The 72,089-nt window shown below is 39.1% G+C and overlaps 2 protein-coding genes and 2 long non-coding RNA genes across 7 annotated transcripts; 2 read left to right on the top strand and 2 right to left on the bottom strand.

The window, feature by feature from the left end:
• Positions 1-4,338: 4,338 nt before the first annotated feature.
• LOC108898020 (uncharacterized) lies at positions 4,339-13,290 on the bottom strand. Of its 2 annotated transcripts, none has more exons than XR_001963382.2 (3): positions 13,036-13,290; positions 7,732-7,801; positions 4,339-5,106 (listed from the first exon to the last, which is right to left on the bottom strand). It is a non-coding gene; the product is annotated as an uncharacterized LOC108898020 (long non-coding RNA). The 2 variants fall into 2 exon arrangements; XR_007815204.1 differs by lacking the exon at positions 13,036-13,290 and adding an exon at positions 12,489-12,679.
• Positions 13,291-14,442: 1,152 nt separating this feature from the next.
• nkx2.4a (NK2 homeobox 4a) lies at positions 14,443-16,906 on the top strand. 2 transcript variants are annotated; one of them, XM_018697764.2, is made up of 2 exons: positions 14,443-15,009; positions 15,568-16,906. In XM_018697764.2, the coding sequence occupies exons 1-2, from the start codon at positions 14,640-14,642 to the stop codon at positions 16,230-16,232; spliced, it is 1,035 nt and encodes a 344-aa protein (XP_018553280.1). In that variant the 5' UTR covers positions 14,443-14,639; the 3' UTR covers positions 16,233-16,906. The 2 variants fall into 2 exon arrangements, with proteins under 2 accessions (XP_018553280.1, XP_018553279.1); XM_018697763.2 differs by having other exon boundaries at positions 15,541-16,906.
• A 25,598-nt stretch (positions 16,907-42,504) lies between these two features.
• On the bottom strand, positions 42,505-65,654 carry kiz (kizuna centrosomal protein). 2 transcript variants are annotated; one of them, XM_018697830.2, is made up of 16 exons: positions 65,513-65,654; positions 64,983-65,045; positions 64,348-64,510; positions 62,880-62,954; positions 61,228-61,531; positions 60,937-61,104; positions 60,565-60,796; positions 57,607-57,726; positions 56,734-56,898; positions 55,396-55,546; positions 53,199-53,355; positions 52,663-52,725; positions 51,248-51,343; positions 50,878-50,947; positions 43,725-43,771; positions 42,505-42,818 (listed from the first exon to the last, which is right to left on the bottom strand). In XM_018697830.2, the coding sequence occupies exons 1-16, from the start codon at positions 65,584-65,586 to the stop codon at positions 42,715-42,717; spliced, it is 2,052 nt and encodes a 683-aa protein (XP_018553346.1). In that variant the 5' UTR covers positions 65,587-65,654; the 3' UTR covers positions 42,505-42,714. The 2 variants fall into 2 exon arrangements, with proteins under 2 accessions (XP_018553346.1, XP_018553345.1); XM_018697829.2 differs by having other exon boundaries at positions 60,937-61,531.
• Positions 65,655-65,710: 56 nt separating this feature from the next.
• LOC108897997 (uncharacterized) lies at positions 65,711-67,262 on the top strand. Its single transcript, XR_001963380.2, has 3 exons — positions 65,711-65,837; positions 66,465-66,563; positions 66,707-67,262. It is a non-coding gene; the product is annotated as an uncharacterized LOC108897997 (long non-coding RNA).
• The last annotated feature ends 4,827 nt before the right edge of the window (positions 67,263-72,089 follow it).

Below are 72,089 nucleotides of genomic sequence, written 5' to 3'. Positions count from 1 at the left end.
ATGCAAAAGAAAAAGGTAGAGAGGGACTAACGTGATAGTGACCATTAATTATTTGTGATCCTGGGAGTTCAACTGAGATTCTAGTCACACTGTGTTATTCTAATAAAGTTAGTTTCATTGCTGCCACACAGTACAAAGCTGCCTAACGACCTGTGAAGTGCTTCACACAGCCAGTCTTGGCTATATTAAGTGACTCTCATGCTTTCACATCAGTGTAAATGTAATGGGATGTTTGAGCCCCCATATGACAGAAACTTTAAATATGACAAAAGAAGGAGACTGGTTTGGTTTTAAGTTGCAGTGTCCACAGTATGTTTGGATTTCTCACACACTCTGCACTGGATCACAGTCAGTAACAGCAAGCTGAATGTGTCTGCAAAGAGCGCATCGATCAAAGACAGAATTTCACACCTGGTGATTTTTTAAATTGTATAATCAAAATCAGAATTATTATAGATACGTGAGGTGTTCAGGAAACTGTTTGAAATGACTAAACAATGACCAACAATGACGTAAACAATGAGTAAACACAGGCTAAATGCCTATTGTCTGCTGCTTGTGAGACATGTGAATTCATCTGTTTTTGTTCAACATGAGATTTGCGCCATTCTATGCTTAATTTTGAGTTGACGCTTACACTACGATATGTAGTTAAACTAAATTAAATGATACTTGAAATAAGTAACAGCACTAATACACAAACTTGTTTTCATCCTCATCATATACATCTTTATGAACAAGAGCAGAGAAATTCATGTCATTCCATGTAAATGTAGTTAAAGTCAAATTTATTCCACTTTGTGTTATTTTGTGACTTTGTGCAAATATAGACACTGCGAACATGTAATGTGTCCAAACACAATGCTCATGTATTTAATTCACATAATCGATGATATGCAGTGGATAATGTAGTTGATTTAAATTGATACACTTATGAACATTTTCCATCTTTTTAATTTAAACCAGGATGATTACTATTTCAGTGCTTAGTCTGACACATGTGATGTCTTCTATTAAAAGTTGTGCTTTTGTGTTATGATATGCAAATTGCCAATATGGTCTCATTTCCCTTTGTCTTCTCTTTCTCAATGTTCCACCTTAGGACTTGAATTGTCTTGTATAAAACCCACAGTCCGCTGCAGTCAGGTGGGCTGGATGGGAGACAGCGCCAACAATCAGGTTCCCAGAGTTGAGTGTTTATGCCTTTCACTTAATGGATTGTCTCACCTTCTTCAGAGGATGAACATGAGGTGCTTGAGATGCCAGCACTGCAAATGGATCCTGGGGCTTTGAGCCCGATAATGACCGGCCGTCATCTGTTTCAGACATGCTTCAATCAGCACGCGTGATGATCAAAGAGCAACAGTGTGGCAGTAGTGTGTTTTACCAATTCAAGCTGCCTAATCAACTTCCTGTTTAAAGAGGATGTAAAATTTGTGTAGCAAGTTGTGCCTATCATGTGTTTGTGCACTTGTATCCTGTGGTGAATTTATATGTGTTTCAGAGCCAACTGTACTGGACGTGAAATAAATAAAAAATAGCTTCTATGTGATATTTCAATTTTGTGGACTTGCTTTGCTGAATAGATACATGAATTGATGCAGTACTTCAATATAACCAATCAATACACCGTCTGACTTTATTGTACCATGTATCACATTCAGTCTTTATGGTCCGCGTGATGTAAGAGGCTGAAGCAATAACCCTCAACTTACTTCTCGTCTATAGTCACCGATGCCATCTGCTGACCATGTTTTCATCCACACAAAGGCAACACAGCAGCACAAACAAACTGCCATCAGCATACTGTCCTTTCTGATTATTTAGCATGCTGTCCTAAGGGTTTAAGTCAACTCATAGGAAGCTAGATGAAACAATAATAATTCAATAATAATTTATTTCGCTGTCTGATCAGCTGACCAACACAGAGGGGTATCAGAGCTAAGACAATTACAACAAGGAATATGACATTCATGCCCATTATTACCAAAGTGCACCTGAGCAAGGCACAAAAAATTATTTTTTTCCCCCACCATTCTAATAATATGCATATGCATTTCTGTCTGGAAAAGGATGTGCAGTGACTTAAACAGTTTTTATTTCTCCATGCCTTGACTGTTATAACTCAGTTTATGTGGGAGTCACTTAGTCATCTCTGTTTTACCCACAGTTAGTACAGAATACAGCAGTACGGCTCCTCACAGCCACCAAGAGGAGAGGCCATATCATTAATTCATGGTCTCTATTTACTGGCTACAAAACAAATACAAGACATTTTCTTTTCAGTTAGTTTTTTTTTTTTTTAAATTGCATGGTTTGACACCAATTTATCTTCCTGACATCCTCAGCTCCCACTCATCCTCCAAGCTCCTCAGATCCTCTGTCCAGTTGCTCCTCTCTGTGGCCCCAGTTAAAAAACAGTTTATCTGCCAGGTCTTCCCGTTCTATAGGCTCTTCTAAATTCACTATTATATCTAACATTTTTACTTTAGTTTCATATTTACATTCACAAACGTAAATATGGATATATGATTGTTATATTATCTTTCATATTGTATGTTTCTGTGTACCGCACTTTTTTCATTGTGTGTATTTGTTACTTATCTGTACAGTACTTTGGTCAAAGTTTGTCTTTTTAAAATGTAATAAAATTGACAAGGCTTGTTCAATGAAATAAATGTTACCATCACCATCATTTTTTGTATTGTATTTTTGGGGTTTACAAAATCATAATTTTTATCTCATGACACACTCGTCAGGAAAAGTTCATTTTACATTATGTAACATTATTACCAGAACCTCCAGGTCCGTTTATATGATAACATAAACATACTGTATTTCAGGTGGAGATACTCCATCCTTCATTTTAATGTATTCATCTAGCAGCTTGTTAAAAGTTAGTACAATCAGGTTTAACATACAATACATATGATGTGTTGTTGCAGTTTAAAATACTCAACAGTGTATGCTGCGGTTACCATAGGTACAAAGAACACCATTAAAAGCTTGTACACTCACTCATTAATACACTGTGAAAATGACCTTCAGATTGATGCACTGACTTGTGTTACTAAAGTAAATCAGACAGCACATTGTTTACGTAGGTCTTATATTACATATTTTTACATTATGTTATTATCACCTTATCCCAATGCAGTGTTTAGATTGACCCTCTTGAGTAAATGGTGGCTTTTGTGGAGTCCAGTGCCTTCCACCAAACAGTCCCCTGGTTCATCATGACACCTCATATATTTATTCATCTGAATTACCTGAAGCGCACACACGTAAAAACAAACAGTGGTTCAAATTCCAGGATAAACTGGGAACACCTGAAAAAGGAAGCTAAGAGGCTTCCCTCCTTCAGCATTTTCTTGAGCAAGACACTTCAGCCTACGCTACTCTGTGTCCAGCAACAGAGAACCATGGTAACACACAGTGGACAGCTAAGTACACGAGTCTTACCTCTCCACTGTTTGGATGTGATTAGTGCTGAGATACTACTAATATCTTCAGATGAGCTACCACATGCATTATTATGATTAATTTGGCTGTTCATTAATGTCTCTTCAAACACATTAATGTCTATTAGTATACATTAATCTAATCTCTTAACAAGATATACCAGCAAACTAACAGTGTTGTAACTGATGCTGTAAATGATTTAACAACCTTAGTGACTTACAGTCATTGTTACATTATACAATAGCAAACGTGTGTAAAATGGGACCTTATAAACAGCGTGCAAAGATAAATTAAGTTTTTTAAATTAAACAATAGTCAGGTGCCCATATGAACAATAAAATCAGTTTTTACTTTACTCATTCCTTCCATTCAGTCTGGCCATTGAGATATCCTTTCCTAATGAATTTTCAAAGTACAGTAAGTTCTGGGGAACAAAATCCACAGTTCACATTTGTGCAAAAGGGTATTCCAAAGTTTATCTGACAGACATGAAACATTGTGAACTTATCCTTTAAAATAAATACTTGATCTTTCTACATTTGTTGGTTGTTCCTTTAATATCTGAGTCATGTGGAGCTACTCACACAGTGGTCTGAACTGTAACATAAAGAGACACTTTCTGAGATGGACCTTGAATGCATCACTTGTAGGCTGTTTTCAGAATTCAGGAGAATGTTCATAAGTGTTTTTTTTTTTGTTTGTTTGTTTTTTTCAAATGATGATAGTATTTGTTTGGTAAGTGCAGATAGACAGTCTCTGTAATGCAGCAGCTCATATTATCACTCTTCTTGAGACATCATTTGAGCAGTGGCTTCTGTTTTCAAGTATGCCACACTCCATATCATACATTCCACAGTGGATGTATTGTAGACCATAAGTGTTCCTAACAACATTAATTACAGCCATATACTGCACAGTACCATTCCTTACAAGTTTCCTCCATGAAAAAGGCCTGTTTTGCTCTTTTAGGGCAACAAAGCAACGGCTTGATCCAGTATACAGATTTTTTCTTGTCAAAACTATGAAATATTAAATATGGTTATTCTCAAAACTGCATTAGTGAATTAGAAATATGTATTAACAACACAATGTTAATATCTTCTATATAATCATCATGCATGAATATTACCAAGTGGAATCATCAAATAAACTACAGGGGGAAATTATTGTTGTTTTACACAGTGTATTTTGAGAGAGAGATCTATTTGTTTTATTTTAAACATGTGGGTATGTGTCCATTAGACTAACTTGGATAACGCTGCAGTGTATCAAACAATACAAACATCAGTAAATCAAATAAAAGCTGTGAGAGGTGAACGGTGGCAGAGAGGCTGAAGACTGTTTTGTGTGTTTTCCTGTTGACTGAGCAGCAGTCGTCCGACTGGAGGAATCTCTTTCTGGCTCCTGCACACATGGCTGGAGGGATGAGAGAGAGAGGAGGAACAGTCTGCGGCGGTTTAGCACACAATTTCATGATGGTTTCAGAGAAGAGGCCAGCCAAGCATTTCAAGTGGCGGAGCAGCGAGAGGGCAGCATTGTAGAGGAGAGCAGGTAGTGTAATGATCAGGTAGACAAGATGACATCAAGCGTCCTCAGGGATGGCCAGGCACAGAGAGCCGACATCCTTCCAGAGAAAAAGAACCACTGACACAGGACGAGACAAAACCAACAAACAAAAGGGCCATTAGCCTCAGGCATACTTGTTATTACTGTACAGCTGCAGCAAATCAGACACTCTGTGCATCACATGCAAGGACCGAGACAAAGAGACTCAAACACTGCAGATAAATAATGAAACATGTTTTTTGTGTGTAAGGTTTCTTAGCATTTGCACTTCTCAGCAGTCAGTAACAACAGGACAAATGTATTAGGAATATTATATTTCATGCAGCATAACTTCCTCTAATACCCAGGATGCTCGCATCTAGAGAAACGGAGCAATGGGAACTGAAGGATGTGTAAAACTGAGTAACATGTACAGTAAATGATAAATCACCTTCTATTACAAATGTATTGTCATAGTCTGATGGTAAACACTATAATGAGAGAAGGTGTAAATGTTAAAAAATAGCTAGTAGTTACAAATGACTTATTTTAGAATTGTATGCTTATACAAAGACTGTATGATAATTATTGTATTTTACAATATTTTATGATTTTATAGACACAAAAAATTATAAACATGCCTAAAACAGTAAACACATGATTCTACATGGTGATCATGAAGTAGGCAGTGGAGACGGATGTGGACGATAGAACTCCAGCGTAGGCTTTTTAAACTGCAACAAACTGAACTGCATGAGTCACTTCTAATGTAACTAATGTAATGTAACCATCCCTCTGCTTTTCAAGGTTCAGGATTTATTCTATTACAATACATTTATACCAGGGTGTGATTACTGCTGGTACATGCCATTCTCCTGTGATTTACAACCATTCATTTCAAAGCGGTATAAGGCAAATGGTATGTGCTGTGTATTGTGGGTTCACAAAAGAAAAAAAAAAAAAACAACAACTTGAAGCATAAACTGTCTGAGTGTTTTTATCTTACAGATATATAGAATTATCAAACCACATTCCTGTTATTGCACTAATATGATTTTTATACACTTGTTGTAATATATATATCATATGTAATGTAATGAGTGTGTGTGAGTGTGTGTGTGTATTTTTTCTATAGATATATATAGGCAATATAACAAATTTTAAAAGTAGCTTGTTTTATAGTAATACCAAAATAAAAATGATTTATGTATTTATGTTACATTTATGTTAGATTCATAATCTAACCTCATAATGCTTTATTTTGGGGTTTTGATGTCATTTAAGCCACCATGATTTAGTATAGTTTAGTTTAATACTAGTCTTGATACATGAATACATTGTTAGCATTCACTACAGTAACAACTTCAATTCAATCTGCCACAAATACCAGTTTTTAAAAAAGCCTGTTGTATCTCAGGGCAGTGTGCTCTTAGTCACATATTTCACTCTGATGTTCACGTTCTCATGAAAACACAGAAAACAGAATGTGCACACAGTGCGTTGTTGTTGCTCCAGTTATTATCAGAACATCAGACATAAGTGACTTTTGTGGACTTTTCTTTTCTTGCTGTAGTTCCTCTGATGGCCACTGAAGAAATGTTGAAAGAATTTAGCAAGTAGCATTTGTCACAAATGATATACATAATGACAAATGTGTTGTGTATGGATGTTATTATTAAAGCCACACTGTGTGATCTGAACCAACAACATATGTATCAGCTTTATCTTATATTTTGACTTTAACATGGACATTTTGCACAGAAGACTGCTTTGGCTATGACTTGCACTGAAACTATTTATCAAATTAAAAGCAGTTATGTAAGTGTTGTACTTACTGAATGTGTACTGGAGGGAAGTGTACATAGTTTTCATTATGATATGTCTCATTGGGAACAACTACAAGCTGTTGTGAACTTTTAACTTCCTGCTGCTAAAAAAAAAAAAAACCAAACAGTTTGATGATTAAAGAAACTGTTGACAGAAAGATTACTTGTTTGATTCTGTTTCAGAAGGAAAAGTCAGCAGGGAAAAGCCAAATGTGCCCTTGAACAAGCAAAATCTAATAATTTTACAATAACGTCTTGTTTCAGTTTAAACTAATCTAGTTTTTGTCAACAACACTGAGTAAATAAAAAACTAAAACTAAAACTATATAATACATTTATAAATAATGTGTTATTGTTGTTTGGTTTTTTGTGTGTTTGTTTCTTAAAGAATGATGAGCAAGAAAGGAAAAGGTGACAATGAAACAATGAAAAGGAAAATAATATTAAAAAATAAAAATAAAAATATTAATATAACCTGGGGGAAAGTTGCACTGTCCAAAATAACTGTCCAAAACTGTAATGTACAAAATAATGGTTGGATAAAACTACAAAATATTGTAATATCTGAAATAGTTCATATCAATTAATGTGTTTGTTTGTTAGTTTTTTTGGCAGAGGCAAATATGAATTCACACTATATAAGATAGAACTCTATAGAAATTTGGTGGCAAAGATAACTATGAATTAAGTACACAATTAAATAAATATCTGTAAAGAATATTCCGGTGAAAGTTTGTTCCATACACAAAACTCTATAATTCTACAATAAACAGTACAATAGTGATCATGTGCATGTTTGTAAAATGATGTTAGACTAACAGTATATGAAAACTTTTATATATTTCTGATTTCTTCCACCATACTATTTTTTAAAATAATTCTGTGGAGGATACTTTACTCTCAGGGGATTCAGTTTGAGTGGCACTCCCCTTCGGCATCAAGCAGCTGATTTAAGCAGCGTTCAGTGTCTGGAAAGAAAACAAGCAGAAATGAAAATGTTAAGCTCTTTACACTGTGCAGCAAAAAATACACTTTGACTTTATATTCTAAATTGCAGCACGTGGTATGTGCTCCTGTCTGTCAGGATCAATACATTCAGAATTTGAAGTAGTTATGTGATGTGTTTATGTGGATTCATCTACAATAATGGTAGGCTGTCGGGTGGCCTACTGGGTAAAAGCATCCCAAAGTGGGGACAAACACACAGGTAAAAATGCTGCATTGATATGCAGCTTCTGTTCACATTTCCATTGTTGAGTTGTGGAGCCATTTGAAAAGTTTCTGTCTCCACATACAGCACTCTAAGTGCTTTGAAACTTTTCATTAGAAGATGCATCTCTTGACTGTTAACGTGAAAACAAGCCAAATAAACGAATTCCTGTGTAAATGGACATCAGGAAACACTTGATATAGATTGCCGCTATTTGCATGCATTTCAGGTGTAAAACCATGCTTGATTATTATTATTATTTCTTTTACCACACAGGATAATGTGAAACATCTACAGCTAGAAAAGTGTCAGGCTAAACTTTGCTCCAAAATAATGGAACATGGAAAATAGAATAACACACACACACAATGCAAATTTCAAAAAAGGCAGCATGCTTTGTACCTAGCCTATAAATCCCAAATGTTTGTCAACCATTGTACAACCTTTCACAATTAAAGCAAGTGCTGGCTGTAAAATATCCTGTTTTATTTTTTAAACGCAGACACACATCTGTTCTGTGCACTGCAAATTTAGTTTAAAGATACAAAACCAATGACACACCACTGCAAATTATTAATCTATTACATGTCACTGAAGAGCAGTGACTGCACTTTGACCACAAGAAAAAAAACATCAGCTTATACTTACACTTTTCCAAGATGTCAGCTACTATATACAACTATGTTTTCTGCAATGAAGTGAACTAAAGTTTGTTACATTAAAAAAACACCTGAAAAAAAGCTCCACTTAAGTATAAATTTAAAAGATCATTTCAGGACATGTCATCAAACAGACTTCAGATTATCACAACAACTGGCTGCCAGGGGTAACTAGACGCAGAGGAAGATTGGCAGACACATTTTGCCATATGAGTAACTGGGTGACAGTGCTGGAGTGAGCCGTGGTTGAGTCACAACCACAGTCTCTAACAGCTTTGTTTACCTGCCCTTACTGCTGCCACAATTAATGCAGCAGAGAAGTGGACGAACCAGGTACCCTTGGAACCAAGCGCCCCATCCAAGCACCCTATCTGCTTTGTTCTGCCATGCATTTGGTAATCTGCAATGATCTGCTGCTGTGTTTTTATAATTGTTGTTACAAAAGAGAGCAGCTATGCTAAAATGTTGCCACTCAAAACAATGCAGAGGACAGTGGCACTCTCAGAGCCCTGTGTACCTAAAATTCAGGAAACTAAATCTGGAAAGGTGGAATTTGAGTCTTTTTTCTCTAAATCCTATCAAGGTGACAGGCTACAGAAATATTGAACAGATTTATTTGTTTGTACATGTGCCTAGTTTAGTGTTAATTTATGTGATACGTGATTATACCATAATTTATGAGGTTAATCTCATAAAAAAAAGATCATATCATTGTTTTTTAAAGAGGTTTTTTGGAGCTTATTTATTTACTTTCCAGCATGTATTTGGATCATAGTTTGGAAAAAAACAAATACAGGATAGAGGTTTATGTGACATTTTTGTGTCTAAGCTTCTGATTTAAAAGTGGGAATCATGATCAACACAGTGACATTTCATAAGCCTAATGCCTGTACCACATGATGTGAAATATTTTACTTTAGGGGGAAAAAAGGGATAGAAGTCCTGTTCTTTGTTTGCATTTGTTAGCTAAGGGACAGCTGATCAGTTTATAGCATGTGGTCAAATAATTTGTTAAATAAGAAGAAATGACATCAGCATTATCTCACTATTGAAAAGATTTTAAAAAATTGCATTTCACTTTTTTTGTCACTTTCACTTTTGTTTCATTTTTTGTTCAAACTTGTCTTTTGTTCAAAACATTGAGCCTGTGTTAATGGAGACTCTGGAGTTTGGAGACTTCAAAGTAACATAATATATAATATAAAAGTTATATGTATGTGTGTAATATTTTCATGATATTATCATTTTCAGAATGAGCAAACGCCTGGGTGACATATTGTAACCAACAGTTTTGGATAATGCTCTGCCATATTACGGGCCTGTCTTTTTCTTTGGGGTTTCATGGCCTTGTTTGGTGGCTTGAACGCTCAAAGAACTTTGTATCTTTCAGATGCTGGGGGCTGGAATTAAACACAGTTTTATAATGGTAATTGGTCTGTTATACTGTAAAACTGTTTCTAGTGGGGGGGAAAAATCTATTTGTTTCATGTATGCAACATGACCAGTTAGGCTCACCTCTACCTCCAGTACAGTTCCCATAGGTGTCTGATTAGCTGTAAGAGTAACAAACTAAATGAACTGCCGCACATTATAGTGTGAACCTTTAAGAATAACCTCTACACTGTAATCCTATTACAGCATTTTGAATTCTTCTGCTCTCCATTTTCCCCCAGTTGTCAGATTATGGTCAGCATCCCATAAAAGCCGATATTCTGTTTTTGGCGCCCTATTAGCATCATTTCGTCCATCAAGCGACATTAATTGTGAATGAATGCAAACTCCTGCAGAAGAATACGGTCTTCAAGAGGCCTGTCACATACTTTCTCCACTTGGGAGGACCTTTAACCTACTTAGCTGAGGAACCGCACCGTTTCAAGTAGCGCAGCTGAAAGATATGCACCTGCCCGCTTTTTACTCTCACACTGCTCGGCGATTTAAGAGGAGAGAAAGTATTTGATCTAAATGGTACTACACTGACTGCAGGTGTGGGATTTCCTGCACAAATTTCCCCCACCAAGTCAGCCACAGGGCCAAGAACAATACAGATGTAGTTTGAATTCTAAGTTTGGACTGAAGAAAACAATTAATTTGTGATGTTTCAGTGTCTGTATTGAAAGTTCACAATGAGGGTTCCTTTCTGCTCCACGAAATTCTAAATAGCAATATTATATTTCGTGCGTAATAATGCCCTATAAATATTTTAATAGTTTGGAAGACAAGATTTACAGAGCCACAGACAGGTTTTCCATCATCTCAAATTTCTATCGCTGCTAAATCGCTTATAAAAATTTATATGAAAAATATTTTCTTTTTCTTTTCTTTTCTTAAACTATCTATAATTTAAGATCTGGAATATGTCACATAGGTTTGGCTTCTTTTCACGTTGAATATATGTATGCTTCTCCCTAAATTTGGGGATAAAAATCACAATCCTAAAGGAGACGGTTTGGTGCGTAATCGCACCTTTTCGGAGCATATTAACCCAAAATTTGTATTCTTTGTACCTCTTTCCCAAGAACCATCACCACGTCGCATCATGTTCTTTAATTGAGAGGCTGGTGTTCTGATAACAAATCTCTAGAAATCAAACAAGTGCCACTGAGAGGCCCGAGACAAAAGGAAACGCGTGTTCACTAGTCGTGCGTAATTTACGCACGCAAAATTTAACCTGGATGGAATCACTACATAGTTTGCTTGTATGAAGTTTTATGATGGACAGTCATTAATCATTCGTCTTTAATGTCGTACGCGGTGATATTTTGCTTTTTTCCTAAAACCATCCAAACTGTGAAGAGAAACTGTAAACCTCGAAACAGTTTTTGGTTTAAATTTCACTCGCGTTACAGAGAAAAGAAAGTTAAACGTTAAGTTAGCGATTTGAGGACCACGACTTAATAAATCCCCATTTTTTGCACTTTGTGATCGGCCGTGGTGTGTGACTGAGGTTGCAGGTCAGGACCCTGGCCCTTCAGCCATCTCTCCACATCTCTCAGGGTATTGAACCAGCAACGACGAGATGGAGAAAAGCACTCCAGTAACCAGGCGCTTTGGTCCATCTGCTCCTGTGTGCTGTGCTGAGCTGAGGGGGGTTGATGGTATCGGGAAAAGGTTGTCTGCATGATAGAAACTAGCAGAGTGGACTGTTATTATGTGCTGGTTAACAACACATAAATGATCCGATGAAAGCTTATATATCTTATGTTGAAAAACTGGTTAAATCGTTATTATAGAAACAGAGTCGACGCTGTTTATTTGGATACCTCGATTCTGCAGTCTCATTTCATGCACACAATTCTACAGACTTGTATGATTTCATCACTGCTCAATCGTGGGACACTTTATTGGCATTATTTTAATAGACCTCAGTTTGTATGTTAGCAATTTTTGAAAGCTTGTGAAATACTTTCCAAGTTCAATTATGGAGAAAGTTTGACTAATTGCAGTAAAGTAGTTGTAGAAAGTCAAAGAGCAGAAATTTTTAAAAGTGTGTCAAAACAGTTCCAACGGAAATTAGCACCGCTCCTGTGCGTAATTCTTTCAATAAAATACATTTTTCTCTGCCACCAAGTTACCACTTGCCTTCCCAGGGGCGTTAAGGGTTAGTGTAGGCTCATTTAAATCAATTTATTTTATGATATTTACCATCATGCAACGCACACGATTGTTTTATCCTGTAAACACACCAGCAAGCTATGTCCAATAATACTAACATTAACAGTTACAGTTACAAAAGATTTTGTATTTGAATGTATTTTCTCTATAGAAGTCTGGGGTTTATTAACCAACCTTGGCAGGGGCCTTCTTCATAGCTCCTTGGCGCGTCCGTTTATCCCGCTCCTGCTGCCATATAGCCACATCATATTCGCTGGATGTAAAAGTTAACTTGGATTGACAACTACATTAATGTGGACTATAAGCTCTCATAAGCGTTGCATGCAGCCAACCAGCTCGAGATTTTTATGGGATCCTAATGTGGAGGGTCTGTGGACCAGGGTCCTGCTCTCTGACTCAGTAATCCACAAGGTTGAGAGGTTTGCCTCATTTACATAATGTTAGAGGTCTGGGCCGAGGCCTACCTTTCTTTTCGCCCTAAAAAGGCACTATGCTGCCGCTGCCAAAAGAGTGGAAAAGGCGCACAGAAGTCTGGGCAAGAACAGGAATATTTTCAGGTAGGAATTATTTCTTTACTTTAAAAAATAGTTGATTTTCTTAACATTGATACTTTTAAAATAATATTCTTTTTACTGGGAGCATTTGGTTTACACCTGTCATGTCTTTTTCCAACTCAGTGTCTTTCAAGACAACTCCAGATGACTTTGGAATACGCACGTACTGTTTTGTTTTCCACGACAACAACAGGAAAGTCCAGTCACTTCACATTAAATCCGCTGCGTGCTCCAGGCATCTGATGGAGGGGAGAGAAAAAAGGAGGAGAAGAAATTCGGCTACTGAAATATGCATAAGAACAATGATTTATTACAATCAGGCTATCAACTTCACCGGAGATTGGCGTTCTTGATATGTCGCCGTAATTGATGGCTGACCATGTCACATCTTCATTTGTTCAATTAGGGTAGGTAGCTACTTGCTTGCCTTGCCATGCTAAATTACATTAGTGGCTTCATGCAGACGAGTGCTTCCTTCCTCCAGTGAAGGAAGATGGGGAACACATTTCACCGTCTGGAAAAATAACCTCCGAGCAGCACATCTGCTTCTAGTGTTGTCTGCTGCAAGGCGGTGATGGTGATGGAAAGCATAAATCAGAACAAATATCATCATGATGAGAAGCGTTTATGAGCAGCATAATAGCCAGACTATGTCTATTGTCCGGTAGTTGTGAGTTATAGACTCAATAATGTGTTATAGATCCAGTAATGACACACGTTAGGCTGTAATGGGAAGCTATATTAACTGGTATTCATTATTGCAATTTGTAGTACCTCTCTTCTCTGTTGACCCCCCTGTTGTGTGTCTCTTCCTCTGATTCTTCCCCTGGCGCCAGTCAGTTTGCTCAGAGATTACAATGTCAGGTCAAGACTGCAAAGTGTCATTAATGCATGTTGACCAGACTTGAGGGTTTGAGGCTTACAATATTGTCTCCAAATTGCATTAAGTCTAATTAAACTAAGAAATATAAGTATGTTAAAATGTAATTTCTGAGAAATGTTAAGTATAAAGTTGTCTTTTCATCTCTTTCCATTCTAAATTATTTGAAGTTAGCTGCAGCTGCTTGGTCAGTTTATGGAAAAACAGAATCTACAAATCCCTCCCTTGCTGATCATGAATATTATAGGTAGTGATATACTCACAGGTTGGATCCCTATTGCCCGTTCCCTTTCAGTATTTTTGTCATTTTGAGCTTATTTGGACTTGTCCCTCTCTGGTGGGGCAAAATGATGCTTAAGAAGCATAAATGAGCTGGTCATACAACTTCATTGTGCCTCTTTGATGATACTCGGTGGCCCTTATGTCTGTTCAAAGTGCTCTCAAAGTTTCTAGAAAGAGTGGAATTCCCTCCTGACGCAAAATAGTCATATGTGGTCAGATCAGCTGATGTGCAGAACATAATGGGTAATTCTCACCTGTATATAGTTGTCAGAAAGGACAGAATCATAAATATGTGGCGTCGTTTTATTCATGTATACGACTTAATATAAAGCAGAGTGTATTTTCATGAATTATTTCCCTAAAATGTCAATGACTATTGTTTGCTGGTTTAGGAGTTTTGCTCCGCCCCCCGTGTTTGTCGTAAACCTGGCTCCTGGCTCCAATAAACCCGGGCTAAGAGCGCCCTGGGCTCGCCTCCTTCTCCAAGGCGATCAATAGGATCTCAGGCGCACTACAAGCACTCTCTTACGTAGACATCCACCAAGGAGAGAGCCGATACAACAACACGGTTGATCTGCTCAAACACAAAATCTACCTGCTTTCTGAATCATGTCGTTGAGCCCAAAGCACACAACGCCTTTTTCAGTGACAGATATTTTGAGTCCAATCGAGGAGACCTACAAGAAGTTTAGTGGCATGGACGGCGCAGGAAACCTAACCTCTCCACTGGGAGCCTACCGACAGCCTCAGGTGTCTCAGACCGGCATGCAACAGCACTCCATGGGCCATAACGCCACCGTGGCCACCACTTACCACATGCCGCACACCGTCTCCCAGTTCTCCCACAGCGCAATGGGGGGATACTGCAATGGAAGCATTGGCAACATGGGAGACCTCCCGTCGTACCAGGAAAGCATGCGGAATAGTGCAGCAGCAACAGGGTGGTACAGCGCCAACCCAGATCCAAGATACTCCACAAGTAAGTTTTTTATTCTATTTATACACGCTTTCATGATTTTTTTTTTTCGTTGTAAATAACTAAATTAAAATGACATTTCAGGAATGACAAAGGAAAACGCACATGACTGAATATGTATTGCTTTTCAAAAACATTTCATTTATGTATGGGAGCTAACGGTTTTAAAAAAAAGTTCGTGCAAATAGTGTGAACTATTTTAAGAAATCTTTAATTTTAAGTTACTTTTTATGACGTTTAAACTGAAAAGGAGATCATTCTTTCAAGTCTGGCTAGACTTTTTTTCCTTTGGCATGAGTAAACATTTAAAAGCAAGATCTAGATATTTATTATTATTATTACTACTATTATTATTATCATCATTTTATTATTATTATTTTATTATTATTATTAAATGTTTGTTTAAAGCTGATGCTTTACAACTTCAATAATTACGGCATATAAAAGCCAGTAAACCATAAAGACTACTTCAGGCGAAATAGTGTTCTCCTCTTCTGTTTATTGAACGCACGTATATGTATGTATATTTTTAAGTTTCTAGATTCATGGGACCTTCCACAGGTATGAACATGACCGGCATGGGCAGTCTCACAGGAATGGCGGACGCCACCAAATCCATGCCAGCTCTCCACGCTGCGCCCAGAAGGAAACGGCGCGTCCTGTTCTCGCAGGCTCAAGTCTACGAGCTGGAGAGGAGGTTTAAGCAGCAGAAATACCTGTCGGCACCCGAGAGGGAGCACCTGGCCAGTATGATCCACCTGACGCCGACTCAGGTGAAGATCTGGTTTCAGAATCACCGGTACAAGATGAAGCGCCAGGCCAAGGACAAGGCAGCGCAGCAGCTGCAGCAGCAGCAGCAACAGGACGGTAACCTGTGCCAACAGCAGGCGCAGTCCCCGAGGCGCGTAGCCGTGCCAGTTCTGGTGAAGGACGGTAAACCGTGCCAGAACGGCTCCAATACGCCGACGCCGAACCAGCAACAGGTACAACAGAGCCAACAACAGAGCCAACAACAGAACGGAGCAGGAGTCGTGCTCGCATCCTCGACCAGCAGCCTCAGCCAGCATCAAAGTCAGCAGCAGGTGAACGCTTTGGAGCTGGAGGAGATGTCGCCCAGCCCCCCCTCACTGCACAGCCAGCTCAACATGGCCCAGATAGACACATCTGCTGTAGATTACACCAGTAACATGGTCAGCTCAAACCTCCTCTACGGCAGAACGTGGTAGGACCTAATACAGTACTGTCACTTTCCACTTTTTCTATGTGAACCTGCGGATGAGCCCATGCAAGTGCAATATATATATATATATATATATATATATATATATATATATATATATATATAAGGCTGAAAATAGGGGCCCTTTTGGTGTTGGAGGGGACAAGGCGCACAGAGGCGCACCAGCTGATCAGGGCACATTTTCTTGACATCTCTGAGAGGGGAGTCTATTTTTGAACATTACAGAAATGGCTGCCCTTGAAAGCAATTATGTCGTTTCTGGACCTTTTGTAATCCATGTTTTGGACCTTCCTCATGATGTTTTAAACGTAGTCTATGTTGTTGAAACAAAAAGGAATGCTGCTTCACTTGAGTTCGGACTGGGGGGGGGAGGTGGGATCAGGTTTGAAGTACACTAAGCCACCACTCCTTATTTGCGGTGATAACCTGGTATTTTATCATATTAATATTGTAAACTAATGTATTCATTTAGACTTATTGAATAAAGTAGGGACTTGTATATTTGGCTAACACACAAGAATGCGTTTAACTGTATAATAATCGTTATTGCGTCCACTTTTATGTTTTCTTTATTCTTTTGTAAGTTAAAAAGAAACAAATGCGTGATGGCTGCTGTATATGTTTCAAAACCAAGTGAACGTTAACAATAAATAACTTGAAGTGTGAGAGCTATTGCTGAAGAAGTAATTTTTTAAAAGGGATCTGTTGTGGAGTGCATTTTCATTATGTTGTGATTGAGACCAAATTGAGCTGGAAAGCAAGGTCGATGAGGGAGCGAGCATTGTTCAGGTGACATTTTGGAGGGCTGCCTTTCATGGAGGATGTCTGCGAGACTCTGAGACCTGAAAATCATTCTTTTTAAAAATCACTAACACTTTCCAGCAAGTTCAATATTTAGATTTATTTATAGATTAATATATTTCCTTTTTTAACAAACTCTTTAAACACATTGATCCTGCGTTGTTAAATAGGCCCAGACCTTCGTTTTGCCGCAGTGTAATTGGTCAATTTTATTTTCAATGCGAGCTTCTATAAAATGCACAATGACAACCAATTAGTTTGATATATTATCTAAAGGAATGGACTTCATGCCTCACATTATTATCATACTGCATTAAAGTTAATTACTGCTCTAATCATAGGATAGTATATTATTATTACCATTATTATTATTATTATCATTATGCACAGGCCTCAGTCGATTTGCTTAATTATGTATTTATAAAATCAAATGTTTTTAACATGACTTTAAAATCAAACAAATATTACAAATAATAAGAAATAGCCTTCTTAATTTTACGTTTCATTTTAAAATTATTTAAGACTTTAAATTCCAAATCATCGCTTTTTACTAAAACTGAATCTGAACGTAAATTAACTTCCATGGCAGTCAATTACATTTTTTAAGGCATTAATATTTAGGATTGGCGCACGGTTGATGATACTGAAGTGGGAATATTCCACTATTATCTAAATGAATTACACTAAATGTTTCTGAGCTTCATGGTTAAATCTCCTTTATTTAAACGTAATTTCTTGTTTTAATTTCTGATCCAGTCATTGTTTGCCAAAATGTATCACAAACATAATGACAGCCAATTTAAAGATATTCAAAGAATGCCTCTAAAGTTAACAAATGTGGTAGATTTTTATGTATTTACTGTTATTTTGATTTTAAATTTGCACTGATATCCATATTTTTTAAGATGCATTTTAAAGGCCCTGTAAATCTTCCAAGTTTCCTTTTCACTCACACAGACACATCCTGTATGCATACACACAGGAGAGCCTCATTCTGATCAATATCTTTACAAGATGAATGATTTGTGTAAACAAACTCCAAAGTGTTTAGGGTCATCACTTAGCGTCAGTGCTCCCCTTTGCTTCTGTCCTCTAAAACCTTTTTTTTACACCTAACAGCGGCGGATCTAACATTTCATTTCCTGTGGTCATTTAAACATGTTTGGAAATTACTTCTCAATCCCCCTTGCTGATGACACCCTGTGATGATGATGATGGCTATCAGTGTGTCTCAATGGAGACCTTGGAGAGCCTCCATTTCCAACCTCTTCACATACCTGGCAGCTGTATGTATATGTGCTATCATCCCCTACACTCGAAGGAAGCATCAGAGCCAATATGCACCTGACATTTGGAATTGAGCGCGACAACTCCATCCAGAAGAGAGTTCGATAAGAGCATTAAAAAGAGAAATGCATTCCACAATATACACTTTGATGCTGCAAGATGTTTCTGATAGATTTTGTCTCTAAATTGAGGGCATGAATGAGCTGTCAACAGAGCTTTTGATGGTGGACCACATGAAATGAAAGTGGAGGTGAAGCCATTCTTTTCTCTTTTCAATAGCCATAGTTATGGCGCACTAATAGGCTATGCTTGGTAATCACTGGCTATTGTGCCTGTTGCTTCTCTCAGTTTATTGGGGGGTACCTCTCTTTGTAAGGATATATGAGACAGGCTGGGTACTGTAATTGGTGTTGGCATCATCATTTCTGTCTGGAAAGTTTTCTGGTGTTACTTCCATGTATGTAGTTGCAGAACGAGCTTAAAGGTTGTCTGTGTTAATAACCTCCACACCCACACACATGTGCACAAGTATACATGCAAACAGATGCATGTGTGCTCATGTACAGGCACACGTAGCGCACACTCACATAAACAAACAAAGCAGCTAAATAAGTTATATATTATATGAAATTGCCTCTATTACACAAAGCAGATATTTCTAGCAGAGCGGGAGGGAGTCCTATCAATACCTCAATGCCATGTATACTGCTCGCCCAGAGCATGAAGCAGGGGATATTCTACATCAGCTATGTAAAGAATTTTTTAGACTATTCTTCTCAGGTAATTGCAGGTTGCACTGCATAATGTGAATGTAGAAGGAAGCTTTGCTTCAGTCTCTGCAAACCCCCCACCCCACACACACAACTCTCTTCCTCCCCATTATTCTACTTAATATGTCAGAAGGTCTGATCGCAGAGAAACCTTTTCAAGTCCTATTGATGTGTTCCTCAATTGACCATGGCGACCTAGCAACCTAGAGAGCGCTAATTGGCAAGGGCTTAACATTATTGGCTGCATAACCCTCATCATACATAGTTCAGTGTTTTGCTGGCACAACAGCAAGGAAAACTGTTTCATGTTTTTTGGTCTTAACTAAAAGAAAAAGCTATTAAAACAGAGAGCTAAAAGCATGGCCTAGTTTCTGAGTGGAATATAGTGGATGAGTAAGATTTTTCCTAAAGACAGGTAAAGATAGGACAATGTAGCTGCACTTCACAGAGGGGATTTTATTTTATTTATGTCATTTTTCATGATAACATAAATGCATACACATGATATCAATGACAGAACATATGTCATTAATAATATTAAGTCAGTAGTAATATCCAAAGTTTACTCCCACAAGTTCCACCACCGCGTCTGTCATCCTTTCCACAGAAATAGCCCACAAATCTTACCCCATGTGAAATGATTAGTAGAGGTGAGGTCTGCCTTTCATTTCACTGTGTGAATGAATGCAATTGAATTGGAAAGTTCTGAGAGACATAAGAGTGAGATTTTAATCAGTGTATTCCCCTCATGCTCTGCCAAGGAGAGACAATCTTTCTCTTTTCTATGACAAACCTGTGCCCAGCGGATTTGTTTGGTCTCCCAGAATGAGTCACTGCAAGTCTGCTAAGTCTTTGCCCCAGGAGGCAAAAAAGTTCTCTAATGCCAGTCATTTTCAAATGGAAAAAAAAACAGCCTGCAAATAATCATCTTCCTACGGAGTGAAAAAAACATTTCAAGAAGGTCATAGGACTCTGAAAGCAATTCTCACTCTAATAGATTTCCATGAAATTAAATACATGAAACCACATTTTTACTGTTGGCTTTGGTTTGACGATAACATGAACTCGAATGCACACAGATGCATAGCCACACATACTCCCTCTCTCTCTCTCTCTCTCTCTCTCTCTCTCTCTCTCTCTCTCTCTCTCTCTCTCACACACACACACACATACACAATTATATGCTATTCCAGGACTTGCACTAGCTAATTCCTTTGCTTACTATGAATACCATTTTAGCAATATGAGGCATTGCAAAGTCTATTCACAACTGTCTGTACTAGAAGGGAGGGGGCGAGGGGGCAGAGGATGAAAGATGGAGGAAGGACCAGGTTAGGAGTGTGTGTGTGTGTGGTTAGGAGTGGGGGGGGGTGCAGCATCCCTTATTAGAAAACCATGTCACATTCTCTCCTGCGCCGGCCGGACTCGCTGCGCTGCCAGTAATCCCCCCTCCAAGTCCCCCTGTGCATGTTATTCAATTCGCTCATAAGTAGTTAGAGAAACTGTTTTCAGTTGCCACTAATAACTACTGACCTCCAGTGACACAGGCCAACAATAGGTTTGTCAGGCCTGAAACGCACAACCAAAGAAGCTGATTAGGAACTCAAGAGGTTTAAAGCAAGAATCAATGGCCGCTCTGTCCTGCCACGGTGCTTCCAGCATGGCACTGATGATTGTGGGACCTCCATTAGTTATGCCTCATTAAGTCTCACAAACTCTTCTTTAAGAAAATTAGTTGAGCCAATTCTAAAATCTATTACAGCCCTACAGCCCTTACTGAGGTGCCACTGTGTTTAGCCTCCAAGACAGAAGAGGCTGGAGAAAGATGCTGCTTTACTGTGTAATAACTTTATGAAACATCCAAGAGCTTGTGGCAATTTTACTCAGTTCATTTCTATCTTTTCTTCCTTTAACACCAATAAAGTTTAAGTAAAAATCAAACATTCTCACACATTTTAAGATTTATCTTTTTAAATTCTTTAACCAATTCTGTCTTTTCTCCTTGAATTATCGACAAAAGGCTGAAAATGCATCAGGAAGCCTCTGTAAAATGTCAGCGTCATGATGTTTTGTCATGTTATACTTGCAAAACCTCAGTGAGCCATAACCACAAAAAAGCATCTCAAGTTCAAACTTAACAAACTATTTTCTACTGGTTTAGACTAATAACAATAACATCAATGTAAACACACTATTACTGCAAGATATTCAAAGTGTCCTCATTATTGTGATTACAGGAGTCCCAAAGAATATGCTTTTAAACAAAAATATCTGGAATGTTTTTGTCACCATAAAAATGAAAGGACAAATAGTAAAATGGGACAGATTTAACTCATATACTGAAATGGTTGCAGCATATAGTACATCAGTGACCAATATTTTTCATGATACAAAGGACAAGCATCTCTACAAGAGATCTGTGTGCCACTCAAACTATTCTTGTCTGCCTGCCTGATGACAGGGCTGTACATGATATAATCATGCTCCATCCTTGGAAACCTTGGAAACAACAAAAAAACAAAATCAAAGGAGCATGAAAGACATTTAATTGTCACCTCAAAATATGTAAAGAGGTGAAGTGAAAATAGAATTTTCTATTCACAAATATGAAAAAGATGCATTTACAGCACAAAAGAGTTCATCTCTGTCCTTCACAACACTCCTCTTTACTTTTGAACCAGCAAGCAGTTTTCTCCCAACTCACTGTTGCCACGGTAATGGCCAGCTGCCAGTCCGCGGATTACTGGTTAATAGGGCCAGAGCTGGAGAGCAGTTCAATGAAGGTACGCAATGGATAAGATCAGTGTGTGTTGGCTAGGACATAGTCATCTATGTGCATGTGTGTTTTCAAGTGTGTGTTACTTTGTTCTGTTTTTTATTGTTTCATTTCTTTTTATAGACACAATTGAATCTGACTTCCTATTCATTGTATTTGGATGTAAAGTCATGCATTTTGATTTGAGATAAATAGGTGTGCATGTTGTTAACAAATATCACAAACATACAAGGGAGTTAGAAAGTGTACAAGAAAAAAAATTCTCTGGAAAATTCAAGGACAACGCTTTAAATGTGCTTGTAAAAAAAAACTAAAAAATGCTCTCAGAACTAGTTAATGGGGGGCAATGATCCAACAGCAAACAGTCAAACACACACACTCACACACAAACACACAAAATGACGTGAATGGCAAAAGACAACAGAAACAGCCAGCACTCAATAGCTGCGTCTGTCAAATTAAGCCCAGAAGGACATAATCGTTTCTTCAAATATAACATTCAGTAATCTGCCCCCTCCAAAACACGCAGGAGTCTCAATATAACTGTCCCAGAGGGCCACAGGGGCCAAAGAGGACCACCCACTTTCTTTTCAATTATCATCTTGCAGCAACCTGTCTCCTCTCCAGCATTCAGCAGGAGACACTGACTGCTCTCCAGAGGGAATTACAATTAGACTGCTGTTTGTCCCTCGAATAAACTTCCAGACTGTAGCTGACAATCTCAACTCTGTAGAGCATGTGACCCTGAGCACAAACAGGATTACGCCCTAAATCCCATGTTGCTTTACTCTCTCATCTCTTCCTCTTGAGCTGCTGTGGTCAGGGGGTCCTCAGGGTGGAGGGAAATGTGCGGGGCACTGTTGAATTCCCTTCATATACCGCAAATACACAAATTACTTGAGGTATAAGTGACATCAATGCATTTTCATCGCCATTTAGTTTTCGTACATTTTTATGTCGTATGCTGATTTTATTTTGTGGAATATTTCTGAAGTTATGTTCATTTGGGAGGTTGGGGTTAGGGCTGGGGTGTCAGGGGTTGGGGAAGATGGAGTCAAGTAATTGTGGTTACATTTAGAGCAAGGTTTACACTTTGATCTAAAGCAATGGTTCCCAGTCTGTTATTGAGGAATCTCCCGAAAAGGGTCAAGAAACATTTGCCAGGATATGATAAAATCATTGCTATATTTCTGACCCCTCTATTCATGTTTTTTTTTCTTCTGTGAAAAGTGAAAATCACTCTGGTTGACTGAAATAATAAACCATGACAAAGGGTCACACAAATATAGACATTCCTTCATTTTAAGGGGCTTCAAATCAGAAAAGTTGGGAATCGACTGATCTAAAGGTCAGCCCAGTCCACAGAGTCCATATTTATTGCAAAGTACAGATCAAATTGTGGCATCCCTTTTGACACAAATAATTGTAAATTTAAAGTGTTTGCTTACAAAGTGAGATACTGTATCTAGCTCAAAAATGTATAGAAATAAAAGAACAAATATAACAAAAAAGTGTTTCATGACTTTTACTAAAAGTTTGGCTTCTAAATGATTCAAATGAATGAAAACTTTGGATGTTTGTGATTTCCATCCATCTGCATCTACACTGTCCTTAATGCTGCCAGCAGGCTAACATTAGTCTATTATTTACTTGTAACTTGTATCTTCTGTGTATTATCTGTCTGTTAAAACCTCATCAGTGCAAATAACAATCACACTGAGAATTTGTCTCGGGGACACCAATTAGAGCACAATCCACATGGGACAAAGGGTCTGTTTCAGATGGGAGTCATACTGGCCAGTGGATCTGGAGTGTTTATTTGCCCCGCTGTAGCCAGCTGGTCATACGAAGGCACTGAAAGGGTACATTGACTCCACCCCACAGGGGGTAGTGGGCACAGCAAAAGGGAAATGGGACTCTTTTTCAGCTACCCCTCTCCACAATGCAGCACACCCAATCAAAGAGCCCCAGACCCTTTTGTGGGGGTGGTGAGTGGACATGCGAGGAAGGGAGGCATGGTGGGGGGGTGAGCTTGGGCTGCCAACCCCTCCTCCCACTGCTGTCCTGTCTGTGCGGCCAGCCACACTTCACAGCTAATTAGCGGTCAGATTCACTGGCCCCTAATCAGCAGGACATGTTAAAACTGCCCTAATCAGGCCTAATCCTGGCTTTGTGTCACACACACACACCCTTCCCCTGTCTACTTATTCCGTCTGCTGTATTGATTAAGGCATCATTTGGGGATTTGGTGGTCAATACGCTGCAATCTGCAGCAGGCTGTAGGCGTGCCCTGGATGACACTGTATGATGTCACTGAACAAAACTTTAAAGTAAAGCTTGTATAGGTGGCATGGGTGGCATTCTCACTTCCCCAAGTAAGTGATTTAAAATATAATAGAAAATGTTGGTGACAGCGTATTAACTCTCTGCCATCATTAGTTATATAAAACTAATTTAGGTAATGGAAAACAAGTTTAAATTGCAGACAATTAAAAAAATGCCACATATAAACATTTCAAGCAAATACTGGTTCTCTTATAAATAATGTCCTCTGCCTAATCTCCTCTGTGGCCTTGACTCCAGGATCTCTTCTATCCTAAAAAGTTGCATCACATGCATGTATTTCATATTGTGAGCAAATGAAAAACAGCTTCTGTACAGGAGAGGTCTTTTTTATAATAATGAATGTCCCTTTTCATTTAATGTGGATTCAAGCGCTAGCGAACAGTACAAGCTATAACCTTAACTATGTCTTCAATAAATGAGAAATTATGTTATAAAAACCATGTGCAGTAACTTCTTTTTCTTGTTGAACTAGGTTATCCATCTATCGTACTTTAAAAAACACTTTCAAGTTTTTTAAAGTGTGCACATAAAGGTACCTGTTTTGCCATTACATTGGTCAGAATGCATATTTTATATTTACTGGATTACTGCAAAGATGCATACACATTTCATTTGAAATAAGCTTTAATGTGTAATTAGAAAGAGCAATTATGTTGCATAAGAGGTATAGTAATTTATCACTTATTGCGGTCTTTTAGCCATTAAGCAGTCTATAATGTTAATTAGGATCTAATGCAGACACTCAAAGATGGGTGTGAATAATAAGATGTTTTTCCATATGCAGATTATTCTGTGATCATTCATGAATAATGAGCCAGTCGAGGGAGCCAAAGCTGACATGCACATACAAGTGCAAGTATTTCCATCCCGTTGTACTATACAAGTACTGCAAGTAAAATAAACCAAACCATCTATTAGAAAACATGTTTAATTTTTAATCAATATGCTGTTTGAACAGTTTTTTCTTCATCTGGGTGTCATCACCACTCACATCAGTGCTGTCCACCTGCCCATTAGTGGTGGCTATCTAATGTGCTTCATTCAGTTGATTTAGAGATTACTTGGAAACTTCAGGGGGTAAAATTAGGTTGTCAACATTGACAGTATGGATGAATTTTAATCCAACTGCTGAACTGTGGAGAATGGATTAGGTAATTACCATACTTTGCAGCGATATAAGGCCATAAATTAAACTCTCCAACAACTTCTCAAGTGACAACTCATCTAATCAGGGGGACAATCATGGAGAGGCCTAGCTGTTTACTGATTGCTCTAATCAAAAATGGCTTCTTCAAACACAGCTAATTGGTCAGTTTACTCACGGAACGGGGAGGCAAATGTAGAGGGGCTACTGTCGTGATTTGAAGGACCCAAATATCTCCCATTTGCATTGAGTGCCACCAGAATACACTTGACTCCCACAAGTTATCAGCAAACCAGACAATTATTCATCAGGCACAAATTGGCACATCAAAGTCAAATCAGAGAATTACTGTCAGGAAGACCCCAAAGCAAGGGCTGAGAGAGGAAAGGTGGCTTTTGATTGACCGCGTTGCCCTTCGCTCATTCTACCAACCCAGTTCTGTCAGGCTTGGTTCCTTCCAGAAAGCTTCAGACTGCTTCACACGTAAAGACACATAACATTTAAAGTAAAAAGATCAACAGGAGAAGATCAAGGTACACTGGCAAAGACATCAAGGTGTTTCTTTCTTCTCTCTTGGAAGAGCCACTTTTGTAGCTTTTAGGAGAGAATAAGTCATGGACTGGTTAAAGCACCATTGATGTAGTAAGGTATAAGCACACCTAACATATCATTCTGACCTACTTGTCTACTTGTCAGCACAACACAGAAAAATAACATTTCATGTCTAATTAAAATACAAGATGTCCTAAAATCTAAACCATAATCTATTATTGATAAAAAATAAAAAAAAAAAAAATCTTAAGCGTATACAATACACAATGATTCAGTATTCAATTTTTGAAGCATGTTAGGTCAAATATTGCATCCTTTTACAAGGTCCTTGTCATTGCACTTGTAAATTCAGCATGCATTCTTCTATTCAGGGCCACTGAGTTTCCACTGGACAGATGGAGTAGCCATTAAGGGCATGGGAGAGCATCACTCATGCCCATCTGCAGTTTGCCGAGCAAGATTTCATCTGGCAGGCTCATGCTTTCTCATGTTTAAGCTATCACCGGCCCAGAAATATGTTCACAAGATCTTTCAGCCAACCCTGTCTCCCAGCTCTATAGGAAACTGGGTAGATTATGTTGAGGGGAAACTCTTTTTTAAATGAATGAATGAATAAAGCCACATATTTCTTAACAGCTGATTTGCAAGGACAAGACTGAGGTGGATAGAAAGCACATGACTCTGACACCAGCAACTAGTGTTTGCATCAGTCCTAGTCACTGTGGACCTTCTTCTGTATCAATCCAGGCAATGATCTTTCTCTAATTTTAACAAAGTTACAAAAATATAACCATAAAACAGTTTAATAATGCTGCACTACAAATGGATATTGTACTGCAAGAGAGGATATTATAGTGGAAAACAAGCAAAAGGAATCATAGCTAATGTAACAGAACTAGAGACATCAGAGATATACTCTTTTCTTTCTTTTTTTCTTTTTAGTTTTTATTCTTTGTCAAAACCTGGCGCCAACATTATGCAACCCAGCTGCCAAAGGTTGATTTGGGTCTATGATGCTAGTAGTGGCTAATGTAGCCTTGAGTAATTAGCCCCAAGCAGAGAAAAGCAACGAGCTACAGAGTTCTGATAAGTCTCACTTCTTTCTGAATCTACACCCCCAGATTTATTTACATTTTCAAACTTGGAGTCTTCAGCACCAGCTGTTAATACCTCAAGTGACATAACTTGAGGCAATTCATCAGACCTCACACAGCTCCCTCTGTTCATTTAATGTAATTGTTCACATATGCAAAACTAGTTCTTCAAAAACTATGATACATATTATTATCACTAATAATAATACACTAAACCATAATGCAAAAACACCAGAAAATTGGGTAGTGTGGGATAACAATATTGCCTTCCGCAACAATGCACAGCAATGCATAGCAGCATATGAAACAGATCCAGTAGTAAGCCCATAGCAGCTGTGACAACCAGCAAGAAGACAGCAATCCAACATTGCTGGTAGTAACAAAGTAAACTGTGACAATGAGGTGAATATATATGAATATGTATCATGTATCGTGCAGCGGAGGTTGAGTTGCCTGGGAGACAGTTACAGTAGAGAGAGTGGGGGCAGAGTGAGGAAGGAGACAGCTCTGGGAAAAAAAATGTTTCTTCAACAAACACAGTTTTGATTTTTAGACATACATAATCTCCGGCTGAAGCATGACCATCTTGTTAGTTTGTAACTGTCAACACTTAAGTTCTGTTATATTTTAGGTTGCATTAACATAATTTTCTTTCGAGTTTCCCCCTTGTCTGGGGGGCATCTGACTTCCACCATGTAAAAGACTGATGCAATGAGCAGTGCTGAATGCCTTCATCTGGGGAATGGACTGTACCAAACAGCTGCCACAATAAGAGGGTTTGGGGAGAGAGTGCTTTGTTCTGCTTTGGTGACATCTTTCAGAGCCCAATTTATGAAAGAGTAATCACTTTTGATTTGTTCTTTCTCATTTTTGTGGTAAATAAAAATCTGACCTGTGTCCTGCTGCTTTTTCACCACTTCATCTACATTTACTACATCTGGGACTATGACTAACATTTCCCACCTAAATTTCCCATCATTGTTCCACTGTCCCAATGCAGAATTGTGGAGCATTTTCAAGGTAGCATGTCATGACCAGTTGCGTCTAAACGTTTTCAGGTGAATCTTCACTTGTGGCCATTTCCACAAGTAAATGAATGAGACTGATTGATGTTGAAGTATTGAAGTAGTTGACTTTCTTTTTAACATATTTGACTTCTGAGTTGATTACTAAAATAATCATGAAAATAATTACATTTCCAGTTTACAGTCCAGTTTTTAAAGAATAACTTCGTCTTTGGAATTCTTATTTCATTCTCCATGTCACTTTATTCAATAAGTTACTAAACATCTCCTTGTTCACCAGGTTGGCTACAGTGTCCAGATAAAGAATGTGAGTAATGTTGATGTATTATTTTTTAGGGACAAATGTCATTTCAGATGTCCACATTTTGAAAAATATTTCTATGATACAACTGATAGAGAATAAAAGATATTGCTGGATATTACTAAAGGTATGTAACATCTGAGACCTACTGGCTGCACTGTTAATGATGTAATTCTGATTCTGAATGATATAGCTTCTACCATATCAGCAACTAGAATACCACAGGAGAAAAAACATGCACGTTGCCATACCATGCATGGCAATACATCCTACTAGTAGTTAACATGATTGGTATCATTATTTATCTTTACTACCTTGAATCATAACAAAAAATCCTCGGAAATGTAATTCAGTTATACATTTTAAAATTAAAATTTCAGTCAAAATGTTTGATATTTTTTATTTGATATTAGTTTATTCTTCTTCTTCACCAGTAACTTGTGGCAAACATTCTACTTTTAAGGAAACTTAATGCATTTGTTCCATGTTTTAAAGTGCACTTAATTACATCCTTGAAAATGAAAGCAGCAGGTCAGAGATTAGTAATAACTTAATTAATATTCAATACATTTAATAATAACTTTGACTTCAAAAGGTGGATACCTCATTTTGGAAAGAACATTTTTCCCTCAGTTACCTTAAAAATTGCTTGTCAACATTCATAACATTGCTCACTTAAACCATTGGACACAGCTGACAAGGTTAATGAGTTGGCTTTTATGGGAAACAAAGGACAAATCTAATAACCTCTTTTGATAAAAGTGCTGAGGCAAATTAAATGTGATTTATCATTTCAGAGACGGAATCAATAATTTTAATAGGCCACATGCCTTTTTATTTTAATCCACAGCCTTTATGCAACAAATGCGGTGGTGATTAGTATCTGTTGGGTCAAATAGAGCAGCAGCAGAAAGGGACAGTGGTTTTATTCATTTGAACATTTGAAAGTACTTACATTTAACCATCTCTAAAGTTGTCCAGATATTCTACAACAGAATTAAACACATATCGGCCACAGCTTAACCGCTTAACAGCTTTTTTTTATAGACGCTGTTTTTGAGAGCTCAGGGCAAACATTTTTTCATGCTGAGTAACCTTGCCTTTACCAACTGCCTTGCTGATCTTATTCTTATGCTAGTGGTGACACATATTTGGTTGGTCAGCTGGTCGGTCCGCTGCTGCAAACATTTGGTCCAGACTGAAGCTTCTCAAATCTCCCAAGTACTGGATTACCAGTATTTGGGAGATTGGGTACAAACATTCGTGGCCCTAATGACGGCAATGACCCTGATTTTTGTTCTTGTGCCACAGTGAGGTTGCCATTTGTGGTTTTGAGTAAATTATGTCTTGAAAACTAATTTATTGGATGGACGATGAACCATGATATAAACTCTGGCTGATCCTTCAACTTTTCATCTAGCATAATTGTTAAAATTTTCATTCGTCTAATTATTTTGGGTTATGATGAAGTACCTGAAAACCTAATGACAGACAGCATAGTCTATCCTTCATACATACTTACCTTACCTTACCTTACCTTACCTAGTAATGCATTATCACTTGTTTGCTGCCTTTCCAGGCATTAGGCCAGACAGGCAGGTCTGTTACATTAGTTTGGCAAGGAGCAGAAAGAGCTTCAACCACCATGACTATAGTAAAGCTAACACTTGAGGGTCAGTAAATATGTCCAAACCATAGCTTGACTGCCTATTAAGTGATGATGCCTTGTTTTGAGCTATGCTGGGGAACAAAAGAAATGTAAATTTGTAAAACAAATAATGCACAATAACTAATGCTGTTGAGTAATTACAAAGTTTAGTAATCTCTAATGAGTAATCAATTACATTTTCAAGTTATTTGTCCAATACTGTTAATAAGTGTGTACCTGAAGGACACCTCATATTTTCCATGCACTACCATAAGGGCTCCTTTGAATTTCTCCTTTACAATGAGGTACCTGAGGCTGAATTTCTTAAATCCAGCAGATTCATAAAACTGTCTTGGCTAATATAGAATTCCCACCATGCTAATTCTGTGGTGATGAAGAAGACTCTACAACACCACATTTTCAAAGACAGAAAATCCACATTGTCCTTCTTAACATGATGTATATGACTTTTGTGGACTAATGAGTGAATTCACTGATGGATTAAGGAATGAATATTCTATTTATATGTCATGTTACTGGAGGTCATCTGATGTAGAGATCTCTAAGAAGCTGCTGCACACTGTAGTACTGGTGGAAATGTGCTGCAACACTGGAGAAATGGAGAGCCTCAAAGCATTTATGTTGTAGTAAAGGGCAAAAGATAATCATCTAAACCTCATGAGTGAAATCATTTCCCACTGAGGGAAACACCCACATCCCAAAATGTTTGAATTATTTTGTATATTTTACATTTATATCTTTATATCTAAGATATGTTGCATGAAGGCTACATAATAAAAACAAATTGTGATGAATGAAGTGGTAATGAGTGGCTCCATACTTCTCAGCAGTAAATGCAGTATGTCATACTAAAAGTTTGTTTCTGTGAATAGTTTGTTGATCATGTGATCTGGACTACTTTTATTCCCACTGACTGATGAAGTAAATAGAAGAAAAACACACGTTTGCCAATGGAAAATTATTTTTTGAAGGGCATTATCCCCAAACAGAGCTGAGCAAGCACATAACAAAGCAGGGGACTAATGAATAGACCTACTGCTTGACCTTCCTTCGCAGAGTATGGAGGTTTTGAAAAGAGAACTACCTCAATGGCATACATTGCTGTATTCCTATCAGTGTTTGTGTACAAAGAACAACACTAATTTTCCTCTGCCTGACTGTATGGCAGACCAAACAATTTTACTTGAGTCTGCATTTAGATGTTGCACAAAAGGTGTTCGAATCAGTCCTCAACCTGGAGATCTAAGAATCAGCTGAATAGCTCTTGAACCTGTTATTACCAGTCCAGCTGTATAGAAATGTTGATACGATAAACGCTGAAACTTTTTATCTTTTATGTAGTTTATCTTGTGTTTGATAGAAATATGAATTTGGCTGGAGTTCTATCTATCTACCTATCTTCTATCTTTTAATGTTGTTATTCATGTTTCTTCCACATTTTCATTTGTGAAATATGAATTCTCTACATTACATTCATGTAAAACTGAGAACCTCACATTCATATTGCAACACTTATGTATATTCCTGTTCCTCTCCTATTCATGTTGTATTTTTAATTCTTTTGCTGGTCAAGGTTACCTTAGTCTGCTGTTTTGGCTGCTATCTTAATCTCTATTCTCCAGTGTAACTCAGTCGTTGTACAGTATGTGTGCATAAAACAAAAAAGAAAACAAAAGAAACTGCATGCATACATTTGGCTGGAAAATCAAGTGCTATTGTTGATAGTAGACAATTTGCCTGTGTGCACCATAATCCATGATTTGGTTGATTATTTTTTGACAAAGGGCTTTTCAAGTAAGTGTGCACATTTTCTGTGTATGATGATTCATGCACCTCACTGAACATGAGTTATATATATTTTTATGGCATAAAGATATGCAAGTGCTCTGTTATGTTGTTTCCACATTTATGCACTGTTTTTTAAAAAAAATATTTTCCGTCCTCTATTTCTATATTCCATATATACTATCCTATATATTTATATGATTGTAAATATCCACCCTTGTTGGTAAAAATCATGTTACTCTACATATATGGCTTTTGGTATACTGATCATCTGTTACACAATGTACTGTTTACTAGCAAATCAGCACAAAAACAAACACTTCCAGTTAAATGATGCTATACTCTTCCCCTCGTACCTACGCTCACAGCCAGTGCTCAGATCTGTTAAATTTCTGCTCTGGCGGCACAATATTGTTGCTTACCAAAGGAAATAGGCTATCTTCAGTCCAGGAAGAGCATGTGCGTGTATTGTGTGACAAATATTGATAGCACTCATGTTTTGATGCCAAGGGAACCAAATTCATAGGGCTAATTGTCAAAATACCTCTTCCTGCTCAAGCAGTGCAAGACTTGAGGGCACTTGTTTGCCTCTTCTGCTCTGATGATACAATAACTCCAAACAAGTCTGCAGCCTCAGGAGTGATGGCTCTCATATGTGTGTTCCTGGGCTCATACTTCCTTTTGTCACGAGAGAGCTGAGGGGATGCATAAAGCCCTCAGCGATGCTACTGTGATACTGTGATCTGCATTTTTTTCACCTGCATATCCCTCTCATAACTTGTGATGTTCGTGATGCCAGAGGTTAAAATGTGTCACAAGAAAAGCCAGGCCGTGCATGTGATGTTATGCTTCAGCCTCATATGTCTTTTGTGAAATATGTGCATCATGACAAAAGGTTGTCCCTTGGTTATGTTGTGAGTGACCTTGTGTGCCCTGAAGAAACTACCCACAAAGCTTAGCAGAGCCACAGTTCACCCGTTTCTGTCGCTGGCTAATAACAGCTTTGAAACCTCAGCAGTAAATAAACGGTGGTAGGCAGTCAGGGGTCTGTTGATTCAAGTTGAACATTAGCATTTCTACTCCATGCTAATGGCTGACCCTGTATTCCCCCAGTGAGGACTAGTGAGCGTGCCGACTCCCAGATAACAGCCTGTGTTAATGACAGGGAGTCCAAACAATCCCCCTGCTGTGTCTTGGGCTAATCTGCTTTGATCACCTTTGCTAACATCTCTATTATCAACAGATTTCAGCCATCAACAAGGAATTACACTAATGCCTCTTCCTGTGACCCAGCTGCACCGAGAATGGAGGTGTATGTGAGTAACTTTGTTAACATGTGTATTCCCTTGGGAAAAAAGGGGGAATGAAAGGGGCTGTGAGGGCGAAGATTTGTAAATGCAGTAGCATTCACTAGCCTAACATTATGCATTGTCTTCATTTCATCAGACTGATAACGTGGAGTAGAGGCAACTCAGTCATCCAGAGATCACTAGGTCCCCGCATGGATAGGAATGTAAGACACTGCAACAACTCCCTCAGATCATTTAGTATTATTTGTGCATTCGGGGAAAGATGCAGAGCAGGAAATCTGTGGATGTGTGGCAGGCGGGCACAGACACGTCTCTAGTGGCTGTGGGAGAGCGTACCATGAATAAATTTAGCGCTGTCCCCAGGAGATTGCCTTCAATCACGAAGCATAAGGTGTCAATGCTGCGCCCTGTGCGCATGGAGCACCAAATTACCTTCCACCAGACTGCTGAGCTGGGTCTAATAGGAATAGGGGAATGGACTGAAGAGGATGGACTGCTAATTAAGCTGGCCAAAGTCAGAGCCCATGTCTTGGGCCTGCTGACAACTGGTTAAGATGAGGCCAGAGATACATGTACTGTCAAAAGAACCTGTGTTTCAAAGATTGGACAAGTGCATAGACTCAAGCAAGAAATTACACACAATGTTCTGTTTGTCTGTAGCTGTGTGATTTTGATCATGACACTGTGCTAATACTAAATGCACAGAGCATGGACTGGTAGTTTTCCTAACAATAAACAATGACAAAATGGTGCATAATCTGTCCTTAAACAAATTCATTACACAATTATTAGACATAATCAGATATTTATAAGCTTTGTTATGCTGTGCAAAAACTGAAGCTACAGTAATGTGGACACATAATCAGCAAAGCATTTTATGTAGTGCAACAGCATCAGATGTTCTCAGTGAATCCTATGGTGTGTGAACCATAACATTAAAGGCCATATCCAGTATTCAGCACAAGCTGAAATATTAACATCTCAATTTACATACAAATTTCCATGCATCTAAAAGCAAAAAAAAAAAAAAAAAAAAAACTCTTTACCAAGCCATTTTCCCATTTTCAATAATGGGTGGTTTTCTGAGATCCAGTTGATTGACTAAACAAAGACATGACTAGTGCATTAAAGCAATTGTTTATTGCCACTGAATCATGGCGTATGTATAATTTTGCTGTAAATGGTTATTAACTGATACAGAAACCATGGATTTGTATAATAGCTGGTAATCATTCTACCTCAGGATGTGTTTTCTCCCTCGTACACAGGGTTAAAGAATTAGAGTGTAGTCAATTACATTTAGCAGGTCACAGAAATTGATTTACTGCCTAAGGAATTTTATTTATTTTTTTTTTGTGCTGCTGGGCTTTGGCTCTGTGGTGGCATTCTGCTCACATAATCAAGGATGAGCATAGCCTGTCTACCCAATCTACTACTTGGTCCCACAGGGAAAAATGACTTGCAACAGGAAAACCTGCATGAATACTAATTTGCCTACTTGGCTTTAACAGCTTTTGCAAGCCAATCTCATAGGAATTTGTAGAATATGATGCCTTTCCATCTTTCCATATTAATTACCCCAACTGAAAATAGGGACAGCAAGAGATGGAGGAAGAGAGTGACAGAGGGAGAATTTGTGAGGGAGGGATGTAGAGAGAGAATCATGGGAATAGCTCTAAGCAGGGACTCTCTGCTCTCCATCCTAAATGCGGTTAATTATAATGTGATTTGAAGCATCTCGAGCAGGAATCTGGCAATCTAGATTTGGAGCTCTATGACCACAGCTCCAGTTTGGGTCTCTTCATTATGGCTCCGCATTGCCAGCCCTTGTCGCCCCCCTCAGCCTGAGGATCACATAAATGGACGAGAGGCAGAAGTAAAACTGGGACACCCTGTTTATGTTCACACCAGACATGTTTGGAGCAGATTATTCTGACTGCTGAACTCTGAACCCCTTTAGTTTATTTCAGTCTGGCAGGAGAGAATCATAAAACTAAGTTACTGCAGTATGTCATGTGTTTTAAATAGTATTAAAATAGTATTTCATTGACAGAACTGAAAATAATTTGACTCAATTTATGTCTTGGAAAAAAAGAGAGACAAAATAGACAAAATAATGTAATTACAGTTCAACATGGCATTTGCTTCATCACATATGAGGCCATGCACAAAATGAAATATGTAACAATGTGGGCAACCAACTGACCAGTTCTAGTGGGGTTACCTTGTCGTGCTGAAGGTGGTGGATGGGTGTACTGTTGTCATCATATGCAGTTGCATGAGCTAGGACAAACCTCAGTGTGAGGACTAAATTCATGTAACATGTAACTGATTAGCATGTGATCACCATGCTAATCAGTTTTGTTTGACCTAAATACTTGGATTCTTCTGATGTGCATAGAGGGTCAGCCTGAAACAGTAGCCTTCAACTGTTCAAATAAAATTCCCCCCCAAATTATTTTATTATAATAGGTAAGGAGTGTATTTGAACCCCTTGTTTCATCAACACACTGAAGGCTGAAGCTCTTGATAAGTAAACAGTTGCTAATGCTAACATTGGCTGTGTAGCAATAGCAAAAACCTACAGATACCACTTTTAAGCAAAATTCTGAGAACATGACTTTTACTTGGAACAGAGTATTTCTAGACCACTGTACTTTTACTTAGGTGTAAGATTGAGAAGAATACTTCTTCCACCACTGTTTATAATGATAATGCTCACCAACCAAGGCCACACCAAACCAATTATTTTTTTTTTTTTTTTTTTTTTTTCAGTTAAGAGTATGTATGTTGGGTTTGGGCCATGTATTTGATGATAGCATACATATGACCCTGGTATGTTATTGAACAGTCAAAATAAATAAACCTAATAAAACAAAGGGCAACAAAGTTAGCAAGGAAATATTGATATATGAAATTGTCATATTTCGAATGCTACATTTTTGCTTCCATGATGCTTATAATATTAAATAACAATTCAAAGGATGAGTTATCCCTGATGCTGCTTCAAATGGCAAATGCTAACTATTCAAACAAATTTGAAAATGCAGTGTATTTTTGAGGAAGTAAGGACATTTACATGCTTCTTGTTCCACAGCAGGAAAGAATCAGGAAGTGAAAACACAGCCTATTGTGAACAGCCTTAGTACAGAGACTCTGTAAGCTTTATGTTGGTTCCACACAGAAATGTGCACTGTGAAGCATATTGTACAATGCTATATGGCAAAAACATAGTTTTGCAATCAAAAGATCAAAGCTCCATGGACATGTAACAGCAATCCATAAAGACATGGTATCCAGCTGGAGATGGGAGCAGCTCAGTGCTTTTATATATGTCCACTGAAATCCTGCCTAACGCATCACCATAATAAGGGTTTTAGGTGTCCATGCTGAACAGATTTTCACTTGGCCCTTTGTGTCAGAGAATCTCACCTGGTCTTTGGAGTGGGGGCAGAGGGGAGCAAACCTTCCTGCCCCGACTATGGAGAGACAGCCTTCCTCTGTAACCCACTCTCATTCACAGACATCATTCATGTGCAAATCATCCTTGGACCTATTGTTCACCCACTGCGCTTTCAGATACTTGCTGAATCAAGTGATAAATGTAATAGCAGGGCTGGAGATATGTTCCATATAGTGAAAAGGAATAATAAGACTTATCAGAGCACTCACATTTGTTCAAGGGGGGGAAAACAAATTTTATACGACTAGTTAGAATAACAGTCACCATATATTTTTGAGTAATGCTTATATTTCTTTTTTCTTGTTTATTTGACATTATCCAACATGATCACTTTTCAGCAAGCACAGTCCTTCTCTTCTATGACCTCTATTGCTGACAGGATCAAAAATGACTGTTCTGCGTTTAGAGTCAATAGTGACTTATTAAAATGGTCAGAGCAAAACAAATAATAAAAATAATTTAAGGGTCCTTAGATTGATTTTTAACAAGACAGATGCTGTAATAACTAAACCGTGACCACAACCTAGTATATTAGTTTACTACTACATTTGAAACCATAGAAAACAACTTATAAGGTAGAAGTTGCTTATTAAAGAAGGGAAAAGGTTTTAAAAGACAAGAGTAGTCACTGTTGAGCTCTTCCTAATATTTCTGTCCTCTTTGAACATCTAGATTAGTGACTTCAACCAATCTGCTGGATACACAAGACAAAATAGATGTTGCTAATATTTCATCAAATAAAATGTTTTGTACATAATTAATCAGCTGCAAAAGTAACTTTTGCAATGGTATTATTTCAGTATTCAGTAATGTCTAAATGTCTATACCCATAGAGAGGCTGCAATGGAAAAATTACAACCATACAGATGAGCTTTTTTCACTGTAGTCACTTTTACTTGTCAGGTTTAGGTAATAAAATTAAAGCAGGCTGAATTCAGTTTAGCTTTTTCAGTTTGGTGCAGGGCTGCATCCATAATCATGTCCTCATTCACTCATTCACTACTGCCTTTACAACACTTTACAGACACCCAGTTTACTCTACAGTGAGTGATAAATTGAGATCTTGGACACTTATGAATAATTATTCATTTGCATCTTTGTTCACAGATGTAATGTAGTGTGACTGTCAGCAGAAAGTGGCATACATGCTATGGACACTACTGTTTTTGTTCCACTGTTGGAATTTTTGAGGGCGCAACATACAGCTTAAAAAATTTCTCCCTCAGCATTCGGACAAATCAAATAGCAGAGGTAACATTAAAGTATAGCAATATTTAATAAATTGGTTATTAATTTAGTTGAGGGTGGCCCATGTGTAAGGGACATGTTGCCACTTAAAAGGGTTCATCCTCTGAACACTGGCCATTTTAGAAAATCTCAGACAGTCATGAACCTTTGACCTGTTGTTAGCACTAGATTTAGAAGTCAGGGATCACCAAAGCCATTATGATTTATCCTCTGTGGACAATGAATGTGTACAACAAAGGTCATGTCAATCCATCCAAAAGTTATTTATGAAAGGACTGGATCAAAAGAATGACTGATTTAGATTGCCATTCCTACATTAACGTAGCCAAAAGGTGACAATGATATCTAATATTTTGTATTCATGTACATTGCCAGTCTACAAACAGTTATTTAGTTTTATGCTACATTATATGTCAAAGTATTAGACTGAATAAATGCAAGTTATATTCTTGTCAATAGGCAATCAAATGGGGAGTAGCTGCAGATGAATCAGTGAAATTCAAGATGTGGCAGTGAAACATGAAACAGAAGCCTTGGAGACGCAGCTCAATTAAGCTTTGCAAACTGAATAAATTGTTTTTGTTTCAACATTCAAGGACAAAATCACTAATCCTAGCCAAAGTAAACATTTTACCAAGAACTCTGTTGATTGGTGGAAAAGATTGTTTAACTCTATATAATGGTGCCTGATCGCTTTGAAAAAGCCCAAGCTTGTGTAATCAAAAGCACAGCCTTTTGTCTCTTTAACACACATACCAAAGAAGCTGCCGAAGAGGCCACATCAGAATGAATGAATATTTAATTGAGGCCTATTGAGGCAGAAGATCAAAATGACCTTGCTTTAAATGATTATTCACTGACAAAAATAAAAGTAGGGAAGGGGAGAATAGAAGGCGCACATTCAAGAGCCTCAGTTTGTCCAGCAAGCAGGAATATATTACACAAACATATGAAGCCATAATGTTGTTGATGAATGTGTTTAACTTTGCCCCTTGCTTTCATTTGTATGTCCAACCACCTACTGTTAACATTAAATTCTTGTTTGAACAGAAATCTGTTTGAAGTGCACAATAGTGGTTTCATAAGCACATTGAGGCAAAGAAGATGCACAGACTTTTCAAAAGTAAACTATTAAAACTATATAAACCTACAATTTCTCTTAATCATACCACAAGTCCCCTGTATGAATAATTTAGACACATGCATGAGACTCAAATGTAAGACACCAGTGAAAGAACAGTGACCCTTGTTTCTAGAAGCTGTCTGGACAAAAAGCAGGTCAGTCTGGCTTGTGAGGGAGCAAGACCCTCCTCTCAACTTTCCAGACACTCATGGAAAAGAAAAAAACGGCTGAACTGATGTGGTCTGAACATGAATGGGTTTAAACTCTGCACTTGATAGCATGCCAGAGTGAAATGAACAGGGAAAAAAGGAAAGAGAGAAAAAACTGTGGTTGTTGTGAGCTCTTGTCTTAAAATATATTATTATTTTGTGTATTATGTATCCTTGTCTGCTCTTTAATCGTTGCTCCAGGATTATTTGGAAAAACCAAACTTTACAAAGCAAAAAAGACATTATGGGCCATACTTCTGAATAAGTGGCCATACTTGGATTACACAACATGTCGACAATGTACTGTATTGTGGGTACTGCACTGCTACAGTGTACTTTGATTGCAAAGAAAATAAACTATTATGTTTTTTACTGATTAATTCGCAGATTATTTTCTATATAAATCGATAATTTGTGAAGAACACACTTGACATTTCCCCAGAGTCCTTTCAGGGGATCTTCAAACGTCTGGGTTTGACCCAACACCAGTCAAAACCAAAGATATGCATTGTTATCATAAATCCTGATAATATTTACATTTTAGATGCTGGAACCTGTGATCAGTTCATGAATTAATCAACTAATCGTTGAGGTTTTTTGCAACATTGTTCAACCGACCACACAACACAACGCATTGTGTTTTGAATAACGGAAACAGGTGCCATCACAAGACTGCCACAATGATAAATAAAGAAAATTGAGGAAATTAGTGAAAAAAAAGATATTTAAGCAGACTTAGACAAGGCTGGTTGAGATAAAGAGGGTTCAGTACAGATGTCTCTTTGTGCAGTTCACTAGTTTAGCTGAATATAGTGGAGGCCAAATGCTACTAGTCACTGTCTTGCTCTCATATCTATCTCACTGCTGTCTTGTAGCTGGTTTATGTATGGCTTTGTGTTTTTCTATCATATCAGTATTGAAATGTTCTCTGCTGTGTTGTCACACACACTGGAAATTTACTTTAACAGACATTGTATTTCTACATCTTAGCGACTGCATAGTGTCAAACCGTGATCTTTGTTACAGGTAAACACATGGAGCTCTATGGGCACTTACAGAGTGAATCATAGCATTCAGTAAAATGTATGTATTCACACAATACAGTATGTTACCAAAAGACATGCCTGTTGCGTGTATTATTGTTTTGCTTTTGTAATGCATTTTTCAGCTGCTATTGAATGCTACATGTGTTACAAAGCATTATGTTTAACACTGCGTTAAAAGCTAGGACATACCTCAACAGTGAGCTATTACAGAACCAAAACATCAGTCTGAACAGATTATGATTCCAATTTTCATACCAATGGAAATGTTTTCTCTTGGGAAGGCTGCTAATACGCTGTAAATTTGACTGAAGATTTTCACAATTAGAAAGTTCTTCAAGGAAAAAGAATCTGAATAGAAACATTTTGTAGGTCTGACATTGGTGCTCACAATGTCCTGTTTAGGTTTCCTTGCCCTTAAAATTGTACTTTTCATTCTCAACTGAAAAGGAAATGTGTTTGCAGTCAAGCTGTCTGTCTGCCCCTTGCTTTCTCATTGAAGCAGTGGGAATAATTTGAATATTGCACTTAAGCTGACATGTTATTATTGTGATCAAGGACAGTTAACTCTAGGTTTGTGATACCTTCACATCTGATAAAGAGACAAAGCCTTGAGTTTTCTCATTTTATAGAAACACACAAGAAATTGTTAAGAGTACACACCCACCCATATATTTTTTAAAACCCATTCCAATGTCAGTCATGTCAGCTTTTACAAAGAGTGTAAATCTCTGCAGCTTGTTTGCAAAGCAGACACAAAAATACAATGAATACTTCTCTTTAGCTTTAATATGAAAGCACCCAGACAACCTCAAAAAGCCATGAGATACTGACTTTGAGGAATATGTTTACATGCTATTTATTTCCATCATCTGAAAATAAATCAATTAAATCAATCCCAAAAACATTTTTCTGCTGATTTTCAGGTCCAATTTCCATCAGTGTCACCAGCTGATTATTAAGAAAAGCACCCCTACTCTGAACCTATTAATTACTTTAACTATAATCATAATTTGACCATGCGTTCAGGTGCAAAATTGAAATTCTTTTCTACATTGCAATCACAACTGGCCTTGTGGGACCAACATCAAAAAAAAATATTTTCCTGCATCCTTCATTCTTGAGACAATCTATATCTATTCAATCAAAATCAACATGGATCGCCTTCAGTAAACCACTGCTGTAAGAGAGGATCTAATGTCAACCTGAACATTACAGATCAAGTAATGTGACAAAGCTGATGCAGTAATTGAGTCAGTCACTATGTGGCTAACACCCCTTAACTGCGGAGTAAAACCTTATGCACCTTCCCGTGACAGTCTGACTACACCTGGTCTAAAAAAAGAACAAGCTGAATCTCATCATCACCGTCATTTCTCTGGCACGGGATCAGAAAAAAGTTCTTTTTAAAAATGTTATTGTGTTAGTACACATTAGTACAATATAACTCCACTTCCACCATGAGCTATCTGTCGCACACAAGTATCTGTTGACATGCTCCTTAACATGGATATTATGTTAGGGAGCCTTTTAGCAAACTCCAAATTATTCTGCCACAGTCCCTTTTCTGTGGTGGGTCAGGGCTGTCTGAAGCCATTATTGGTAATGAATGTGGAGTCCTACTTTAAAAGGTTCAGGCATGTAAAGTCACCTAAAGCTGACTAATGGAATCCTGCTGACACTGAATGCCAGGGGCTTTTACCACATCCCAGAATGGCAGTTTTGGAAATTTACACTACAGACATAATGAACTATAAATGTAAACTTGGGAATGTAGCCTCCCACACAGTAGCTCTGAGTTATTAATAGATACAGAATGTTCAATGTGCTGCAAAAATGATACATTGCAGAAGACTCTATTGTGTGGTATCAGCAACAATTCTGCCACTCGTGACTCATTTACACAATAATACAGAGGAATTTAGACTCATATCTTTGTATTTCTTTAACATGAGCACAATTATTAAAGAAGCGGCTGTGAAAATATGTGTAGAGCGTGTGTTGGAGGGACTAAATATGTCTGAGTTTGTTAGCACTGCTACACTTTGTGCCCTGGGAGATAGGCCTCTTCAGCAGGTTCACAGGTCGCGCGGCAGCGTACAGAGTGGCCATTGTGCTTTGTCATTTCACAGGTGACTCACATCACTACACTCGAGCATGCTGGAGGTAGAGCACTCGGAGATGCTTGCAGCATTCAAAATGCATGATTTTCAGCCTAGTGCAAACAAATCGCTTTAAAAGATCAGTTTAATCTATTTCGAGCTGTTATTATGAGCTGGGAGAGTTGTTCAGATAAAGAGACTGAAGCAGGGTTAACATCAGAGTGTTGGACAACTCTTCACATACTTTACCCAGCGTGAGAGCTGTCAACTTTATTATTTGTTTTTACGATACAGTGTGCATACGATTTACAATGCAGACCACTAAAATAATGGTCAGGAGGTGAATTACACTGAGCTGAGCTGCCTGAGATTTCACAGCGATATAATGTAGTGCATTTAAAAAGTATCTCCAGGGAAATATCAGTCATAGAAGTCATCGGTGTCGTTGTTGTTTGTGTTGAAAGGTTGAGGACGCAAGGCTGCTTCAATCTCTGAGTTGCTGTCATCTGATTCCCCCCAGAAAGCTATACAAAAAGGTACACAGAAAAAGAATATAAAAGATTACATTAACTTTACATTAAGTGTGACCTTTTACATGTTCTATATAATTTCTTTACCTGTCTAATTCTATACTCTTTTTTTATAAACATTCCTGGATTAAGGCTAAAGCTTACCTTGAGTTTGATTTCACAATGAAAATATTTTATACACTTGAATATGTGTTCTTCAGTCATAGCAACAATTTTTATCTTGGGAAATGTCATCACAGTTGTAAAAATCTAAATGTAGATGTGATGGTGGCACCATAATAGTACCTAACTAGCACCTAATAAATTGGGGTCCTGTTGCTGAAGCCACAGTAAGAAGTCTGTATTATTCATAGCAGCAGCTCAGGTCTAAAGAAATGGAAGTGATATTAATGTCACTTTCATACTGAGTGCATTGTAGCAAAAGTTGCTTCTTAAGAAGAACTGAGGTGCATTCAGATACCAGCTGCAACACTTGCCAAATTTCAGCTGGATTTGTAAACAAGGGCACTTACCTGGCTGTTCATCATTAGAATCAGCAATGCTCTCTTAGGGTATTATCTACAGCAGTTAATTGCCTAAAACATCCTTGGGGTTTGTTTAAAGTTTGATCAGAAATGTAAGAACAAAGATTACGTTAGGTATTTAATAGAGGATTAGGTAGTGCCTGCTGACAACATAAATCTAAGCTTTCAGGATTTGGCTTCAAGGTCTTTTCTTTCATTTATACATCCTCAAAAGGCATAGCCACATTTATAATGAAAATTCTTCAAACAGTGTGCATACTGAAAATTTACAATAATTTCATACTTGCATGAATGCTCTCTGTGGTGATCTGTAATTAACCTTAATTTTGACGCAGTGTCTTAACATGCAATTCAAATGACTTTTTCTATAACTCACCTTTTGACTGTACAGCAGAATGAGCCTTTGAGTTTGCCTTCTCCTTCCTGGAAACACAAAGACAGTTAATAGCCTTGTAAAGCTACTACTTTCTTTGAAGAGGACCTGCTACTTAACAGCAAAAGTGGCTAAAAAGGAAAAAAGGCAGGTTATCATTCTATACAGATGTCAACCCACATACATGCATGTGGAATAAACTAATTTAGAAATCATTCACCAGAACCAGTTCATGCAATGTACATAAAAATAAACAAAGAAGTAGTAAAACTGAGAATAAAGAGAGTAAAAGAAATAAAACCAATCTACTGTGCACAAGCACTACAACAGTGTGACAAAAATGGACTAGCACACATAAAGTGAAGATACCTGTTTAATTCCAAAGGGGGGCGTGGGGGGATTTGCTGGCTAAGCTCAGACAGTACAGCAGAGGGAACTTCCTTGACTCCAGTTCTAATTGTGCCAAAGGACTTCCACAAGGCCCTCTTTATTCAGAAATAGACCAAAGACAGGGTTGCCAGGTTCCCATAGCTCTGGTGATATCGCTATGTAAATGCATGCCCCCCGAAAAGGCTTTGATCTTCCTCAATGCATATGCAATAAGGCCCCCACCATTCCACTTTTAAAGGCCTCCTCTTTAATTTACATCATCACAGAGCCGATTCAATACCCCACAATATATCCTCATCATCTCCCAGGTTAACATACATATCCATATGGCTTATTTGTTTGGAGCTTCTACATCATAGCTGTGCTGACGCTTTTCTCAGAGAGAAAAAACATGCACAATTTTAAGCTTGAGAAAAAAACATGTGGTGTGCGTTCATCCATCTGCATCAATTCAAACCCATGACCTCACTGATTGTCATCCTCTCAATCACCCTCATCTCCTCATCTCTCCCTCAGCTAAGACTTGGCACATGTGACTGTATATTGAGGATGAGGACCAAATTACTCTGGCTGTGTTCCAATTGGTATCTTCTAAACTGTATATTGCTGTTTTGCACCACTCAAGGCAGAATGAGAGAAAAGAAGATGCACCTACCCTTCCAAACTGTGAGCAGATTGCTTTGTGCTATAAGCAATATACCATAGAGCCAGTATAGTCATTAGAATATAACCTTTATATTAATATGCTGATAGGACTTCCTATAGGATGTTGAGGGTGATTCTTGCATCTGTTCAGGCAGCATAGTGAACCTCTGGTGCTTAAAATGCTGGCAAATCAAAGCAGAGGCTGAGTAAGTAAAAGAGTTATAAAAAAACAAAACAAAAAAAAAGAAAGCAAAGATACAATCGGAGATCATCAGCCTATCTGTTCGTAAACTGAAGGGGTACTTCGTATAAAGATGATGTGTATTGTTGCCAAAAATGTGTATTTTAGTAAATATACAATCAAATTACACACATTTTGGTGAATGGAAGGTAATGCAGATGGTAAATATCTTTCTGTGTGGCCTATTCCAGGTCCAAAATTATGGTTGATAGTGTTTTTGGCTTGTAATATCTCCCTAGACTATGTTATGTTTAGCATGAGCCAATGTGTCCTTTTTCTCACTTGCTACTGGCCACAGTAGTCAAACAGATGGCCATATACAAAATTATTTAAATGAAAGAAAATAGTATTGTAATCATGTACTAGTTTTTGTAATTGTACCATCCATAGTCTAGTAGTATCATAGTCCATGCCATCCAGTATATGTGGATGCCAAGTGCTTTAATATATAAGTAACATGTAAAAAAGACATTTTTTATATAGTGTATACAATTATAAATATTTCATATGTTCAGAGATGGTTTTTCTGTCAAAGCTAAAGCACAACAGTCATGATATACTGACAGAGACAGGGATACTATGGTGAGGAATTTATATACAAAGGGGAGAAAATGCAATCTACCTGCTATCCACATTCAGCTTGTTAAGCTGGATAAGAGATAGAGAAGTACAAATGTTGGAACACAACTAAACCACAGGGACTAGTGCATCCATTTCCACTGTTAGGCAACAGATCTTGACCAGACCCTGCAGCAGCAAAAATACAGCAATAATCTATACGATTACTTCCTCTCCTTTGCCACAATAATAGCTGTTACGGAGAGTAAATTGGGCTTTTCTTTTCTCGAACTTCCCCCCGGGATGGGAATCGTCTATCAGCTGTTCCACTTCAGTGAGGGACAGGACTGATTTCAAGACAGGGCTATTACCATAGAGAGCCCAGTCTGGATGTGACCCCGCCAATCTAATATTCCGTTTCCATAAACATTTATGCCAGTTCATCTTCTGCTGAGTTTCCCTTAATTGAGGCAATGATCTGAATATGTAAGACTGGGCTGGCCAGTGTTTTACAAGCTGTGGTAGACAGAGGTGAATGTAATGTGTAAAATGATGCAAATTACAGCTATTGTAATGTCCTCTTTTTTTTTCCAAATGCCTCGCTCATTCTCATTCTCTGGCCTTTGCAATTGTTTCATATTGTTGTTTATCTCATGTTTTAACAGTTTTTGTGTCTGCTATGCACAGTTGAATCCTCAATGACCTCTAAAATTGTATGATGAGTTTTATAAACGTTACACAACTGGACCTTAGAGGAAAATATTACATTGTTAGTAAAGCTCTGAACATTTACATATTTTGAAATCATTTTGAAATCAGGTGTGTTACATGATTTTAATCATGTTGTAAAAATACAAGATGTAGTGCCAACTAAAAAGCATCAACACAATTATTTAGCTTACTGAAAACCAAGGCTCTCTGATATAAGTCCTTTTAAACCTAACTCCATTTTAGAGTCAGAGTAGCTCATTTTATTCTTTGTGCTTTATTTGTCCATGAGATCCAGATTTTGTTGTTGCTGCTACATTTTAAGTTATCTGTATTGATCTACTTTATTATTACTACTACCACTACTATTACAACTGCATTTCTGATAAATACGAGTCTGGACAGATGAGATTATTGTATCAAAGTGTGTCATAAATATATGTGCAGCTGAAACAACATGCTGTATACAATATTTTCACTACATTGCACTACAGAAATACAAAGACTATATATATATATATATACATACATACATACATATATATGTATGTATGTATGTGTATATATATATATATATATGTGTGTGTGTGTGTCAACATGAGGTGAGTAACAGCAGATGTAAGACTAAGATATGTTTTCTTGAGTCACCGAAGACAGTTTTCACTTATAATCCTACAGTCACATTGGGGAATGTGAGGAGAGAAAATAATGCTTACCAAGCATTTAATTCTGGCATGCACACACAGATAGCTAGAAAACTGCTTTTATTTACCCTGGGTTTTTTTTTTTAAAGCTCCTGCCACCCACACACAAATGCTAATAGCACAATAGCACTTTTGCGCAGCGGTGCTTGTCTAAAGGTAAAGGGAGACCCATCACCTCATCATTCCCATCAACTCCTACTCCCATCCCAGCTATGACCCCACAGAAACATTGTTTAGGCTCCGTTTAGATGTACTCTACCAGGCCTGAATGGTAGCAGGATGTAGTCCTCAGTGGGGGCAAACAGTGAGAGGCAACCGTGAGTGCACTGTGAGTGGGCACTCTCTAACATGTGAGTGCTCTCTGCTGGCAATGAGTAAGTACTGCAACTCAGAGGAATAGGCACTGGGCCAATGATTTGAACACAGCCTGCTCTCCTCCTGACTGGTGGCAGTGTAGTTGAGACAGTCAGTGCAAGGGATGGCTGAAGGGCAGATCATTCATTTCATGTATTTTAGACATCATAACCTATGTGAGGGTAGGCAAACAGTTACTTGGTTCAACACATACATCAGAGTATCTACAGAATGTGGAGAAAATAATGACCAAGTTACAAAATAGAGCAATCCAACTCAAGCCTAATAAATGAACCTGAACATTTTATCCACATTATTTTGGGGCAAGTGATGTTCACATTAGCTTAGCTGTGCAGAATTTGCATTGAACTGTAAATGAAACCTGAGGCTAAATTAAATTAATAAATTTCAAATTAATAAATTAGACAAAAAGAAAGTGTCTTAAAGAGAACAGATTTTTTTATAGGGCAATCAAGTGTTCTTTACTCGTTTCAGACAGTCAGTGTAGGACAGTGACCTCCTCTGGTTGAAACCTCTAAATGCTGCCTTCCTCTACAGTATCACTGCCTTGTTTGACCTGTTTTGGCCTGGTTTCTATCTTATTCGCTCATCTTGAAGGAAAGATCAACTAATTACCGCAAAGAAAACACAGTCAGTACCAAGGTTATTGGCTCTTTGAGGGATATATTCTCCAAACCAAATCATCACATAGGTGCAGTTTCAATGCTGCCATTGACTGCTGCCATTATTATATTGTCAGTATAACTGTTTATGTGTTTATGTGTTTTCCTTGAGTCACTGCTAATTTTTTTAGTCAGGAGCACTCCATCTTTCACTCCTCCTTTGTCCATTACTGTCTCTCTGTCTCCCTCTATCTCCCATTCTCTTTTTCTACATTTCCTCCACTCCTTTCTCTCAGCTCATGTCCCTCTCACCCCTCCATCCCTCCTCCCAGTGAGCTGTCAGAGATCCACACACATCGCCTCCCCATGAGAGAGAGGGAGAGAGGGTGAGAGAGGGAGAGCGTCTGATTTTGACACTCTGAGTGATTTGAGGTTGAATGCTTGAGCACATCCTGTTGTCCAAGGCAAAGCTGTAAACCACTAATTGTTGAGTCAAGGTTTTTGTCAAGCAGGCACTAGGCACAACAATCATCACACCGGCTGATGGCTGGAGGATTTTGTTTTGTGTGTGTGTGTGTGTGTGTGCCTGTGCACATGTGTTCAAGCATTTTTAGGATCAAAAACGAGGGGGGAAATAAAAAGGTATTAAAAAACCCAAAATAAAAATAAGAAAGGAGTGGCATCTGAAATGCCTACAGTAGAAAGGAGCACAATGATGCTTTGCACGAGAGGAAGCAGTGGCATGCACTCGCATACAAAGGGGAACAAGTGGTCTTTACATGGAGTGCAGCTGCTTATTAAGACTCACTCCTTCGTGCATTATTCCTTTCATCCCCACTCAACCACAAAGTGATTTTACTTTGCCACTCACAAAGACAGCAAAAGATTTCTAATGGACAAATCCTTAATAAATGTTGCAGATCAGTCGCTTCCCCACGACTTATAATACAATAAACACCACATTCTATAAAAGTATCTGACTGAAAAACACTGTGTGGGAGAGAGCAAGGAAGAGAGAGAGGGAGAAAAAAAGAATATGAAAGACCTCAATTCTCTCAAACGCCATAATAGTGAAATGAGCACATATAAATGTGTTAAGAGTATCTCTTTGCATCTTGTATAGACTGCATGTATTTAATCTGTAAAGCTTATTAAGGCCCTAGTCATTGCTATGCAAAGCAGCACCCAGTGCTTTTCTCTCGCTTTTCAGCCGAGTGCAGTGTTTGGCCAATAGGACTGGCCCCCCGCCTCTCATTCTGCATTCATAACATGCAACATTTGCACAATGTATCTCTCAAAGGCCCTGAATAGAAGGCCTTAATACTCATGTAAACAACTGCAAACCAATTACTTAATGAATCGGGCCCACACATAATGAGGAGTCTCACAAAGGGCTATAAATGCATTTTTTGCACCAAAGCCTCTGCTTTAAACTACAATCCCTCTGCTGTAGTCTAGGCTTAACTGGCAAATCATAATTATTGTCTAAGACAACAGAGAAGAAGCCATTTTTGTATTTTGAGTCCAGTTCCATCCTCCTTTTGATGTCACTCATCAGCTCGCTGACAAAATAAAGCAAATAATTAACAAGTAGGATTGGGGAGGTGGGGGTGGTGGTGAGGGGAGGTGTGGGGGGATACAGGAAGACAGAGAGGAAGAGGGATAAAGAGATGGAAAAAGGGCAAGAGAGCGAGAGAGAGAGTGAAGCACAGCGAGAAAGGAGAGAAGCAGGGCAAGAGCATGCTGCAGTGTTATGCTTCTGCTTAAGTGCAGGGCTTCCAGACCGCTTGTGATAGCAATAAAGTGCAAGAAGTGACTGTGGTAAGTGGAATGCTTAAATCTAAGCATCCAAGAGAAGCAGAGAAAAGGCGGGGGAAATTGTTGTATGACCAAAGTGAAGGTGATGGTCATCGTTATTAGCAGCTCCTGCTTCCTTATAAACACCAGTAAGATTAGAGCACCAGCCATGCATAACTACCAGTTTGTTCAAATTTAGTTATGTACACAACTTGCATCTATTTCAAAGTTTTTTGTTCTGCAAATTTTGTTTAATCACATATACTGCAGGCTTCCCGTGCACATTAATAACAGGGAGACAGGCACCATCTGAGAGGGTCTGGGCCCGAAATTGGCTCATGTTTATTAAAGAGGGTGGTCACTGGGGCTGGCAGTGGCAGACATCAGCAGCTATGAGGACCACAATAGAGCCAGCCCATTAGGCCCTTCCCTGGGCTAATAGGCAGACTGGGAGTGCCTGCTTGCCAGGCCAGGGAGATACAGACTTCAGCCCTTGTGTCAGCGTGGTGCCCAGTAATCACATGAAATCAGAGAAGATTATTCCTCATAACGTTTACCCAACCATTACTACAGCCTAAATGGGTTCGCAGTGAAGAGGTGCTCTGAGGACCCGACATGCAATTGCAGATTTGATGAAGTCGTGTTGATATTCAAATGTAGCTGTGATGGTGTTAAGCTTCCACCAAGCTATTTATCATTAGATGTTCTTTTCCAACCCACTTAGGGCTCTGATTTGAGCAGCCTAAATGTGTTTCAAGGGTGAAAAATCAAAGGACATTTGTCCTTGTCAACACTTGAGTCCCCTTCTTCCAAAACAGTTGTCCCTCATTCTCTTCTTGACATGATCTGTTTGCATTCTGACAACAAGGCTGAAGACAGTAAGATTATGACTCCAATTTATTTTTGTGGTAGCTGTTTTGCTATTGATTTCTAAAACCTGGCTCTGCCCGGCAAACAGTGAATGAGAGGGGCTTTGGGGGCCTTTTGTCTTTGTCAGCGAGTTAATGGGTGGCGCCCCCTTGATCTTATGGAAATGAACAGGGAATTATGAGAGCGGCCATGCAAATGTACATCAACCACTTTGGTGTCTGGTGGCCCATTTCCTGTGGCCCGTTGAATAATAACAATGTTCTTACCGGGGGTAAGGGTCTTGATGTGAGGAGTGTTTGGCCCTCCCCAGGTCCTCTTCATGGCCATGATTTATTCCTTAAAAGAGCAAACAAGGCCAGATAAAACCATTTGGTTTGGACACCTCATCCCAAGCTAATTAACAATGTATATCTATATAGAAACTTATGGTATGGCTTATGAGAGGCTGATGTTAGGGTATCTTATACACATATATACAGATTGACTTTGACTTTAATTTGGTGTACATCTATGTAAATAACACATGTGGGCTTTCTATGGCGCCCTTATGTGTTCTGAGAACAAATAGCAGTGTTGACCAATGGTTAGGCTCCAGCTGCTCATTACTTGCCTGGTAGAGTGGACCACAACTCTTACCTGAGAGGCCATCCTCCTCCACCTCCTCCTCCTCTCCAGAACTCTGCAGCCTTTCCTGCATGGCTGATTGTTTAAGTAACTGATATGCTTTTGTCTCTGTTCAGGGACACACACACACACATGCACAAAGTCACTGTCAAATATTTGCTTAAAACCCAGGTTTCCAACTTTCAGAGGTTTCTGTGTTTGTTGAGACAACACGCTTCAGTAGCTGAGTCTTTTGGTCTCACTGCCGAACAGAGTGGGTGAAAACACTGTGCTCAATCAGCTAAGCTGTTGATCCAAGCCTACAGTATGTAGCAACAGTTTCCATGAGACAGCAATCAGCATTTCGCATTATCTCAGCATCCCCTAGCAGGAAGGCAATGATTGATTTTCTGTTTTAAAAACACTCATAATTACTTTCCAGCACACTAAAGTAGGTATCATATTTGAGAGGAGCATAGAGACTGCGCTGGCAAAAATCAGCAGAGCAGAAGTACATAATAAATGGGCTGTTGTCTGAATGATGTGGTTTAAACACACAGAGAAAATCAAAGGATAGAGCAATCTTGTATGACAAGGTCCTAACATTTTTAACTTGGTTTCAAAATAAAAATACTACTTTTAATCATTTTCTAAAAAACATATGATGTGTACAGTGCATGTCTCCAGTGTTATTCCACCCACAGCACTTTATACAGCCACAGCTTTTACATGTAGTCTAAAATACCCCACTGCACATGTCTTGGCAATTACTATCAGTTCCAAGGTCATGGTATTTGATTGTGACATTGATGTCGCTCAGCACAGAAAAAACCTTTCCCTGCAAAATCTTTAGTCATGTTTTTTTTTTTTTTTTTTTTTTTTTTTTAGCTGGTTACGGCTCTTTTGATTAAGTGTAGCGATTGGAAACTGGATTCGTTTTGCTGGCTGTGCACCTTAGGGATGCAGGCACATGAAACACCCAGTAGGAAATCTGATAGCTGAGGGTAATATAGGATTGCTTTACATTTCAGAGGAGCAGCTGAGGGATGGGCACACCAACTGCTTCCAGGATGCCTTCACATCTAGTATTTTTCAAGTCCAGCCTTGCCAGAGCATTGTTTAGAAGATAATGAGAAGCGATGACAGATCTCTTGCGCTTCCCATCCTGGCGTCCTGACAATTAAAGCAGGCGCATTATGCCGGGCCAGCGAATTATCAATTTTGCCAGAATGCCTCAGACCAGGCTGAAAACACGGCTAGTGTTTTCTCGGAGATAATTAGAGAGAACTAGCGCAGCTCTTCAGGTGGGACTTTGACCCTGGATTCACCTTGATCATCCTGCCTCAGCCATTGCGTAAAAAAGAGCCCATTATTCACTGCAGTGGGAAGAAAACAAACCACAATATAAGGACAGTGTGAATGCTGGGGCACCGGCGATGCCTTTTTACCTCTAATAGGAACACTTTCCACAGGGCTTTCGTCCTGGCTGTCCTCTTCAGTACTTTGTAGTTCTGTAAGAAAGGGAAGCACATAGTGAGAAGCCGTAGCAGGGAGGAAGGGAGTCTAGGGATAGAAATGGGAATGGGGGGTCTTTCTTTAGCTCTGAATAGAAGGTTGTATGAAAACTGGGCTGTGAGGGATTCATAAAAAAGCTCTATGGTGAAATTGATTTCTTTCATAAAAGGGAAGTTTTAGTTCTCTGCAGAGGTGGTTTGCAAAAAAAACAGCAGTAGTCTGCATTTGTTCCTATTAATGGCCTTCTTACATATTATTGTGCAAAGACAGACTTAACTCAGTGTGGAATGTTTTGGAGGTTTGCTTGATCTACTGGCAACTGTAATGAAGCAACACTTGCTGAAGAGTTTTTGATTGTTAGAAACTGCAGCTTTCATCCATAATTTATTTACCTAAAATGCAGCATTCAAATATTATATTGTCTAATTAGAATTTTCCTATTGTACTCATACTGGTAATCTTCAGTTACCTTGAAACTGTTGCTGTTGTACTGGCCTGGCGGGCTTCACACCACCGTCAGCTAGGAGAGAGGGAGGACCACATGAAGACGACAAGTCACTCTTGTCCTCTGCTGAGGGGCACTCCTCACTGGACCGGGACAGAAGTGTCCTCAGCAGCACTTTGGCCTGCGAGCAGCACAAATTAAAACCACATTCTTAATTGTTCCCATTTTGTGAAGGAAGTGTCAAATTGAACTCTCGCCGATTAGGCAAGTCATTTACTTTGGCCATGGCTGCTCGCACAGAGGTGCAGCTGTAGTGCGTGTTCAAACGCCAAGAGAAAATAACTTCAAGTTCTCTCACTCATTTAACTAAAAAAAGATTATTTCGCACACTTTCGCTCCCGCTTTCCCTCTCAATCACACTTTTTTTTTTTGCTCTCCCTCTCTTCTCATCCATGAGATTAGAGAAGCGCCTAAAGAATGCAATCACCCTGGCGTTAATGTGCAACACGTTCCAGATATCTCCCCTCTTGGCTGAGAGGATTGAGACAAACTGCTCTCTTCCTCCCTCTCCAGCTCATTTTTTATCTCCGGGGAGATGAGGATACACAATTAAGAGGAGCTGTTCCGGGAGATGAGGAGCAAGGAGATGCCACACACCGATTTCCTTTCTCTCCTTTTTCCCTCCCCCGTATCAAATCCTGCCATCATCATCTCTCTTTTGTGATCAAAGACTGCCTCTCAGCCTCAGATGGCCATTTACAACTTTTAATGAGCACTAATATGGAGGGGATGATCAGGAGGATTTTGACAGTGACAAACTTTAAGTACATTGTAAGTTGTTATCAGTAGGTCGCAGTGAAGATTGACAATGTACATGCTTTCATTTTCTGAGAGTGGAAGAGACGCAAACACATGCCAATCTGAGCTTGCCACTTGGTATTTGATGCTGCTGCACAATAAAAACTGTCTTGATCCTTGTCCCCGATATCCGTCTTTGTTCTTTTTTTAGATTTAGTCAAATGTACCGTGAGTTGAGGGCTCTCGCAGACCCACTGCATTTTAAATATCAATGAATGCAACTGTTAGCACTTGAATATTCAAAGGGCCTCTTTGAGTGTGTGCATGCGAGCTGCATGCTCCCATTTGTCGGAGTAGCCAGGCTGTGTGGCAAGACGTGAATGGAAATTTCTGTTTTCTCTTGTGTATGGAGAGTAAGCTCTTGTATGAGAGAACAGAGAGGAAGGATATATGTATATAGAGAGAAAGAAATAAAGGGAGAGATGGAGAAATAGAGGGAGGGAGAAAGAAATAGATGGAGTGAGGAGTGAGGGAGATAAAGGGAGAGTAAGATTTTCAACCAGGCTTTTCCTGATGCACTTGGACACAATGATGTAGATGGCAGTACCTCTCTTCCTTTTGTCAGTTCATATTTTCAAGAGGCTCTACAGTCTCCCTCTTTGCCTCTCGCACTGCGTCGGGGACAGTGGAGCAAGATCTCCAAGCCACAAGTACACCCACAAGATGAGTCCATAAAATTAATAACACAATATAGTATATATGATCATTTCTGCACATGGAATGGTACATTTTCTGAAAAAGTGGAATTCCTGACAAATCTCTTGACATCATCTTATGGGCTCTAAGTGTGAATATTCAATGTAGTTTCTTTCTTTGTTTAATTGAGCGTGATCTGCACAAGGTCAATGAGTGGGAAATTTAAAATAATCCTGTCCGTTGTGGAGAAGGTCCAAATGGCTCCTCATTCAATCGGACCCAGCTGATGGCTATACTTTTGGCTAATACCAAATTAAAAGCAAGTGTTTCTCAGATGAATACACCACATGAGATGAAAGAAGCCAAGCAGAGGCTGTAATTTGCGATTAGCGCATGGGTCAGGATTTCCCTTCTGTCTAGGTCAACGTGTGGAGCAATCTGATGAGTAGGCAGCCAGGGCTTGGTTTCAAATGCCAGACACAAAGACGGCACTCAGTACCAACTACAGCTCCCTTTAAAAAAACATGCAAGGAAATGACAAAAGAAACAAAAACACTAGCCTTTTTGGAAAGAAGAAAAAAGAAGCCATTTCTCTCTTGTAGTCATCTGTGTGTGTTGCATGCCTGCTTGCTTTTAGGACTGGGTGTCTGTCAGTGCAAGTGTGTGACCTCCAATTTGTGTGTTTATGTATGTGCGTAGAGGCAGTGTTATGTGCCTCCGACGCTACCTGGTGGCTGTAGGTGGCATGGCGCTCGAGCAGCAGCGGCGTGAACAGCTGGACCAAGCGCTCAGTGTTGAGGACACGGCGCTCCTTGAGCAGAAGGGCGTGCTTGAACCAGCGATCCCACAGCCGAGCGGCATCAGGAGAGAGGCTGGTGCTGTGGTGAATGGGTGGGGGTGGGATTGGTGGGAGAGAAAGTGGAGGCTTTCTTATTGAATACACAGTAGGATGTCTGAAAATAAGTCATAATTATACCTACTTGCAGTGAAATAGTCTTTGATTATCAAGGAAATTGAAATTTACTAACTTCCATTATGTGAAGAAATTAAAATATATTTTGACACAGTTTTTCCCCATTCTCAAAAGGCTGCTTTTTATGCCATCTTGAAACACTTTAGAAGATACAGATCATTAATGAATTCAAGTTAACACTGAATAGACAGAGACAGCTATATGATCTTGGTTGAAAACTGGAGAAAAGGTCAGAGAGCCAACAGGCATCTCCACAGGGAAGAGACGGACACTGCTAGATGTGTTTCTTTGGACTGAGTATCTAGCAGGAAAGGTCTCATTGAAATCAATAGAGTAGTGAAGCAGAGCATGGATTTGGCTCAGAGTATAACTACTCATTATCCAAAGGACTGGAAGTCACAGATAGGGCATTTTAATTTACTCATGACATTCACCCATGCAGTGTTACTGCACGAGGTGACACCAAAGATGACCTTTACATTTGTGGACAAGGGAGACTGTATCGAATGGTAGCGTGCAATATCTCGACGACTGTTGAACTGCGTGCCCCCTCCCCCACTGTCTGGCCATTAAAAAAAATGCACAGGCAGCTCTCCACTCTTTGTCTGAAAAGTGGAATGCACCTTTACTGTACGTCTGTTCACTTTCTCTATGAAAAGAAGAGGAAGAGAGAGGTCTATTGAGCTCTATAGCCTTAAGTGCACTGATATTTGTGCTCTGAATATACTGCAGCGCTATTTATTATAGGAGTTGAAAATGTCATTGTATGCACAAAACACACACTATATATTACACTATATCACAAACAATATTTCATTATATAATAACATTTTTATATAGTTGTGACATCTCAGAAGCTGCAGTTCGTTACAAATGTAACATTATACAAAGGAATGAAGTGAAAAACATTACACGACTAGAGCAACTTTACACAAATTATTAAACCTAAATAATGCCAATTGTGATACTTTTAACCAAACCCATTATGACAAGATTCATAAAGCTGAAAAGAGATTAAATAAATATCAAATAAATAAAGCACACCCTCATCAGTCTTTGGTGTTGGATTCACAGAGAAACCAGGAGCCTTACCTTATTTCATTAGGCTCAGGGCTGGACTGGTGAGAACTCACTAGATCCTGAGGGAGCAGGCAGCCCTTTGCTGTGCTCCATGACAACCTCTGAAGCTCATGAAGGACGACTGCTCCGCATGCTTCAAGGTCCTCGTCATTCAAGCCTGCTCCACTGTTACAAAGGCTGCCCAATATATAGAGAGCAGTCAGCTATTGCCATGGAGCCCTAGGCTCAGCCTGCAGGTCAGGAGTACATGAAGTACATCCAGCAGCTGCTGGCACTTCACACACACACACACAGACACTACACAAGTATAATCATACACATCAATGCCCATACACACATACTCACATAATATCACAGCAGAATTTAACATTATACCGAGGGTCACGACACAACACAGCCACTCTCTTTACTACTGAAGATGTTGTTGACATCATTTAAAACACTCATGTTTGCATAGATGAGGATAAGCATACATATACTAGGTTTAAAAAGAGTGAGAAAGCTTTCCTTTTGCAAGACATTTATCCGCACTTTACAACAAGAACTCCAATTATGGTAAATTAATCATGCTATGAAATATAAAAGGCTTATGAAAAATAAGCCCAGTCTAATGAAACAAATTCTCCATCCTCTATCTCCCTGACTCCCAATAACAATTCAACAGGGTGGTTACTATAACAATCCCATGTGTTTGAAAACCCCTCAGAAATAAAGACGTGTGCATGCTAGTGATGACACTTAAAGTGAGAGCCCTTGGCAGAAGGATAATATGTTTTCCTCATCTGCACAAACTGCTCCATGGCCGTTAAATAAATATACATGCCATTTAATTTCGACAGTGGGAGATAGGATTGTAAAGTTTGAAGAGAGACAGCAAGGGTATACCTGATAAGTCTACTGAGTTGCCTCCCATCAACTGAAGAATCCCCATACACACTAGTCCGATCACCATGGAGCCGTCCTTCGATGCTGTCTAGCAGATTAAAGAGTCCTTCCTGAGAGAGACTAAAAAAACATTACCCATTAATGTGGTGAAAGGAACTAAAAAGGAAGAAGTTGTGTGAATGATAAGCCCGTTATTTGTAAAATAAATAAATAAATAAATAAAAATCGGTGATACATTTTTCCAGGCAATTTCCTTGACGTACTCAAGGACAGCTGGAGGAATCTGATGATTAAAATGCTGGCCCCACGATACAGGACTTCAACAACACAAAGCTTGGCTGTTGATGGTGCCACATGTAATGACAGGTTGTTTGGAAAAGCTTGTGAAACCTGGTATTCAAAAGTAAAGCATGTAGAATTATTTGCCTACTGCTGAAGTAAAACTTCAATTCAGCTACAGCTAAATGGCAAAATAAACTTCATTATAAATATGCAATATTGTTATTATATTTTAAAAATTCTTTGTACTATTACCACTACCACCATCTCACTTTCCAAAGTGTAAGGAAAAAGGTTCCAAAAAAGAGGCACCTCTAGATGATTTCTTTTGGTTTTGGTTTGATTTACACTTTAATCTGGTCCTGTGTGAGGCTGCAAAATGAGAAATGGATGTCTAATGCATGTGGATATTGGGAATCCATCTCTTTCTTGAGCATTAAGCTCTGGGTGGCCTTCATTGAATTCTCCCAGAAACCCCCAAGCCGAGAGATCCTGAGCCCCCCTACATAAAAGGGGCCAAAAAGAATTTATGACAATCTGTAATGGGCTCCTGGGTTAGGGGTCAGCAAACAATTGCTCCCTCTTTTTTGCAGGTTGTTTCCTGGCAACATCCTGATTAAGCTGGCGGCTTGAATTATATCCATGACATTCTGTAGTGTGCAATCCGTCTGTGCTAAGTCCTCTTCAGTGTGGCTGAAGTAGCATAGGCAAAAGCTGTCTTTTTTTCCCTCCCTTATCGTCAGCATGGGCCTTGAAATAGTCATCTTTCTCTTTCCACTTTATTTGTCAATGCTCTTCAAAAAGAGACCTTTAGAGAGGGAGAAAGTGAATTAGTTGTGTTTTTCTGCAAACCTCTCTCTCTCTCATTGTATTGTTGCCAGCTTTCATGTCAAGGTCTCCAACCTCGCTTTAGATGCTGCTGTTGTCCGCATGTCGACATCATCAGGAGCGTATTGTTAGCTCGGAGGGAGAGGTCAGCTTCTCTGCAGCGATATTGCACTACAGTGTACAGTACTGACTCCTGGGGTGATTTACCACACGGAATGGCCTCACCGTTGAGTGATTGGTGTCAGGGGAATCTCGCCATGCTGGCACAGACAGCAAATATAACACACAAAGGAATGGAAAAATATACCACAAGTAATACCAACACACTGAGTGCAGCTATTTCAAGACTTGCGTTGGATTTGTAAGAACCCACCTTTAATTGTATGATATGTCCCTAATCGAGCAGAACCATCATGTGGTTCAGGGACGACATATTTAAGAGCAGGACACAGGGAGGCCATTATGATGAGTCTCGAAGAAGAAACCTGAAGAATATTTCAGTTGTATATTCTCACTCACCCCAGCCATGCTGGAGGAGAAATATAATGGGATAATCTAATGAATTGCCCAAGCTTGTTTTTCCTGGCTGTGAGCTGAATGGCAGGAGTGATATAAACTCTAACCTTAAGAGAGAGAGAGAAAAGGAGAGAAAGAGAGGGAGAGGATAGAGACTGGATGTTCTTGGAACTTTACATCAAAGCCTCTGCTTTTCCTCCTCATACACATAAGCCCTCTATGTTAACAATGAGAGCTGTAGCCCCCACCAATGCCTCCCCAGAACTGCAGTTCTTCTTGAGGTCACAATATAAAGATTATAGTAGACCACACAGTCTAGCACAAACAAACATGCTACACTCTCAGAGAAAAATAAAATCCCTCATACTACCTCTGATACATGCAGAGACTAGACACATTTTTAAAATACAGCATTTGAGACTAATAATTCTCTGGAAAGTTCTTTGTATGTGTAGTTACACAAAATAATGTGTTTGTATTGAATAACATTGACATGACCAGATGTGCAACTGGGTACTTAAAATTAAAGCACATAATAGTAAACAAATATTATATATGTAACCCAAGGACAGAAACAACACAAAACTTCAATACTGGGGGAGTCCCTGAGAACATGATTTTAAAAACTGCACAAAAAACAAAGTTTTTATATTCTTTTTAAAGAGCATAATAGGTCCTGGTCATGAAATACTGTATATTGTGGGGAAACTGCAGAGGCTCTGGGAGCAAACATTCACATGGGATTTTCTGTGGCTCTAACCCCATCCAAAATGATCCTTCAACTCAGAGGCCATCATCACGCTAAGGATTTGTGGCTGTAAGTGCTGTCCACATGCCCACCCTCCAGAACACTCTATGGTGCCACAAATTTCCTCCTCCACTGGGGACTTCCTGAGGTCTCTCAAGCAGAAAATTGCTCTGTTACAGCATTATCTTGGATTATGGCAATATTGTTGGTGACAGGTCCTGAGCTCTCCCTATAAGATGCATCACTGCCACCACCCCAGCTGCCGCCGAGCTACAGAGAGCACGGTGGCATGGACCGTGACTCCCACAATCCTCTCTGTCAGCCTCAGATGTGATGGTGGCAAGGAGGACTGTGCGGTGTCTTTACTCGCTCCTATCATTAACAGCCCTCTGTGGTTCAGCATGGCCATGCAGAACATTCTCCTTTCTTAGCTTGCTTGGCTTTAAATCTTGGGGGTGGGGAGGGGGGCTGACTGCATTGTGCACATCTTGTATGTGCCATAAAACAATCAAAATCTTAGTGTTTCTCTCTACTGGGTCACCTTGAAAATTACAGACAACAAAGTACAAAAGTCATACACACTATACCTTTCTAAGGTCACTGAAGATGTGTTCTTGGATCCATCAGAGTGGAGGGATAATTCTGGACTGTGCTGATTGTGATCATCACTCCCACGAGAAGTGGCATTCCTCTCAGGTTCCACTACCTCTGGTAGATCCTCCTCCAGCTCAGATTGTGTCAGAGAAATGGACAGGTCACTAGCACTGCTCTCTGACAACTGCACATCAGAACTGGGTGTGCTGACACTTTCACATCTACCTGAATGTAAACACAGTGCAAAGACTCACTTGGCTTATTTTAAATCTTCAAAAGGATAAAATAAAGTGCTTTGAACTGTGGATGTCAGGAGATACAATAAAAATATATTACAAGGTAAAGCAAAGAATAACATTTCAAACCTGGTGTATCTTGAGCTTCTTTTCCAAAAGTGCTTTCAGGCATCAAATGGCTGAGACCTCTCTGTCCAGCTTCCATTATGGGCGACTGATGAGCCATCTCTTGGGAGTTAGTATGTTCTGCAGGGGAATTCTTAGCCCTCATGCTGGGAGACGGATTCTTCTCAGGGCCTGTCAAGGTCACAAGAGGTGAAGGTTCTAGTTCATCATCACTTCCAAAAGGCACATTGCCAGCTAAGGCACAAACAGATGGGAGCACCGCCATCATTCTTTCATGTTTGTCACTCAAATTACAGCAGTCAGGGGAATCGTTTGAGCCTGAAATGTCATCTGATAAATGTGCTCGGTTGCTGGCAGCATCCTCTCCGCCAACTCTGAAGTCCTTCAAAAGGCCACTTGGTAGACGTTCACGGGAGTGCATGCTGCGATTGGGCGAACGATGCAATGCTCGGTGTGAGTGTACACTTGTGGTGCCGGCTTCAGCGTCAGACTCTCTGGAGGTCTGGTGGTCCATAGAAATTACTGCTGGTGATTGTGTAAAATTCTTAGCTGGATGAGAGATGGAGCTTTCCTGGTGCTCTCTATGCATAGCTTTAATCTGTAAATGTGGAAAAGAAAGATCTATCAAAATATTCATTTCTGGCAAATTAACTTTCCCTTACCTCAGAAAAATTATATTTTTCTAGGCATAAATACAATTCCTCTGTATTTTTTCTGAAATGCCTTGCTTGGGTTAAATAAGTCTGTTTTAAAAGAAATTCAACTCGAGTATATTAACTATCCACTTTACAAATTTGAATATGTGTGGCTTATTTGGGCCAAGGTCAGAATTTTTTTTTAAGATCTTTCAGAAGAATGTCTCAGGATCAATGTTTTAACTTTTAATCTTATTAGAAATCCTTTAGACAAGTTTTGATTCATGTCTGCAATGTCACCGGGGGTGGGAGGGGGGCTCCCTCCAAACATAATAACAAAAAGCATGGCTTCTGTTTCTTTTCTGATAAGCGTCTTAAATACCAAACAGTTAGCTGCTTAATAACATTCACTGTAAACCATGCAGCCTGCCCAGCAGATCCACAAAGTAGGTAAAAAAAAGAGGAAAAGTTAATTTCTTGGCTGAGTGATTCCATCGGTAGCTGCAGGGCAAAGTAGAAAGTGTTTCACTAAAGTAGCAATTGATTCTTCTATCAATCTGCGGCACGCGTGTGCTCTTCCAAGGAATGTATTAAATATGAAAATCATATCCCGTTATCATCTGTCTCCAGCTTTCAGCCCGGTAAGCTTCCCTTAATGAATGCTGCAGCCTGAGGGACATGCACACTGCCAGCCAATGGCTTGTATGCATAATGGAGTGACGGTACCATTTTGCTCATTACAATATCGACAGGCTGAGGGGGTTTTTGCACACAGTTACAAGTGACTGCTCTAGACAGCATGCTCCAAGTTATTATGAGATGTCTTAGACATTTCATCTAAAAGAGCTTTAACTGCTTTAAGTGAAGGGAGAAAGCAGCTATGGGCTTGAACTACATCGCTTGTACAGATGCACCAGCTAGGATTAGACACCTGTGCTATTACAGATACACAGTTTAAATGTAGACTCCTCTACAGATTTACCAGGCATAATGTCTACTTTCCTTTGTTATTCTAAACCTGAAAACATAGCTTGATAGAACTGAGATTAGCATAAACCTTGTAAACATTCCAAAGGATCCAACATAAAAAATAATACAATTTTTCAACCATACAAAAAACTGTGTGAAACACACACACACAACAGAGGTCAATACAATACAATACAAAGTAGAGGATGTGATGTGTAAAATATACAATTATTGTGTATTATTATTTTATAATACACAATTACAACACTTCCAACCATAACATGCTATTGTTATTACAATACAAGTAGTGTACATTTTATGTTGTCAAATATGTACCATTACCTTTGCTGCCTCAAGCTCTTTCTCCATTTTCTTCCTTTCTTCCATAAATTTGGAAATCTTTTTGAAAAAGTCAGCCTGTAAGAGATGTAGAGACAGAATGATACGCAAACATAAAGACAGATAGACAGACAGATAGACAGACAGACAGACAGATAGATAGATAGATAGATAGATAGATAGATAGATAGATAGAGAGATAGATAGATAGATAGATAGATAATGTGAAAAAAATTACAGAAAGATGACAGTCATAATATTTGTGGCAGATAAACTGCAGTGATAGTGCAGCTGAATATTATCTGTATGCAGTATAAAAGCAAAGGGTATGTATGATAGCAGAAGTGACAACATCAAGCATCAGTCAATCACAACATGTTTTCCCAAAGTGGGTGTCCCCTGTGTAGCTGCTGACCCCGCTTAACATTTTATCTGACCGGCCAGACTGACTGCCCTAATCCTGGCTCCAATTAAAAAACCTAATGGTCCTGTTAAGGGCACTTGGATTAGCTCAAACATGCCGTACCTCTTCATCAAAACAAAAGCAGTTTACAGAAGCAAATCTTTTAAAAAAAGCCCTCAGCGCTTCCTGTTTATCCACTCTTTTATTTGAACGTCTTGCACAACCAATACTGACAAAGATTAGTCTAAAATTGTGGCATAATTGTGTGTATGTGTAATTTTACTTTACTCATCATCCATTTGAAAATTCATGCTTTTCATTGCACCAAAAACATCAGTTAAACCAAAAAAATCAGGGTGACTTTTTAAAATGGAAACAAAGAGCTGCAGGACAACCAAAATAACAACAAACATGTAGGACTCATAAAAGCATCAAGAGGAAATAAACCAACTGCTTGAGGGGAGAGAATGACTAAACCTCTGGAGCACTTCAGAGTCTCTATATTGGGCAATTAACTCAGCGAGTCATAATTAGCCAATTTTGTTAATTTGATATTAAGCTGTCAAGCACTGTCATTGAGTTTTAAGTGATAATCTGACTGGCTCATTGTTTTCTCCCTCGTTCATTTGCTTGTCGTGATAAATTGCACAGTTTGAGTGTTTACTATTGCAACATCTAGCAACTGCAAGCAAATATTTCTACTATGTTAAATTACAACATAGCATTAAGGCAAATGTCCAGGAACATGCTTCATTAGAAAATACAAATTCTTTGTAAAAAAAATCTATTTGATATTGTAGGTCTATTGTTCTTGTTTTAAGTCACATTCAGTACATTTTGTAACCTTTTGTATTTCTTTACACACACCACATTCAAACCTGAATTAACAGTTATCAAATTTGCTAAAATATTTTAGAAAAAAGTACAGGTCTAAGCCTGGATCAACCTCAGTGGGTGTGAGTTTTTGTGTGAGTGAGTGTTTGTTCAGCTTGTGTTAATATAACTCCATAATGAGAAAAACTATTCCACTGAACAAATGAAATTGTAAGTTATGTGTGTGTATTATACCTTTTGTTGTTGCAGGGGGCCATGGTCAGGGCTATATTCCTTCATGCTAATTTCTATGCACTCCACATCTCTCAGAAGCTCAAGGTTTCTCATTTTCGCTCGTGCTTCCCTGTCAGAGATTTCCTTGAGATAACTGAGCAGTTTGGAACACTTTATCTGTGAGCTGAAAGCAGTGGAGAACTATTATTCAAAAGAAATATTATCTAAGAGCATTGTCAAAAAATAAGAGCTTGACTTTTCACAAGAAAAGGTTAAGCACAATATGTTTAAATTCAAATCTTATTCTCAGCTCTCCTATCAACCTAAGCTTGCTGTTTTGACCTGGCATGTTAATATTTATGAGAATCACTTTACAATGAAAATAAGACTGTTCAGCTTACATCCAAAGAGGTACTGTGCCTGTAACACACATTGAGTATAACAGTGAATATTTTATTTAACTAAATATTCCATATTAATCTGGACCTTTTGAAATAAAATAAAAAATAAATACTGTCTTATATACAGTGGGGACTCCCCTACTCTACCTACTTTAAATCTTCTCAAAATCTATATTTATGTTACCACTTAATGTGAAAGTCAAGGGAACAAGGTAAGGCAAATTCTTTCTGATACACAGTAATCTGTCAACTTACATTCTTTTATCAGATCTGGAGTAAACAAACAGTTCCCTCTCAAGCTCCAGCCTCCGTTTCTCCCTGCACATACAAGTGGGAGAAACAGTCACTCACACACACCATTGCAGCATCTCCATGGTTTGTTGTTTGTTTTGCTAATTGGGGGCTAATTATCATCAATAATAACTGTCCTTTTCTATTTACTCAATGTAATGCATATTCTAATGTTGAATCCGATTTCCGAATTACCTAGGTCCTACGTACAAAAAAGCTTCATAGGAACATAGGGTTAAAAACGTCCCATGTCAGGTTAGCTTCTCATTCACGACCACCACATTACCGTTGTTAGCTAAAAGTAGCGTCCAAGATATATAGGCTAATGCACTAGCTAGCTGTACGGTATCTCTGTCTGCCCTGACTTCGCTGGTTAGCTAAGAAGCTAGCATTATGTCTCTGTGCCAAGCGGCAGCAGGAGGCAGAGATGTCAACTCGAGCCCGCAGTCTCTACCAGGCCGTGTTCGTGATAACAAAAATCATGGAAACCTCACCTTTTGCGCATGCTTTGCTGAATCGATGTTATCTTTTCGTAATATTGCTCCTCGCTGCGAGCCACGCTCGCCATTTTCGCTCCCTTTTGCGCTGCAGCGCCGAGAAAGAGGAGGAAGAGGAGGAGGAGGAGGGCGGATGGTGTTTACATGGTTACCACGAGCGACCGCTTCCCAGAAGTCCCTGCTGATAAACACAGAGAGCACGTGGTATGAGTACAGGCGCGAGCTCTCATCAGTACTGTTTTAAAACTAACGTACGTGGTAAAATTACGCCGTTTTTCAACAAAAATGGCGTTGTTGTTACAAAAATCCCATTAAGTGTCCGGTAAGTAAAGCTGTATTGTTTTTCCATAACATACCTACTGTTTAAATGCAGTTCCTTATTTATCATGGTACAGTTATTTTTACACAAAATATAACAAAAGAAAATAAAGCAGAAATGGGAAATTGTGATATATTGAAAACCATAGTGGAGAAAACCTTACGTTTTGCAGACAAAAATAAAGTAACTATAACCTGACTGAGCTAAATACCAGCCGTCAAAAGAATTTCTTTGTCTTTGTTTGATAATCATCTCCCTCTCTATCAGATACAGATTGATGTCTCATTTGCTCCAATGGCTACTGATCTTGTCTTGTATTATCAAAGTTCACAGCTGACATTTCTCATAATGTCATATTTTAACTGCAGCATCACGTCACTTCGTCAAAGCGACAACACTACATATCCTTGGTGGGATTCTGAAATTGACAGCGCCTCCAAACACACACCCTAATCAAGCAATTTCCCCAATTCCAGCCCCATCAAATTGCTCTTTAGCTGTTGAACTGGGGAGTTTTGTTGTCCTTTTCTAATGCTAATCTGCCCTATTCAGTATCTCTCTATGAGGCTATTTGTTGTGAAATAAATCCCCTTGTTTGCTTCCTGCATGTATAATTGATATTGTTGCCAGGCTTTTTGTTTGTGCTGTGGAGAGCTGAAAGGCGGTACTTTGGAGGTGATGAAGAAAATGAGACTTGCAACATTGCTGTTCCAGCTGAGTTCAGCTGAGGTTGGTGCCAGTGATCAACCTTTGTTGGATGTCATACTGTGCATTCATGATTATTTATCAGCAGATTATGGTTCACAGTATAGAAAATATTCACAACCACTACTTAATATGCTTGTGTTGCTCTCCCCTGTTTTGTGTGTCAGGCAGAAAACTCATAACTGAAGATGTACTGGCACCATGGATGAGACTGCATCAAACGTAAAGATACAGCGGTTAAGGTGAAACGCCTGGATTGGACTTGTGACTTAATGCAGGTTGGTGAATATGATGTCAGCCATTTTGCATAGACAGATGCATACAGGCTCACAAATTATGTGTGTTCTCATCTATATATCTCTTAAACAACATTCATTTTAACTCTGCAGTGAAATATCTACAATATAGTTCCCTCCTATTTAGAAAATAAAACATATATAGTCCAAATTGTGCAGAATAAAAACGGTTTTGATGATAGAGTAGGTATAGTCTTGCCAAGTGTTTATCAGTAAAAACAAAAAAGTGCCATGCATACATTTTTCAAATCTTACTACATGAATGGCTGCACTGAAAATGTTATTTTCCCTATTTGTAGTTTTATACAGTGTTTCTGCACTGTTTTTCCCTGCTGCTTCTCTGAAGACATACAATGTGTATGGCCATTGATATGCCCTAACAGAGGTCACAATTTGCATGAGAATTAACAGCTAGTAAATTAAATTGATATTCAGTGCACATCTCCGTTGAATCCTTCAGACCTTTGTTCCCCTGCCTGGCAGAGCCCATGTTCAGCCTCTAGCTAGTCAGAAACATCTGTGCAGTTAATAATTTGATAAACAGCTTACACAAATGCTAAATTATCTTCTCCGCCCCCTCCCTTTTTCTTCCTCCCCTTGTGCGCGACTTGGAACAGTTGGCTCACCTCTCTGTGGTGTTGGGTTTATCTGTCTTTTGTGGCTGTTCTTCCATAGCTCTGGTTTTCATGGCTCTCCCTTCACTCCTTTCACTATCACTTAGATACTGGAGCAGTGTTTGGGGTTAATGCAAATCCTCAATTCATCTATGAAGAAAAAAGGCGTAGGAGTTGCCTATTGTTGCAAGTTTAAAATGAACTTAGTGTCGAACATTTGTTATTCATTCATAGTTCTGTCTGGATAGCATTTACAAAAAATGTTGAAGAACAACTGTGACATTTATCAACACATTTTAACATTTACAATGCCATTGTGCTTCCATTCAGTTTAAAGCCTATTGTTTGCCCAGAACTCAGGTGACTCCCTGTGAAATTGCAAATTAAGGTCTGACATATTTTTTCCAGAGTGCATTCTACATCAGAGTGCAAAAGCTTTCAAGTTCCATGTGTTAATTCAATGGTCACTTGTTTCTATAATTGGCTGATACCGCTAGCGAAAGAGATTTGACCGGGCTTTTATAATCGTTTCAAAAGGTAGGCACTTGTGGTTGGCACAGGTATAGTTTGATTTTCACAAAGTTATATTAAAAAGATTAAATGTGTCCAGATGATGATATTAGTAGGATCTGTTCAAAACCAGGACTGATTCAATTTTAAAAAGGATAGAAAATATCACTGTTTAATCTTTATATGTTTGTGTGTGTGTGCACACATGTGCCTGCATGCCTGCATACAGTTTATTTGTGTGTCCATGTTTTGTGAGTGCGTTTTTGTCTATGAGAGGACAGCAATTAGTTAAGTGCTATCAAGTGGATGAAAAGCTGCAACAAATCCCCTTTATAATTTCATGGAAAAGAAACTGGCAAAATAGAATGGGATGGAGGGGAGTTGGTTTCCAATGCTTGCCTGTGACTTAAGAAGAAATTGAACGCCAAGAGGCACTGCTAAAGCTGTGTGAAAAACGTGTGATTTTTTTTTTTTTGTCTCTTAAAACATAATTTTTTTCTTTTGTATCACTAAGGATGAGTGAGGAGATCAGATTCACCATGATGCTGCACTTGTTGGTTATTTGAATAAACATCAGGGCAGTCTCGAGTGCTGTCTGAGAGGACAATGCTTCAGTGTGACTTTAACAAAGACTCCCAGGTCTAATGACAGTGGCCTGTTGTTGGTGCACACATGCCTTGTGATGTCGTAGTTTGCAGAGTGGATTCATTCTCCATTTTCATTCTTTTTTTCCCCCTAATTCTTTATTTTGTGCATCTGCAGCTCATGTCATCCAGACTCTTTCCAATAATTTTCACATGCTTGTGGTCCACTGGCAGATACTGTCAGTGGGCGAGAGAGACAGAAAGGAGAGGATCATCTCTCAGTTTGACAAGAGTCCGTGGAGTCTGGAGTTTGACTGACAGCTGATAGCAGGGGTGGTGTGGCACGCAGCAGCAAATAAGGGCAGCATGTGTGGCTGTCAGATGATGAGATTCAGGTGGGCTGGGCTGCTTGGGTCAGATGTCTGACAGCCAGGGCTTGATATTTGCTCCTGTAGTAGAGCCAGGTTGTTTACACACTGATCCCTGGTCTTGTTAAGACGGTGTTCATCCACCTCCATCTTTACCAGCTCGGGTTTGGTGGTAATTATTTGATTATCACAGTGACTTGCACTGAAGTGAGCCTACTAATGCTAAACTAGTGGGTAGCTTGTGTTGTTTTTGGTCTTGTCTCACTGTGCATTAGTACCTGTGCACTTTGCAGCACAATTAGTAGAGGTAATCAGCAAATTCTATATAGTATCTTAATTTTAAAAGGTATGCTACCAAGATCTGCCTGCTTGGATTCTGTCTGTAGAATCCAAGCAGGCAGGAATAGACAACCCATTATATGAGCATCTCTTCCTACTCCTATTCAAGTCCTGGATGGCCTATTTGACCTAATCCTCCAGGAGAGGCCCACAGGGCACATGTCACATCCACATTAAGGCATTAGGGAATGCTTTATTTGTTTGCGTGAGGGGCATCCTCTCCTGTCTCTTCCATGGGTCACACTCGGTTGACACTTTCACTGGATGTCATTGCGCTTATGCGGGTTTCGTCTTCTAGGTCAAATTATCCTTCAATTTGAACTGAAATTGGGAACAGCAGAGGCAAGGATCAGCTCAGGCCGTGGCCCTCTCGTCTGTATTAAGCCATCACAGTGTTGTACAGCAAGCTCATATAATGAACCCTGTCACCGCCGCCACTGCACCAATATCCCCACAACACAGTGTGCATATTGATTGCAGATTGTGAGTGCGAGAACATGTGTGCATGCATGTGTGTATGTAATGTATGTGTGCATGCTCACGCAAGCTCACCTTTTTTGAGCAAGGAGCAAGGGAATCATGTTACTCTCTGACTGATTAGAAAGCTCATGCATAGGAAATCACGACAGAGACACTGCTCCCCATCTGCCCGCAGTGCAGGTGAAAACAATTTACACATCGGCAGGCTAATGGATACATTCATAGGGAGCACAGACAGAGGGAAAGAGGGATTGAGGGGGAGAGGGATGGAAAAACGGAGCGAGAAAAAGAGAGGGGTTGTAATGGGCCCAGGCCAATGCAGGCCAGTGGCCCTGCTCATGCAGCCAAGCCAGATAGCAGCGTATCAGATAACACATAATCACCAGGGTCAGGGACTAATGAATGCGGTCGTGGCCCACCAGAGCAGGCTTTTGCCCGTGCTAAAGACACTTGTAAACAATTCGGCTGGGTGAAACATGGCAATAATATGTTGATTCAGCAGGTAATGAGGTTCTCCCTGAATCAATACCCCCAGCTAACCCCTCTCCCAGGTGGGCCACTGAAGAGCAGCAAGCCAGGTTGGTGAGCGCACACCTCTGCCGATGACCTTTCCATGGCAATAAGGACACGAGGCAGTCTGAAGAGGACTATTCTCGTATTGCACAAGGCGCTGAGTGTCAGAACTTTCATTCGCAGCAAGCAAATGAACAGGCAGGCGCTGCATGCTAATGAGCGGCAGGCTATTTTCCACCTTTTTTATCTGCACATTATGCTCTTGACTTTGGAGAAGGTGGGAATTAGGTTGGACCTCAGTGTCAGGCTGCCTGATGGCTCCGCTCAGGAAAAACTGGTAATTGAAGCCGATGGCTGCCGCGGAGGAGGTCTGAATTTGGAAATAAACAGTTTCAAGCACTGCACGTCATTTCTATAGAGATGACAGGGGGAATGGAAATGAGCTGTCTGGATCTAATGTGCTTTCGCAGCAGGGAAAAAAGGGGGCCATCTTTCAGATAACAATTCCACTCATTAGGACTTCAGTGCCACTGTAATGACGAGAGACCAAGTTGCTAAATTCAGAGAGGACAATTAGGAAATGCTGGCACCCAGACAAATCAAGTAAACAAGGACACATGGCTCAGAATTCTGCATATACTGTAGCTTGACATCGTGAGATACATCTGATAGCTTTCAAGGGTAGTTGAAAAAGGAAAAGCAATAAATGGCCTCCTACTGGGTAATTCTTATCAACTTCGTCATTATTGCTTGTTTATTAGCATAATAGGAAATGGACCAATTAATTCCCCTCTCATTGGTAAACTAAGTTGTTTATGTTTGATTCTACGCTTATTAAAGGTGAATGCCACAGATTAAAAGCATGTTTTTGCATTCAAAACTGGAGTTGCTACTATAAAAGAAAGCATCTGGATGTAGAGTAAACACTGTCTTAGCAATTCAGCTTTATATTTCGATGTCTCTATTCCTCATTCAGTCTACAGTTTACATTTTTGGTTTTGTGGTTTTTGCCCTGTGGAGAGAGCTATACATTTTCCATATTAAAAACAGGTCATGAGCCCATGATGAAAAATGTTCTTAAAATAACATTTTTCCTCTATCACTTCACCATGTGTCTAAGGACATTTGTGCAACATCTGTGCACAATCTATGGATATATTTTTATGTTTAGAGCCAGTTTGATAGGCCAGTTACATTTTACCTTTGTTACATAACATTACATTAAATGACCACATTAAACAGACCAAGTATTGTCATAATAACAGATGCTTTATTCCGAAAGAAGCTGTTGTAGGAACAGCAGTAACAAGTGTAACAGTAAACAGACTGTTAACACATTGGTTACTTGAAAGCTCATTTTCTCTAGCACACTCCTTTGTGATTTTGGCAGATGTGGCCTCTTCACCTTCCTCTCACTTGGCCCCAATCCACTGTACCCCCTGTGGCTACCACCAACTTCTCAGGCTCTGCAATACTCTAGTGTAGCTCTGCCATGTGTGTGTCCACTGCATCGCTCTCCCTTAGGAGCCACTGCCTCTCCCTATTTCAATTTCCAAAGGATTATCAACAACAATGCATTTCCTCAACAGTTGTGCAAAGTTCCTCTGCTCCCCTCCTGCACCAACTCTTCCCCTGGCCGCTCAAACAAAGCCCTGAACCCCAAAATGTAACTTGTGGACATTTCAAGCAGGATTCCATGAGTTGAATTACAGTTTGCTCATTAAAATCTTTCAACATGGCCGCCAGATTGATCTCTTTCTCAGCATTAGGGTAAAGAATTTGTTTATATACTTTCAAATGACAGCAGCAGTTAATCTCTAATGCTTTTTAATGTGGCATCAATGTG

Source organism: Lates calcarifer, linkage group LG19, assembly GCF_001640805.2.
Source record: "Lates calcarifer isolate ASB-BC8 linkage group LG19, TLL_Latcal_v3, whole genome shotgun sequence".
Lineage (NCBI taxonomy): Eukaryota > Metazoa > Chordata > Actinopteri > Centropomidae > Lates > Lates calcarifer.
Note: the sequence above shows the minus strand (reverse complement) of the source record. Positions and strands in the feature narration are given on the sequence as shown.

What these genes read in the sequence shown, in the direction of transcription:
- nkx2.4a (XM_018697763.2), top strand. Translation starts at nt 14,640, where the DNA reads ATGTCGTTGAGCCCAAAGCACACAACGCCTTTTTCAGTGACAGATATT. An exon ending in AGATCCAAGATACTCCACAA is followed by an intron (nt 15,010 to 15,540) that starts GTAAGTTTTTTA and finishes TATATTTTTAAG; the next exon opens with TTTCTAGATTCATGGGACCT.
- kiz (XM_018697829.2), bottom strand. Translation starts at nt 65,586, where the DNA reads ATGGCGAGCGTGGCTCGCAGCGAGGAGCAATATTACGAAAAGATAACA. An exon ending in CAGCAAAGCATGCGCAAAAG is followed by an intron (nt 65,046 to 65,512) that starts GTGAGGTTTCCA and finishes TTGTATGTGCAG; the next exon opens with GGAGAAACGGAGGCTGGAGC. An exon ending in ACAACAGCAACAGTTTCAAG is followed by an intron (nt 52,726 to 53,198) that starts GTAACTGAAGAT and finishes CCTTTCTTACAG; the next exon opens with AACTACAAAGTACTGAAGAG.